Source organism: Saccostrea cucullata, unplaced genomic scaffold (assembly GCF_032062105.1).
Source record: "Saccostrea cucullata isolate Sc308-1 unplaced genomic scaffold, CSIRO_AGI_Scuc_v1 ctg31, whole genome shotgun sequence".
NCBI classification, from domain to species: Eukaryota; Metazoa; Mollusca; class Bivalvia; order Ostreida; family Ostreidae; genus Saccostrea; species Saccostrea cuccullata.
In genome coordinates this window covers 639,183-694,478 of record NW_026918875.1, presented here as the reverse complement: position 1 = coordinate 694,478, position 55,296 = coordinate 639,183, and the positions used below count along the sequence as shown (strand labels likewise).

The 55,296-nt window shown below is 32.8% G+C and overlaps 3 protein-coding genes across 7 annotated transcripts; 1 reads left to right on the top strand and 2 right to left on the bottom strand.

The window, feature by feature from the left end:
• Positions 1-10,912: 10,912 nt before the first annotated feature.
• LOC134273648 (substance-K receptor-like) lies at positions 10,913-24,830 on the bottom strand. 5 transcript variants are annotated; one of them, XM_062755857.1, is made up of 4 exons: positions 24,600-24,814; positions 23,557-23,780; positions 14,136-14,345; positions 10,913-11,301 (listed from the first exon to the last, which is right to left on the bottom strand). In XM_062755857.1, the coding sequence occupies exons 1-4, from the start codon at positions 24,691-24,693 to the stop codon at positions 10,966-10,968; spliced, it is 864 nt and encodes a 287-aa protein (XP_062611841.1). In that variant the 5' UTR covers positions 24,694-24,814; the 3' UTR covers positions 10,913-10,965. The 5 variants fall into 5 exon arrangements, with proteins under 5 accessions (XP_062611841.1, XP_062611818.1, XP_062611848.1 ...); XM_062755834.1 differs by having other exon boundaries at positions 23,557-24,817; XM_062755864.1 differs by lacking the exon at positions 23,557-23,780 and having other exon boundaries at positions 24,600-24,704.
• A 1,803-nt stretch (positions 24,831-26,633) lies between these two features.
• LOC134273185 (RYamide receptor-like) lies at positions 26,634-54,004 on the bottom strand. The gene is made up of 3 exons (XM_062755368.1): positions 53,216-54,004; positions 43,799-44,008; positions 26,634-27,038 (listed from the first exon to the last, which is right to left on the bottom strand). The coding sequence occupies exons 1-3, from the start codon at positions 53,954-53,956 to the stop codon at positions 26,724-26,726; spliced, it is 1,266 nt and encodes a 421-aa protein (XP_062611352.1). The 5' UTR covers positions 53,957-54,004; the 3' UTR covers positions 26,634-26,723.
• LOC134273067 (uncharacterized) lies at positions 34,710-35,403 on the top strand. The gene has a single exon (XM_062755239.1). It carries the CDS (start codon positions 34,834-34,836, stop codon positions 35,401-35,403), a length of 570 nt encoding a protein of 189 aa, XP_062611223.1. The 5' UTR covers positions 34,710-34,833.
• Positions 54,005-55,296: the final 1,292 nt, after the last annotated feature.

The window sequence follows — 55,296 nt, the reverse complement described above, 5'->3', positions numbered from 1 at the left end:
TTTTCTCAAGAATTCTATATGACGCTGCATTTCATTTCCGGAAATCTGAAAAGAATTTCTGACAATTTTTTAATTTCATTTCCGACATTTTATTTTTTTCATTTCCGACATAATTTCTTTTTCATTTCCGGAATTTACCTGTACGGTGTAACGACGAAAAGTGACCCCCGTAGAATATTGACCGAGGGTCATTTTTCTACGTAGAAATTTGATCCCCAGGTCAATATTCTACGTAGAAAAATGACCCACTTTTCTGTAGAAATTATGGCTTTGGGATCGTTGTGCATTGTAGAAAAATGACCCCGTGGAATATTGACCCCTTTCATTTTTTGATGCGTTTTGGTAGGAATATTCTTGTTAGGCGAATATATACGGGTAATATCAAGCTGCCTTATGCTTTGAAGTGTTACTTCTGAAAGCTTTTAAGCTTAGATAATGAAATCAAAGCTAGTATACAATACCTTACATTTATAATACAAACTGTTTTATTTATATTTATTAAAGGAAAACAATATTAACATGTTCTAACTAAAGCCTATTAGAGCAACGATATGCGCATTCATATAGAAACCTTTATTACATTTTATACAGTAAGTTTCCACAGTTGTCATTTTAATCTTTAAAAAAAGGTTATTTTCTAACTGGTGTCAGAAAAAAAGTTTCCATAATTAATTATTATAAATCTCTTTGATTTTAGTATGGTTAAATAATTTGCAAAAATCAAAATAAAGTTTCATTTTTTAAAAAAGTTTAACGTTTTTGATCCCTACTTTTAAAACTGGCGCGAAAAAGGACGCTACATTGTAGCTTAGAAGATTAGATCTTTTAAAGAAAATATTTGATTTTCTATGAATGAAGTTTCAAACTTCTCATAAAAAATAGGAAAGATTTAATATGTAAAAATAAGTACGAAATTAAATTAAAAGCTGTAAAATGTCTTGTCGCTTGCTAGCTAGTGTCAACAAAACGTTAACAAAATGGGGGTTGTAGCATAAAACGTGATTTACTAAATAAAGAAGTGTTCTTCTTTTCAAAAATTTGCACATGCAGTTTCGTTTTCCCTGTTCTACATATACTAGCATATAATGATTTTAAGGGTTTTTTACCAGTTGAAAAAAAACAAATGTTGGATGATGAAGAAGTTGTTACTTTACATGATATACTTATGCCCCCGTAAATGAAGTTTCGGGGGTATATAGTTTTTTTTTACCTGTCTGTCTGTCTGTTTGTATATCTCTCTCCAAAAACTTGAACCTTGCCCATAACTTTAGACTGGGTGAGACTATGGCTTTCATATTTCACAGGTGTATTTTTGTGACAAGCCCTTTTTTGTGTACAACCAATTTTGACCTTTTGACATTGACCTTGGAGTTTGACACACTTTTACCCGAAAATTCCACAATTTTACTTTGGCATTAACGTTTGGACGGTATGTGCTAGGACTTAATATCGAAGATGGCATAATAGACTAAGATTTCATTAATTTGCAAAGGTAGTGTCTATAAAATCTCAGAAGAAAGGGGATGTAACAGCAACCATTGGTCAGGTGTCTGTGGGCTAAAACTCGTTGAAAAGGGAAGGGTTTTCTGAATTTACAGATATTTCTGAAAGTTGAAATATTATTCACTCAGATGTAAATTTTTGTCAGTTTTGGAAGAATTTTTGATATCGTTATAAGAACATTCTCGATGTGTATGGTATTTCCTGTATATATATATAAAAAATAGTACTTTATATAAGATAGTTAAAAAGTATGTATTTTAAAGCAGAATGCATAACTCCGATCCTTCAACTGGCGTCGGAATTTCATAAAAATTATGGATTCTGTTGAAAATTCCGCCAGACGATGGACCAGATATGAAAAAGAAGACGTTGACACTTTGTCAGAATGGATTAAATATATCAGATCCATGTTCAAGTCGCGTATTAAAAGACTGAGGGGCAATATAAAAATATCTATCCTGTATTGAATTATCCAGAAGTGAAAAAAGAATTAGAAAGATTACATGATCAGTACGTACTGGTCCCTACCGACAAAGCAGGTAACAACATTGTCTTCCTTTGTAAGGCTCATTATATAAATTGTATTTTAAAAGAACTTGGATTTAATTCTACAAATGATAATCATACTTATACTCATACTTCCCTTTCTAAGGAATACATTCTTTAAAATCATATGTCAGCTTTGAATATTTTTAATATTCCACAGAGCCAAAATGAATTTGAATTACCCAATGTATATATTAGAATCCGAAATTTCATAAGAATCCTTACAAACAAAGATACATTGCGGGTTCCAGTAAATGTTCAATTATGCCTTTTTCGTTACACCTCACTAAAATACTGACAGAATCGAAGGAAAAACTTCAAGAGTACTGTGCAACAATGTATTAAAGACGTGGTGTGAATCAGATGGATACTCAAAAATCCCAAAGAACTTTTGGACAATTTGAAATCACGTTATTTTACCAGCTTAAAAACCTTAAAAACGACTTTTCAACCTTATGCACAACCATTCCCCACGATAAATTAAAGTACAGACTTTTTTATCATTGATGGCTGCTTTTTCAATAAAAATGGATCTCGTAAATTTACTTATCTGGAAATTGGTCAAATTGCCAAATTAATTTATTAAAACACACTCTGATTGCATACACAAGTACTCTGAAGTTGACATCAAAAAGATGCTTTAGTTTCTGATTGACAATATCAATGCGGTTTTTGGAGACCAGGTCTTCCAACAATCTATTGGAACTTCCATGGGTACCAATTGCACTCCATTATTAGCAGACCTATTTTTGTATTCACATGAAGCAAAACTGGTGCAAAATCGTATGCGTGAAAAGAAGAAAACACTTGCTGTGGCCTTCAACCCGATATTTAGATATATCGACGACGTATTGTCAATTAACAATGGTAATTTAAATTCCTACGTCGATACGATATATCCTGAAGAGCTTGGGATAAAAGATACCACAGAGTCTACCACATCTGTTTCATACTTGGATATTTTACTTGAAAAAGACGTTAATGGTAATTTAACAACCAAGCTATATGATAAACGTGATGACTTTAACTTTTCTTTCGTCAGCTTCCCTTACTTATGCAGCAATATACCTTCATCACCAGCATACGGAGTGTATATATCTCAGTTGATTCGATACGAAAGAGCATGATCTACATATGAACATTTTCTTAGACGAGGTAAATCTTTGACAAGCAAGTTGATGAAACATTAGAGTCATCATTTCGTAAGTTCTACGGTCGATACAATGACTTTGTCAGCAAATTTGTCAGCAAATACAATTGATCATTAAGTCAAATGCTGACTGACGTTTTTCGTGCTGATTGTTAGTCCATTATTTTCATTGAATTGACGACGGAAGTTTCCGTTATTTCCTGATCATGACAAGGAGCACACGGCGGGTGTGACCGGTCAGCAGGGGATGCTCACTCCTCCTGTTCCCTATCTCTATATCCTTCTTCCATAAAGATGTATACTAGTACATGTTAGTTAGTTTAAAGGTAAGAGCTAAGCGAATTGAATTTATATAGTTAAATAACGTTGCTCTTCTTGCTTTTGTGATATGTTTTGGATTTGTAAAAATTAATATAGTTTATAGTTATCAGAAACATATAATGTCATTTTCGGAACAATTGAAACCTTTAAACCTTTATAAAAAAATAAAGATACCCAAAATATAATCATAAATTTATACATGTTCTTCAATTAATAAATATTCATCGGGATTCTGCAAGCTAAACATAATCCATGTACCAGATACATTGATTGTGATGCTACTTTTAAGATATGCAATCAAATATATGTTGGAAAGGATTAAAGTACGTAAAAAAAACCCTACTTGCATTTTGAAAGTATGAAAAAATATCAGGAGACACATTTATAAGCTTTTATTGTATGAAAAAAGTAGGGGGTCAAATTTCTATGGGGGTCATTTTTCAACATATGTGGAGTCGTAGAGTTACTGGACTGGAATGTTTTTCTACAGTTGAAAAATGACCCCTCTTGTCGTAGAATATTGACCCAGGGTCATTTTTCTACGTAGAAATATGACCCCCTGGTCAATATTCTACGGGGGTCACTTTTCGTCGTTACAACGGCAATTTAATGTTTTCCAAGTAAGTGAAAATGGAAAGAAATTATTGCAGAATATTGATAAAAAAATTTAGAAAATCCATTTGATTATACATAATATGCATACATATAGCACCAAGTCTAGGTACTGGTTACACTCCTTTAGTTATCACCAAACCATTTTTATCCGTTGTAAGTTCACAACACTTACATATGTGCCCCAGAGAAAAATTTATTATTCACAGCTTCATTGATAGATTTACAAAACTCATAAATTGGATTGAAAGATTTATTTATGATTTATTCCTTTAAATTTTTCATAGGTAAAGTCTGACAAATCTGTTACTAAAGGTACTATCTGAAAAATGTCGGAAATGAAAACAAAAAAATGTCAGAAATGAAAAGATGATAATTATAAAAAGTTCCGGAAATAAATTGCAGCCATATATGGATGACACATTTGTGAAATAATATCCTAATATATTCAGAAAAATTGCTTAAACTAACATTTTACAAAAATTTCTACCCCACTCTATATTTAACAGTGACATAGTATCGTTTTTGAAAGGGGGGGGGGCAGTCAGAGAATTTTTTTTTTTACTTACCTGAAAAAGTTGACAAGCAAAAAAAGAAGATAATTGTCCAAACTCGAAAATCCTATTTCCGGGGGGGGGGGGGGTAGAGGCGAAAGTTTTTCACTACCAACTTCTTTCATTACCAATTTTTTTGCTAAAAACACTACAATACACTTATTTCAGTATACAGTAGCAAAAAGATATGTCTGGAAAAAAATGGGGGGTCACCCCCCACCCCACCCTTTTCTGCTACGTGCCTGTACAAAAGTTGATTTTTATATATAGAATGTAGGGTAGATTGTATGAAACGTTTGTTTTATGTAATTTTTCGATTTGTTGGTATAGATCTTTTCAAGTTATGTCAATGAAAGATAATTTATGAGAGAAAAAGACGAAAAAGCCCAGGGGTCTATAGCTATATCAAAGGGGGGGCCTTCCTCAAGCACCTGTGTACTGTACAACTAAATTTTGATTTATCGATACAACTACATTTTGGCTATATATGCCTGCATTTATGGTCTTTCATCTTCATAAAGTGTCAAAACTTTGCTTTGTGTGGTCCTTGGAGGAGTGTCAGCCAAAATTCTTTTTAAAGCTATATATGGCGTATCTTGATGTAGCAATAAAAATATTACTGAGAAGTTAGAATAAAGCTAGAAAATAACACATATGTTGGTACCCAAAGTAAGACCTTCTCACGAGAAATACAATTGTGAAATATGAAAGCCCTAGCACCACCTGTTCAAAAGTTATGGCCAAGGTTAAAGTTTTTTAAAAGTAGGTCAATCTACCAAGGTTAATGTCAAGTTGTTGAAATCCAATGAAAGTTCTTGTCACACAGAATACACACAGAATATGAGAAGTATGAAAGTCCTAGAACCAACAGTTTAAAAATTATGGCCAAAGTAAAAGTGTGGTATTTTTTGTAAAAGTAGGTTTAACTCAAAGGTCGAGGTCAAAAGGTCCCCACACACTTTCCCTCTCCACCACTCTCTTTTACAATTCTCATATAAATATTTATGGAACTAATTAATCTCTCTCTCTCTCTCCTCCACACTCTTTTACATCGCTCACAATCATACTTTTTCCCCACTACCTCCCTCTCTCTCTTAATTACCTCATGAAATGAACTATATATATATGTTCAATATATTGATGTTTTAAAGTGTACTTACCTTAAAACTTAATGGGAAATATACGTATTCTACTACAAAAGGATATTCTTATCATTAGCTTAAAAAAAATTATAAAATGTTTATTCTTGATTTTTATCCTTACAAATGAATAAAGCAGAATTGTTTATTTATGCAAAAAATGCATTTAATTTAAATTTTTAAGGGCGATAACTTCAGACAACAGAAACTTCATGTACTGCTGCACAGTTCACGATCAGATCTTTGTGTTATTTGTCGTATTTAATGAAGAATCAACTTGCGTCATGACTTCCTCATTGCCCTGTATATCATATTTTATGAATGTTCGTTTGGTTTATTAATCAAACGGTTTTTGTTTATACATGTGTAAACATTCATATAACCTTTAGTTGTTTCATATACATGTTATCTACTAACCACAGATTTTCGGTCCACTGAACAGTTTTGAATGGACAGTGCTAAATGATTAATCGTTTGGCCATCATTGTAATTTGAGTAAATGTTCACCGCTTAATGAAGGCATTAGCCATGCTTATGGGAAAATTACACAATTATTCAATTAAGCAAAAGAGCCCTTCGATCAAAAAGATAGCCATGCGAAATGTGATATTGAAAATTATAACAAGGTTGCCTCCGTTGAAATCCTCTTACAGAGATATCAATATATAAATATTGCATGTAGTTGAGTGTAACATTGAAAATTTTCACCCAAAGATTCAAGAAAACCATTGTCAACAGAAGCGCAGCCGAGGTTGACAATAGTTTTCGAGGGGTGAAAATTTTCAATGTTACACTCAACTACATGCAATGTTTATTATATTATACTGAATGTTTTATATATACATATACATATACAAATACATATAACAGTGAACTGTGTGCGCATAAATTCTGCGCAGTCGCTATTTTTTGGAATAGAACCCGTCGTCAAGCACTATTGACTGTTGCTACGCTGGAGGGCGTGGCTTCATTATTCAGCGGGTAATAGTGTTTTTTAACAAATGTTTCTCGACCAATCACATTCAACTAATTTAGATGAAAGTATAATATTAAAGTTTATAAATCGTAAAACAATTGACATGAGCATTCAATTCTAAATCTGAAGGAAAAATATTCTATGGAAAGGACAGGGGGTGAGAGGGAAAGGGCAGGGGAGCGAAATTTAAAATTCCTTGAGAAGCCAAAAAAAAAAACGATATACCTAAAGGAATGTTTTCACAAACAATTAAAGAACAAGTTTTAGGCTCAGTTGTATACTTCTAGATTTATAGCTTCAAACTCATGCTTGCTTTCAACCCCCACCCCGCCTTTTATCAGTGTCTGGATACACCGTTCGTCTCAAGCCACGGTTCGGAGTCCGCTTATAGCTTTAAAATTTAAACTTTAAACTTACTTTCTTCTTCCTCCATTAACAATTTCCAAATTGTCTTTAAGTCAGTGAATTCAATTTAGATTTATGATACATTAATCTAAAATGTTGGGTTAATTGGGTTAATTTTAATTGCCATCATTATAATTGAACATTACTACATGCTTTTATTTAATAACAATACCATCTACATTCTGATGATACATGCAGTTTTCGTTGAGAAAACCCCATTTATTTTATATACATGTACATTTGCATACAGCAACCGCAATGTATCTCTCACAATCCTGCAACTTAATAATGATATCTTACATAATTTAATTCTACATTAAACCACAGGGTTTATATCGCTTACAAAAAAATGAGGTGTCAAAAAATATCTTTTTTATATGTCTAATTTAAGTGATCAAAAGGTTAGTTCTGCGAAAACCTCGTATGACCGCTTAAGACCAAGGTTAAAAATTTTCAAATCTCGAAAGCTATAATAACCAATAGAAAGGTGTTGCCACAAGGAATACACATAAATATGTAAAGTAGGACTTGATTAATATTGTTTGGTCCCTAAAAAATAGCTCCGGGTTGCATAAAATATTGAAGAGCTATTAACAAAGGTTTCAAGGTTAAATCATAATATTGCCAAGACTTGGAATGAGAATTCAATGGTCATGAACGAACAAGGCTGTGAAATGGCGAGTTTATTCCTGCGTGCATCATATAGAAAAAATTAGACAGAGATCATGCCAAGTCAATATTAATTAAGAACAACGGAATTGTTTTTATTGATTCTTAGTCGCTGGAACTTAATAAAAATAGATAACCCCATCTTTTAATTAACTAGGAGCTTAACTTACTCAATCCGTTTCCAAACTACAATTAAGAAAATATTTCGCATATGGTTTATCTTGGTTGTGTCGTTATATTCAATGGAAGTCATATTTTAACTTTACTTTAAAAAATGAGGAACGAAAAATCGATTAAGTAAATTGCTGAGGTTAATACTATCAAAAAATAACATCATGGTACAAGGGTTTAGTGGTCATTTAGGTAGTTTTGAAATTTGATTTAAAATTCAGGTTATCTTAGAAAATTATCAATTGGAAACGTGCATTGTAAAGTACATATATTATGTTACGATAGGAAATCAACTTGACTTAAAAATTCTTTGAAAAGTTACCTAAAAACATTGTTATTTCATTTTTAGCAAATTGATAGATAGATGATCAAGGCTAACCACGTAATAATAAGACACAGTCCAAGGTAGTTGTAATATTTATTTTTAAACTGTCCCTCATCATTAAAGATATTCAAGATCGGTAAGTAGGTGTATGTCCAAAAATAGCCTTCAAGTTACTGCTTAAAAATCAGCGATCACGTTCCTGGAAATTGTTATGATTGTCCCATATCTGTTACCGATTGAATTTTCTACCTCCTCCTCATTTGCCGTCTGATATGGTTTAACTGTTGTACATGTATATTCTATTTTAGCCTTCCTAATTCTATTTAGTGATTTTAGAACCTACAAGAGGTGTCAATCCTACGGAAAATCTGTTATAATTGCACTCTGTGGCTCCACCAACAGACAAATTTGATTAAAATCTAGATTAAGTGTAAACTACTTAAGGACACATCAATTTCTGTATCAATTTTCAATTTTGATCATTGCGTGTAGTGTTGCATTTAATAAACATATAGAATAAGGTGTTAAATTATTTCCAGACATGTCACTAGTACTTCTACACATTGTTTAGATGTAAAATTGTCAAGATGAGACTAAAAACATATCATTCCATCAAGATTTTAAAAATAGAAAATATAGGAACTCGAAAAATATACATATATGTTAAGTTAGATGTTAACATAAAGATAGTTTTCACAGTCTTGAAATTTTAATCAGATTAGAAAAAAATATATTTCTACTTGTACCATTAACCTTTAGAAATTGTATGTACTCAATTAAAGTGTTATTTGACTTTGTGGGAAGAAGTAGTGTATGATTACTCCATAGACAAAGAAGCACGTTGAATCAATTATTCTCTGCAAGTTACTGTGACTTCCAAAATCTTTAACACTAATAACGCGATGCACTTTACCAGAACGGACAAAACATACCAAGTAATTATAGGAATAACTCTAATAATTACTTGTATTCCATTAATTACGTGCAGAGCTTAACTTACTTCTGACAATTAATTAAGATAAGTCATATTCTGTAGACCCACCTGCCTGCAATTGCTTTACTTATATAAAGCATGTTCTTGTGCAAAAATCTCTGAATTGCAAGGAACTCACACAAATCGGTTCATTTTGACGACGACTTCATTTGCCAAGCCTCATGACAACATGTAATAAAACTGTTACCAGAATTTTCTGCATGCTACTTAACATTGACAAGATACGCACTTTATCTATTGCTGCAAATAAGATCTCTTCACAAATTGGCAGAGGAGTCTTAACCCTAATGAAAAAGGTTGATCTGTGTCTGTTGAGATATTTGCGCGCGGTTTTTGGAGGAACTTCAGAATTGGAAGAGAGCTCATGATAAACTCTTTTCAAATTGTTGATTTGTTTGGTTTTTTTTTTAAAAAGACTGTAGAAATATTGCATTTGGAAAGAAAAGAAGAGTTTACTTCAATAAAGAGTCAAAGGCCAGTGAAGTTTTTGCTGATATTTTGCGATTTTGCTGACTTGAAACACATTTTTATGAAATAAAGAATTATAACATGCATTTAGATACATAGCTTGCCCTTAAAAATGATACTCAAGTTTTCATTTTAGATCTAGAGCCTTCAAACTACTTAGTATTCCATGTAATGAAACACTGAGGATGGACCAACCAGGTCTGTCACTTCCGGGTTTTTTCTTACCTTCATCTTGCTAAAACACATCGAATTCGAAAAGGATTTGACAAAATGTTTTTTTAGGTTTTGTTTTAAAATGTTTTTACAAGGCTTTCCTAATTTTTTTGTTTTCGTAAACAACGCCAACGCTTTCTTAATCACATAAACATTGAAGAAAATGCCACTACAAATCATGGTATATTTGAAGAAAAACCATAGTGGGGATAGTAAAGGCCAAAGCTGACCGAATTTTTTCCGTTTTTCTTTCTTCATGTTAATCGTTAAATTTCTACAAGACTCAATCAAAATTGCGCTTTCGCATTCTTTACCCAAAGAAAGGTAACAAAGAACTAATACTTGCATATATTTTTATTAAATTATAAATTGGAAGATAACATTATCAAAGAAACCTTGATGTCATATCTGGGAATTTTAATATTGCATAAAGAGGATGTTATGTGCCAAACAGATTCTGAAAATCACGACTTGACATAATGAACGCTGCATTCATTTCTGGTTGAACTGTATTCCATGCTTAAACATTTGTATCACGAACCCTCATATGGTTCCTGGTTTTTTAACATTCAATGACGAAAGAGCACAGATCCAATTTTTAGGGATGCGTGAAAATTATTGGTATTAATAGACTTTTTATTGATTTGGGACAGTCAAAAAAGTGCTGAGTTAGAAGACATTAATTTAAATTAAGGTCCATAATACAAGGGACGTTTCATTCGAAGAGTTACATGTAATAGTTTACAGCGTGCATTTGAAAATTCGGTCACTTTAATTCAAATCGGTTAATGTGAAAATCTCATTGCCATTAAAATAACTCGTTCAACATAATCAACATGAAGTAGACAGAATTAAAAACACACGAAAACTTGTAAAGGATTTATATTTCATTCACAAAAAAAGTTCTACCAATAAAATGTCAGGATCCGGAGCGGTCATCGTCAGGTTTGTCGGGATTCTTGTGAATGTATTGTATTGAACTAAACTTTCTGACAGGAATATGGGACTTATTCATTCGCACTTCTGTTCCGACTCTGTGAAGTTTTCTCATTGGACGCGAACTTCCGTTTGCAGCTGCTACTTTAAGTGATTTTGTGGAGGACAAATTATTATTTAAAGATGTCTGTCTTTGAAGCATCGTGGTTCGCCGGTAGATGACGCTGTCATATGTTGAAAGACTGTATGTTCGGGTCATAAGGTCACGTAGACAGTGACTCCATGGAAACCAGTTGTGTAACAGGACTACTAGATCTGCCTGCAAAAAAGTGAAAAAGTGCATCAACAGTTAATATTCAAATGTCAGAGACGACGCCTATGATAATACTATTTTATTTACAGACACCCACACCCCATTCAAGAATTCAGAACTCTTTAAATGGTACATGTAGTAAATTTGTAGTAACATGTAGTATATAATGTCTAAAGTTACCATCATTACCATTTGGACAAATTAGGAAATGTATACATTTGGCTACAATATAAATCAACTTTGAAATGAAAAAAATGAATAATAAGATAAACACCAAAAGAAAGCTTTAAATACTCGTATTAGCTCACTCTGTCACTCCTCCGTAGCACCGGATCCCACCTCTGATTTGGTGGTCCGTGATTGCTCTGCTCAGAATTTATATAATTGTTTACAGAACTTTTCAGTTTGTATACTGTTCGTTATCTCTACGTATATATTTCCTGTAGAACAAATGAAAAATTTAAAAAGCTTATTCCCTTTCATTTGTAATTTCGTTTTTCAAATTTAATTTTGCGACTTTTTTTTTTGTAAGGTAAGGTCTGTCTATCATTATAGATTTCAAGTTCAAACTAACGTGTATTTCCAAAAAAAAAGTTAAGACACATGTACATATTTTAAGCCCATTTGATTTCTCATCGATATTTACCATGTTAGTTTTGTCATTTTATAAAAATTTATAGAGCTAGCAATGCTTATGATGCAATAAAAAGCCGTTTGGTTTGAACCTTTTTATTACCCAATCTGATAAGAGTGCAAAACTGTTAGCAAATACATCTTGCGTTTTATAACCAAAGCATATTGATAAAGCAGATACATTTACAATTGATGCAAGATCTGATGAACTCGATACCATTGCACCGACATTGTCTTGAATGTTGCTAGATATGCAGGCTTTGGCTTTCATATGCGATCACTGATTGATAAGCAGAGTATGAAGGCAATAAAGATGATTTTTCCGATCTCTGAAGCGACATTTTTCTGAGCTTGTATGTCAGATAAGCTTTGATTATTATACCTACATGGAAATATGCTATTAATATCAACAACACCCAGATCTTCTTTCACAAAATTTTATATAAGAGTTCATTGAACTTAATCTGATAAATCTGAACATAGTTGACATCTGCCCTGGCATGTACTACAAGTCTACAATACATTGTACTGGTATACCATGTTGACTTATTTTTGCCAGCTTGGATTCTGAAATTATTGCGCATTGCTTCATATAAACATACTGATATTATAGTACACAAAAACCCTTGACCATAGAGTGGTATTTACCAATCATGTTGAACTAGAGCAACACGTATTTATTATGTGATGTAGTGTTTATATAAATGATGTTTACCATTATTGCTATTATTGTATTTAGGATATTTGACATACCAGATGAATTGACTTGGTGTTCCTTTTTGTTCTATACACAAACCTGTTTGTTCTTTACATCAACTTCTTTAATTTTTCTTAGAACTTGTATATATATTTTATGTACAGTTGGGTGTATCGCTAAAACCTTTTTAACTAAACATATGCTTTCATAAACAAATAAAATGCACATTTTTGTATAAAAAAAATTGCAACTTAACAGAGATATAATTGAATTTTCCAATTTTATTACAATTTTCACATTTACATTAATGATTGATTTTTGTTCTTGCATTTATTTGCTTCCCATTTTACTCAAATGACAGTCTTAATGTTATTAGTTTTCGTATAATTTTTTCGGAGGTCGTTTTGGGATTTGAATACCACCCTCTGTAAAATGTCTCCCAAGAGACTGTTTTTAGCCGTTGGAATGTTTTGACAAAGAGTTATTCCACTGTAAGTTTCACCTTAAATGTTAATGATCGAGTTTCAGTCCGGATTGTTTCCTGGCAGCATTAGTGTAGAGAATGCATTTCCTTTGAGAATTCTCGTTTGCTGACAACAGGAGCTACTGAAAGATGCCTAGTACATGTACCATATGTACTAGAGAACTATATTCCAGGAAACCATTTGTTGGTATTATTTCGCAGCATGCCGTAACTCAAAAAGTACAATGCTAAGACTTTCTCAAAGGAAATGTGGTTTCTACTAATTCCTTTGCCCCGGAATAGTCCTAATTCAAACCAAAAACATTGGATAAAAAAAAGAAGAGACTTTAATAAAACTTTTAGATAATAGTCACCTTCCCTTACTACTGTAGCACTATACCATTATCATCTGAATGGGAATCATGTCTCCCAGATAATTAGGAATGCAAAAGGGTTCTCCAAGTACGAACAATTATTTCTTAAATCTACACAAGCTAGCTGTTAACTAACAAGTTGATGGAACAAAAATATCAACAGTCTCGTTTAAAGTCATCATTTTGAAGGTTCTATGGTCATTATAATTTAAGGACCTTGTTAGCAAATACAATTTGTCAATGAGTCGAATGCTGACGGATGTTTTTCATACTAATTGTTTGGCCGTTATTCACACGCTGAATTGCCTACAGATTTTTTTGTTTTCTCCTTCATGACATTGGAGCACACGGGGGTGTATACGGTCGACAGGGGATGCTTACTTTTTCTTGACACCTAATCCTACCTCTGATATTCTACGGGTCTGTTTTTCTCTGTTACTGGTTTTTATTGTTTCACTAAACTTTTAAGCATGATAACTGTAAGTTTATTTCTTCATTATTTCATTCATACAACAGGACAGACAGAATACAGGAATCAACAAAGCAACCCAGAATGTTTGCAAATTGGCGTAATAATATTATATGTTATGGTATAATCTGACAATAAAATATATTTATTTAGTACGTAGATTAATCTTTGCTTGTTTCTCTTTGTAAGAATCTGATGTCATACCCTGAATGTTTCGTTGGTGAATCCATAAATTACTGGATTGGCAAAACTGTTACTCATGGCCAACCAATGTGCACCGAGAAAAATGCCCAGTTTATGTTGGTGATGCACTTCGTGTAGAACCGAGGTGAAGTCCCCCAGTAGACTAAACAGATGGATGGGCAACCAGCAGATCCCAAACATCACAACCACTATGACTAACATTTTCACAACCTGAGGAAGATATTATGCATACATGTTGCAATCATTACAATACTTGTGACAATATTTTTTATTTGTAATAAAATGCACAAGAGTATTATACTTTGTAATTAATGCATGCAGTTTTATCCTACAAAATCTTTATGATAATTTAAAACACATTACCTAATTGCAGTTTAAGTATTGATGCAATGATATTCGTGATTAATACATTATGCCACTGATATTCATTAGGGGATATAATCCATGCTGAATTAAAAGTGGGGTTTGCCTCCCATTTGATGAAGAGAGAATGTAAAAACTTCCATATCTTTAAAAATAGAAATGATAACATGGCAATCTAAAGAATGCCATACATTGTATTTAACCATTGAAATTTGATAGTTTTCCTGTTTAAAAAAAGTTGGGATAATTGACCTATTGACCTACCGCACCTTTAGAAATCTGTTCAAATTAAATGTGCGCAAAAAAGATATATTATTATGTAAACAAAGTAGAACCATCTGCATTATTGGCTGTTTCAAGTGAAACAGATAAAATGTTTGCCAAAATAAGTTTTTTTTTTATCTCTCATTCAGATAAATTCAAATGATTTGATATATGATCTTAATTACATTAAACTCTTTAATCTGCCCATCAAAGAATAAATTGCAACGCATTGCGGGATACGAAGATATTTGTCAGTCCCTGAAGTTATTTCGTACCGATTCATCAATTGCATGACACTTAAAGAAATTAGGTATAAAGGTTAAGATTGAATTAAAGATAGATTCGTATCAAGAGCAATCATCATACTCTTCAGAAAACATTTCTTCTTTTAATTATTAAATAGAAAAAAGAAATAGAAACAACAAAAACGACAACAACAACACCGACAGTTAAAATTTTGTAGACATAAAAACTAGTAGATATTTTACAACGTTATTTTAGCTAATTTATCATTTTTAAAGTGTTTAGCTGATTAAAAATTTATGGATTTATGGAAATGTTTCAGCAATTTTGAAAAAAAAAATCTTGAAAAATGTGTACACATTTAATAAATTCTGGTGTGGATAAATAGAGAAAAATGATTGAGCAATACCAAATCAATATTCATTTGAAAGCACTTGAACGAAATTGGACGATTAGAATATGAAAGAAATGAGGTAAAAAGGAATAAACAATTTTTTATAGCATTTACAGTACATACATGTTGAAACATGTTACGTCTTGAAATCTGTCTTTTTTTCTGCAGATGTAGTACTACATGTAGTATTATACGATATTATTAAATTATTTAATAACAAACACCATACTGAGCATATGAGTGACATGTTTTATTTCGTTTCAGATATGAAAAACAGGACAGAAAGAAAAAAAAAGTACTTACTTAAGTACTTGCATAGGCTTTCAGGGTTTAACGTTTATAGTTATTTTGCTAATTTGTTCATTGTTTGTTCATCATCCTGGTGGTGAGTTACAGACTGAGTTACAGACCCAGTTGCTGCATGAACAACTTTATACAGACTTAAAATAACCTGCTTCTAACATATATGTAAAAGTTACCATAGGTATCGCTTCTGTTTAAACGAGGAAAAACGATCAAAGCGATTGTTTTGAGCTAAATTCTCCAAACACCTCACTGGAAGATATGGCAACAAGACTTCCAGGGTCGTGTCTTTTCCCAAATATTTAATATTTCAGTAACTCTATCTTTTAGTCATAATTATTATTTGTGAAAATGAAATTGTTTGGCACTTCAATGAAACAGAAAATTGATCCGTATTCATCGTCAATCGTCAAAGAGTAATGAATTTACTACAAAATAATTGCTCCGCCGGTGTAAATCAGTTTTGGATACATTTAAAAGTTCAAAGGAACTTTTGGAAAATTTGAAATCACAAAATTTTACCAAAATGAACAACATAAAAACTTATGAATTTTCAACTTCATATCAATCATCACCGACGATAAATTAAAGTCCAGACCTTTTGATATCATTGACATTTTTTTTTTTTAATAAAAATGGAAACAGTAAATTTACCTACCTTGTCAATGGTCATTTGCAAAATTATTTTGTTAAAAAACATTCTGATTGTACGCACAAGTATTCTGCATAAAGTTGATATTAAAAAGATGCTTGAGTTTCTTATTGACAATATCTATGAGGTTTTTGGAGACTAGGTCTTCCAACAATCAATTGGAATTCCCATGGGTACCAATTGCGCCTTGTTATTAGCAGACCTATTTCTGTATTCATATAAACATAATATGTCAAAAATCTTGTATGTGAAAAGGCCTTCAACTCGACATTTTGATATATCGATGACGTATTGCCAATTAACAATAGTTATAATTTCCATTCTTATATCGATACAATATATCCTGGTGAGCTTGAAATAAAAGATACTACAGTATCTGACACATGAAATATATGGAGTAAACGAACAGTATTCAGGCTCAAAAGTCCATAAAACAATACAAAATAGAGCAGAGCAATCACGGACCTCCAAAACATCAGAGGTGGGATCAGGTGCCATGGAGGAGTGAGCATCCACTGCCATCCGGTCACATCCGCCGTGTAAATCTGTTTCATATTTGGATATTTTGTTAGAAAAAGACATAAACGGTAATCTAACAATCAAGTTTTATGATAAACGAGATGACTTTAATTTTGCAATCGTCTTCTTCCCTTATTTATGCAGCAGTATCCTGTCATGTTGTAAATTTTGAATTTACCGAGTTGTCATAGTTGTAAATTTTGTATTTACTGCCACCCGGTAAATTCAAAATTTACAATATGACAATCTTTATCATCTGCATACGGGGTTTATATCTCTCAGTTGATTCGATACGCAAGAGCATGCTCTACGTATGAAAAATTTCTAAAAATGAGGTAAGTGAAAAACAAAGTGATGGAACAAGATTATTAGTAGTCTTGTTTAAAGCCATCAGTTCTATGGAAGATACAATTACCATGTCAGCAAACACAATTTATCATATCAAATGCTGACTGACGTTTTTCATACTAATTGTTAGGCCATCGTTTATACACTGAATTGTCGACGGCTTTTTCCGTTATTACAAGGAGCACATGGCGGGTATGGCCGATCGGCAGGGAATGCTCAATCTCCATGGTACCTGAACATACCTCTGATGTTTTGAAGATTCATAATTGTTCTGCTCCAAATTTGGCTTGTTTAAGGAACTTTTGAGCTTGCATACTGTTCGTTGTCTCCATATATTCCATCTTAAAGTACATTATTGCTTCTCGGCTATTCAGCTGGGCTTTTGAACATTGAATCTAAAGAAGCATTGTAAATTTCAAACTGGTTTTTTTTCTAGGATATTTCATTATAATTAAAACATATTATCAGGGAAATGCCTAAGAACACACTGTACTTGTTATTAAGTACAATCTTGCGAAAGTTTGATCATTTAAAAGTTGATCAATGTAGAGACGTTATATTGACGTTTTGCTGATGTCAACTGGGAATTATGGGAATACCTAAAAAACTGTCTTTTTCAGATATCTCTGTAAACAGAAGTCCTTCAATAAAGCACCCTCTTTGATAAAAAAAATAATCTTTTTTTATGAATATATGAATGCTGTAGGATAAACAAAAAATAGGAAATGAATAATAAATTGATTTAGTAGGGGAAAAGGACAAGGATTTTTTTTATGATACTTTCTTATGATATCAAATATAAATGCTAGTATATTGGATACTAACTTTTAAATGTTCGTTTTACGTTTTCTAAAAGAATTAAATCATGTTTAGCATATATTTTTGATGATGATTATAAATTGTTGAACAACTTTAAATTCAACGAAGAATTCTGTTTAGAAAAGCTTTTCAAAAAAATTAATGTGTTAACTTAGGAGTAAGCTTTTTTTTCCCTAAATTTAATTTTTTTTTCCTGCTAGTTAGGCTCATCAGAAAGCTGACTTCCTCCAAGCTAGGGATGAGAAACTATCACAGTTTTATTTTTCCGTTACAAATTAACTTTTATTCTTGTATCTTTCCTGAATCATCAAAAGGTGTACGAATAACGACCTACTCCTGATACTGCATTACTTACGTTGCTGAAATTTACACAGAATTTACACTTTGAATTAACCTCAAATTGGCCCTACACTGTGTCTGATATCGGCGAAACGAAATAGCTTCATTTTTTAACACTTAATTCCAACTAGCAAACATAATTTTCCTTTGGTGAGCTCGTGCCTGGATACCGTTTTAATTCATTTCTAAATCGGAAACAAATAAAGATTTTTAGGTCATACATGTAGCATAAAACAAATCATTGATCATCATTGAAGACTTTTGTAGAAACCTACACGGCAAACATTCAAATATCTTTAACAGCTCAGAATGGTCGATCTTGTCAAAATTGTTAACCTCTGTTAACTTAAACCAGCGGTCATTGTTTCAGTATTTAACTTAAACTGATCGTCCATTTGATGGTAACGTCATATGGATTTGTTTAACGTCGTAATTTTGGATTTTATGTAGTAACTACTGTTTAACGAGAAGTGATTTTTCAAACACACTGTCAATTAAGAAGAAGCCTTACAATAAATCAGGGAGAACTCTTTCGGTTAAAGAGAATAAAGTTCATTGATTTCGACTAAAGAATCAATATCTTTTTCTTCAATTCCTCTGATGCATCAAGAAGAGCCCTACAATCCTCCATTTCTATCATAACTTGATGAAAGGTTCTGTATTGATCATAATGTATGTTGTCTTAAATGAAAAAAAAAATGCAAAATCTTGATTGACTTTTTTATAATGGCTCACGTTCTGTTACTTTAAGTTTTAGTCATTTTGCTTTAGCTTACGTGTATCATGTGTATGGTGTTCGAGCAGTTTCGTCTTGTCGATCGAGACAGTTTGACATTCTAGACACCTCTCAAAAGTAAACCATCTGTTAAAACTGCCAATTATCGCGTTTTGTGATATTTTAGTAAACGAGAAATCTAGTCAATTAACACTGAAATGTAGGAAGGGAATTTGTAAGTTAACCTTTGCAGCATACACCTACTTAAGCTGAGAGGTAAATGCAAAACTTCTTTTTCCTTCTCTATGTTAAGGAATAAGAGACTTAATTAGTACCATTTTAAATAAATAAACATTTATGCTGAAGCTTAGTTTATTTGAAATGGTCTTTTATCATAGGTACATATGTTCTAAGCTGCTTTTTTTTACTTTATCAAAAGCTAATTGATTTAAACGAAGCAAGGGCTTCAAGATACTGTTATAAAGAAAGCTTGACTTTCTTGATACATAAAAGTACATGTATTCGTTGTGAATGGATTTTTTTTACCTTTGTTTTCTCTGTCTTACAAATTTTGTACATGACCTCCTGTGTTCGGACTGTGGAAGAAAATCGGTAGGGACCTGGATAAGATTTGCATACTGATAAAATTAATCTGTTTTTTTAATTTGAGAGAGAGAGAAATAGAGAGTATCCATTGCTTACTTCGCTTCTTGTAGGGCGATGTTTTTTGGTATCTATTGTTAAGATATATCACTCTCCAAACTGATGATATCACCATAAAAAATTAATCGAGGTGATACCACCCTTTGAATAAGTGATATAATTGCAATTTATTTAGTTACATAGTATATTCAAAATGAACGTGTTATTGTATGTATAAATAGGTAATACTTGTATCATTTATATATCATTAATTAATGGCACCTGATCCGACCTCTGATGTTTTAGAGGTCCGTGTTTGCTCTGCTTTTACTTTTTGTTGTTAAATGGACTTTTGATCTTGAATAATTTATAATTATTATAATTATAAAGAATGAATTCAGTATTTCGAATAGATATCACATTTTCGAATGATCTCATAGCCTAGTATAATATTTTCTATTGCTATCCACATGATAACTTACACTCATGTGCATTTCTTTTTTAATTCATGCATAGACCCTGGTAATATTTATAATGTGATTTTCTCAAAGAAATTTAATGGCTTTGGTAATATTTTTTAATGTCCGAAATGTATTGCTAATCGTTTTGTGATGTCGTACAATGCGTCTGGTCCCTGTGATATGTACATCATGATTCATTTGCTGTCACTGCAAATTTTAGAAAGCAAGAGCCTTGACATCATTGTTGTCGCTGTTCCTCTTGGTCAGACAACAGTACAACAAAACAGAAGTGACAACTATAGCGTATCGCGAACACATCAACAGGACGGCCAAATAACAGTACAACTCAAAACAGCAGTGACAAGCGTATCGCGAGTACATCAACAAGACGACAGAGGCTTTACATGTTTGGGAGGGTTCCAGTTTTGTGATGGAAATCTTGGAACACTAGTACACTAATGTGATGAACATCAAGAAACAAAAGCAGTATTATTTGCAATCATAATACAAATACTCCGCGCACTACCTCTGCCCCGCTAAAGTGCTTAGTATATGAATGACATATCGAAAGTTGAATTGCATTCTCTAGTAGGTGTCAAATATTTCTTGCATGGTGTACTTTTCAATAATTTATATCTTGCTGTTTTACAAACTTAAATTTCCTAGAATTTAAAATAATATCTATATTTTTAAGTAGTAGCAAGAGTGACAACATGTGAATGAAGTTACATATGTACAAATACATCGATTTGTGAAAGGTTTGGGATTTTAGCACGGATTAGATAAGCATATGATTGCCAAAATCAAAACGTCGCGAGGTTTTGAAAACAAAATTATTTTTAGGAAATTTTTTAATCAATTCGAAAGATAAAGTTGAATGGCATTAATATATTGTTAATATAGTCTTTGACACCTTCTATGAGTGAAAAATTTGATTTTCACTATTCAAAAACAAGTACATGTACATACAAAATCCATTATTTTTATGATATCTAACGCTGTAAAACTGTCAAGATTTTGAAAACAAATGTAGATTTACTTCTGCTTTACTTTTGGCATGATTTATCTGACGGAATTTTCGAAAATTTATTTTGCAGAATCAAAGGTGAATGTCCCTCTGACTGTGATTTGATGCAGTTGGTCTATTGAAATGACCATTGTATGTAGTATTTTTTTCAGCAATCCGTAGAATTAAATGAAGCAAAATTTTAACTCGTAGCAATTCAATCACATCGTTAATTTTCTTATAAAAATCTGTCCAAAACAAAACGATTTTATTGCAAAATTGTGGGAAGAATTTAATGATGTGCAGTTTTGTATTTGATTTCTTTACGCTTATATTCGATTTCTTCTCAAAAAGTTTGACCATTTCTCTTAATGACACTTGTTAAAGTTACATGCATTTACTTGAAGAATATCAATTTTTCATGCTTCAGCAATTCAATTAGACGATAGATATAAATGGAAAGAATAGGCAATTCCAGATATTAAAAATGCATCGATAAGTCGCATATATAAATCATTCACACGCTTTAAGAACCCACTAATTAAGCTTTTAATGTGCTCTTTACCCATTGAATTCATCCTAAAGTATTTTCTAAAAATATACTGAACATCAGCAAAAATTATTCCTCGCAAAGAGAATGAAACTTGACGTACTTAGCATAAAAAGAATACCAATGGGTTACTTTCTGCCAGCCTCTTGAAAAAAATATATATAGATATGGATTGTTATGAATTTGTACCCTAACGTGTCAAGCCTATAACTCCATTACCAACAGGCAACGCCTGCATTCACAGGCGTAGAAATGCTTTATGGGGTTTCATTGGAACCAAGTTTTAGGTGAACTTATTCGCTAAGTAACAAATTTTTAAGTAATTATGATGAAAACGTTGTGTTTTCTGAGATATATGCACTTCATGTCAAATGTGTTTTAAGTTGTTCTTGCATAATTAAAATATAACTATCTCATAATATTTTAGTGAAAAGGCAATATACAAATTAGAACGAAGTTATTTTTAATGCGCGATATATAATACGTACTTTTGTGAAGAAAACTCAATAGCACCTCTTTTTTTAAAGAACGGCATTTCAAAATGGCGACAATTGAAAAAAATGATATTAGTTTAATGTCCTGAATTATCTTTTTATATAATTTATGAGTATGGATTTATTCTTTACAGACATGCTGTAGACGAATCTATAGAAATAAAACCGTTATTCTTCATGTACGTAGGGAGTGTTGAGCTGTATTCTTTACAATATTATATCTTTGAAATTCGGCTTAATGTGAGATTTTATCAATTTAATCGATTGTAAATAGTTTTAGCTTTAACGTTGTTTTTATTTTCAGCAGTCTTAGATCAAAATTTTCAATCACAATTCATCCCGCAGTGAAAATATTCCTTCGTCTTATAAAAGCTAAAAAATACGTACCCAGTGGAATTTTATTCCAAGTGAAATTTAACCAAAGAAATAAATATCTATCTTTTAAAAATGCAAATGACATAATTCTGTTTATTTTTTTTCTGTGGCTTAAGTACATTGAATACAGTCATGATTAAAACCGTTCCTCTGGTATAAGATGGTCTTGGTGATTAACACTTGAATATGAAAGGCTTTACATGGATTCCTGCCGCTGGCCATACCCAACTTCAAACAAAATTGAACGATGCATGTCATAATAAATTTTCCTGCGAAATGCAAACACAAGGGTTTTACGACTACCATGAACCAAGATCTTACTCTTTTTCAAAACCCAGAGAAATGATCTATAGTTTGCAAAGGGAATTGCTTAATACAAGGCACCATCCGATCCGATGGACTTAAATTTTACAAATGTAAAAAAAAAATTTAAAATATATGTTCACACGTATTCAAAATGTTATGTACATGTAATTATGTACATCTATATTGTTTTAATGGTCAGATTCTCAAAAAAAATTATTTTAGCATTAAATTTATATGTATCACACATTTTCCAATAAAATTTGCCAAAAGGAATTTTTGTAAATTTAATCAAATATTTCAAATCAAATTAAATAGTGCAATTCAATACCAGTTTTGAAGTGACGATTTTGCAGCACTGTATGTAGCAGTCTTAGGATAATTTAAAAATATGACTTGGAGTCCATCAAAAGTTTGCTTTTTTAATCTTGTAGAGTGAAAGAAGTATACTGATGACAATATGAAGAAAAAATGCAGATTCCATACCTATAATTTGTACAATACGAATAGGTTTACTTAGCAGGAAAGACTATATGTATTTGTGGATTTATACTGGGCCCAACCAACATCCCAAAAGTTAGTATTATGTTATTCTTTTGATAAACACGAAATCTAATGGATTTACTATTACCTTTATTTTTGATCGAAGTTGGTGTCTATCTCTTTCATAATGTTTATTTCCAGGGGCTGTCCTCTTCCAAAGCATTATTCCAACTATAGAGTAAGTCAACAGAAGAATAATGAGGGGTAACATATATGTCAGAATCATAATAAACAAAGTGTACAGTGGCCGGGATTCGGGGTTGGGCCAATCCTCATTACATATCACTCGCCCATTGTAGACCGTTGACCGACCTACAAAAAGTTGCACGACCGAAAGTGAAAACGCGCATACCCAAACTAATGCAATTACATATTTTCCACGTCTGTATGTAATTCTGGAATGCAATGGAAACGAAACGGCCATAAACCTATCAATTCCTATAGCTACGTTCGTAAAAACACTTCCACAAACGGAAAAAATTTGAAAAAATAACACAATTGGACACAGGGGTGCTGTAAATACCCAATACCCCATAATGCTGTCTGCAAAGGTGAACGGCATACAGAAAGCAGCCATAATCAAATCAGAAACTGCCAGGTTGATTAGAAAAAGCCTCAGATCCGTCCGTGATCTACGTCCTTTTACGAAAACTAGCACCACCAAAATATTTCCAGCCAATGAGAGAAAAGTTGTGATAGAATATAAGAATATTAATCCTATTAAAGCACTTGTTGATAATTCGTCTCCTTTGGAAGAGAAAGTCGCGTTCCGAGAATCGTTACAGATTTTTGTCAAATTCATAATTCCTTCATGACAAGACAGAGAAATAACTGTAGAAGAAACTTCTGATAAATTAGCACTCGGAGTTGATTCCATATCTGAAGTATTAAATATTTCCATTAAGTTAAAATCCCACTAGATATTACACCTTTCTGTTTTCGCGATTCCTCATAACTAAAGCCTTTGACTGTATGGAACGATTCTCCGGAGAGTATAAACTTAATCTCGTGAATACTGGGAAATAGATATTCCTCTAATTCCTGATTAACAATTACTAGAGATATATAAGCCAGTAGGAGCGACTGAAAAATTTAGTGCTGTCATTTAAACCCAAAGCTATAATCACTGACCAGTGCAACCATCGATCACGTGACGTGATTCAGCTATCTGTGGTAGTCGAGACCACCGGATCTGCAGGAGAGGGGAGGCGAACGCTTTCCTCATCTGCAGGAATTCCTCCCCGTAGTTAAATGTGTGATTTATCCATCAGAGGGTAAACGATACTAATTATGCTCATTGTTCGTGCTGTAAGGTACTACCAGCTTCGGAGCAGAGGTGTTCTGTCAATAGTTTTGGTTCTGCCGTGACGCGCGCTCCTCCTGTAAGGATATTTGGCTACTGAACACAAGAGAAATAAAAAACATGCGAGCTTGACTTGCAATGGAAATTATATATCGATGCATGCTTTTCCATGGCATTTTTAAAGTTTGTTTTGTTAGTTTATTTCTTTATTGGATTTGTTATGACTTCTCTTTTGTTTTAGCGTTTTGTTTGATTGTTTTTGAAAAAAAATTTCGTTTTGTCTTTTGAAGTGATAGAGTAGCAAACAGTTTAACATTTTCTTGAGTAAAAGAAGGATATTAAATTTCTTGGGTTTTTTTTCTATCTTCTTAAAAGCATGTAAAAATACCAAAACAATTAAAAGCTATCGCTTTTGTAATATACAAACTTGAACAAAATTGTTCATTGAATCAAAAGTTTATGATAAATTCAGAACATCTAATCTCTTATTCATCTGATTTGTGCATTTCCTTCATATTCATATTTTTCTCCTTTTTTCATTATAATTGAGCAGATAAAGGTCATGTTATTTACTTTCATCAGTTGCATTTCATATCAACTAAGCGGAGTATACGACCTGTTTATTTGATTTTTAGACCAACGAGATTGGATTCGACCGGTGTGAAAGTGGGGAGGCGTCTAGACCCTTTGCCCTAGATATTAATGAAATATTTTTTTTTAAATGGTGGTTTACAAGCAAGTTCAAAGAATTTTTTTTGAAGAGTCATGTCAGTGGGTAATGTACATGTGAAATATGAGAGCACTATCTTTTCTCATTCAAAAGTTATGACCAAGGTTAAAGTTGTGACAGACAGCTACATGTAGACAGACGAATGAAATCCAATGTTTCTTTGCTTTTGCGAAAGCGGGAGGCAAAATAATTGTGCCATCAAGGAAAAGTGGACGTTTCCTACTAACTTTCCCTTTTTAATGTCATCATTTAACTGATTTTAAAATAAACGACCTGTCTTTCAATCCTCCTTTTTGAAATAAATATAATAAAAAGGTGAAAACAAGAACAGTTGTATTTGTATTTTTTATAGGACGTGCTGTTTATGCATAATGAAACAAAACTTAAACAAAATTGTTCATAGAATCAAAAGTTTATGATAAATTCAGATCAACTAATTTTCTTTTTTACTTAATATCTGATTTGTGCATTTCCTCCATATTTTTCATCGTATTTTCTCCTTTTCTACTTGTAATTAAACAGATAAAGGTCATGTATATCACTTTCACCAGTTGCATTTCATATCAACTAAGCGGAGTATACGACCGTTTTATTTGAATTTTAGTCCAACAAGATTGGATTCAACCGGGGTGAAAGTGGAGGATGCGTCTAGACCTTTTGCCTTAGATTTTAATACCGTAGCAAAAATTTGGTTTACAAGCAAATTCAAAGAACTGTGCCTCCCTCCGATCGCTTTCAGTATCGTATTGGTTGGGATGCAATTATTTAATTCCTGTTGTAACAGTTAAATCTTCGGAGTCAAGGCTAAGGGGCAAAACATATTATTTTTTGAAAAGTCATTTCATAGGCAATGTACATGTGAAAACATGAGATCCCTATCTTTTCTCATTCAAAAGTAATGACCAATTAAGGTTTAAGTTGTTGTGACAGATATACGGACAGCTAGACAGACGAATGAAATTTAATATCTCTTTGCTTTCGCAAAAGCAGGAGACAAAATTGACTGTACCATACAAGGAATAATGAACCTCTCCTACTTACTTTTCTTTTAAATGCCATCTCAATTTACAACTCTACTCTCACTTTTATTTATATCCTCATTTAACTGATTACAAAATATACGCCCGTCTTTCAATTCTTTTAAACACATGTTAAACAATGTCTTATAATTTATTTTTATATACATGGACCTTTTTTTAATAACAGAATATATGAAGAGCAATTACATAAAATTATTATTGCGTTTTGAAAGAGTCCTACTGCTTCTAAGACTTGGGGTAGATTTGCTGGAATTAATACTGAGACGTGTCTGTCTGAGTGAACTGCTTAACCGAGTCCTCCGTGAACTCAGACTGCTATTTTGATATGATCTAAACGACACTGCCCAGGAACGATTGGAATTATATGGAGATGACTTGGAAACACAGGCATAGCGTGTTGTCACGTGGCCGAACCTTGGGTTCCGGTAGGGGAGATAACTCCGTAGACAGCAGCAACAACAGGGGAAGCAGGAATACAGGAGAGCAACGAGATCGTTCTGCAATGAATTAAAAAAGGCGGGCATTACTCACATTTTCATTGAAAAAAATCGAGACATTCAAAAACTTAATTAGCAATATAATTTACGGCAATTTTCAGAACTCTTTTTTATGCGTTTTATCTCAGTTCAAAGCCTGCAATATACTGCTTCTATTAATGATCTGAGGAATATTTGGTTATTAGTTATCTGGTGCATTCTGGTGCATTTGAATTATTTTCCTAAGCTCAATAACTATAATGGAATTCCTCCTGAAAGCTGTGCATATTTTAAGCATTTTAATATGTTGTTTTATCAAATGTAAAGAACCCGTCGTCCCCTGGGTTCGCGACATATGTCAGGGTGTTTGAAAATTCTATGAGATGCCTCATCAAAATTCATCTAACGCACAAAGCGATAAATCTCCACAGTAGATGGAAGATGGTGCTTTAACTGAAGGGGAATCGGAAATTTCCACGATAGAGCCAATTTGTTACAATCATAGAAGGTCATTGTTCTGTATACATTTAGAAATCAAAACAATCTTTCAGCAAACCATCCATTGATCTAAGTATAATGATTTACAGAATACAGATCAGCTGTAGAATTGATATAGTTTCAAAATCCCTGTCTTTGATAATTCGTCCTTGGAGGAAAAATGCAGATTATTGGCGTAGGCAATGACTTGTGTTATCTAGTATTCGTGTACCTAACATGATGTAATCACCAACACTCGTCCATTCTAAATTAAGTAGATACATGTACCAAAAGAAATACAACTTCAAATGTGTATGATTTTTTTTCTTTGTAGTTAATTTTGTTGAGATCCTGGACAAAAATAAGATTTGATTTTTAGCTTACTGGTTATATTCCTCTTTTATAAACGAAGTGTCTTTTTATATAAAAACAGTCTCTAATATCATTGATTCTTTGATTTTATTTTTTTTTTTTTTATATCAACAAAAGCTTAAAATACGGAAAAAACTAGACTTAGTGTTCCTTGTCTACACTATATATCGCGTTTAATTTATTAGCACATACAATATTTACATGTATATGATTTATGGAGACCAGGGACCCATTTTGCAAAGGAACTTACGATTAAGAAAAAATTAAGTCTGCTTATTTATAGCTATTTTACTTTAATTTGAAAATGGTTTTGATCTCTTTAAAAAGAATTTTACAAAATGTTTTTACCAGCATTTTCATTCAGGATCAACAATTTTAAAATTTCTTTTTTTACAAAAAATTTAAGTTTTTTTTTTTATCTAAGTCGTAAGTTCTTTTGTAAAGTGGGCTCCTGGTCTTCCAACAATCTATTGGCATTCCAATGGGTACATATACCAATTTCGCCCTGTTATTAGCAGACCTATTTTTGTATTCATATGAAGCAGAATTTTTAAAAATCTTATACACTTTACATAAAGAGAAGGAAACACTTGCTGTGGCCTTCAACTCGACATTTAGATTTATCGACGAGATATTGTCAATTAACAATGTTTATTTTCATTCTTATGTCGATACGATATATCCCAGCTTATTTGGATATTTTACGAGAAAAAGACTTTAATGGTAACAACCAAGTTTTATGATAAACACGATGACTAGCTTTTCAATCGTAAACTTCCCTATACTTAGAGTAATATACCTTCATCACCTGCATACTGGGTTTATGTTGATTCGATACACAAGAGCGTGCTCAACGTATGAACAATTTCAAAAACGAGGTAAATAACTGTCAAACACGTTGATGAAAAAGAATATCAACAGCTCTGGTTAAAGTCATCATTTCATAATGTCTATGGTCGATACAATGATCTTGTCAGCAAATTTAATCTATCATTAAATTATTTGCTGACGTAAGATTTTCAAACTAATTGTTAGGCGATTATTTCAATCTGAATTGCCGACGGATTTTTCTGATCATGACAAGGAGCTCACGACGGGTGTTACCGATCTGCAGGGGATGATCATTCCTTCATGGTACATGATCCCACCTCTGATGTTGTAGAGGTCCGTGTTTGCTCTGCTCCAAAATTTATATTGTTTAATGGACTTTTGAGTTTGGATATTGTTTGTTTCTCCATATAAATTTGACAGATTATTTGTTTGCCATCAAAGTCAAAATGTCTGCATTCCGGATAAAAGATGTACCCATAATCCTTCTGCCTACAACATTCCTATAATGAGGCAAGATTCTGATCTTGTGCCTACTCTTATAAGGATATACGGTGTAAGGGGTACAGTTCTATATGCATTTGTAAATAGAACTCCTGATACTCTTTCATGTGGTTTCTTCATAATGTCAAATATAAATTCAAACGGTATATAGATTATTTCAGTGTAATGCGAAGAGACGACAAAATAACACGGCTTTGGGGAAATCAGATACATAGATTATATGATATGGTTTCCCAATTGTCCTTAAGTAAAAAAAATTAAAAACGCCCCCTTTATCATAAATTGCTTTACATGAACTGTTTGTGGAAATCCCTTAACTCATTTTTCATCAAAGTCAAAATATATCTTCCCTTAACTTAGATGAATCTTTTATCGTTTTATTTTTTTCTTATTAAAAAGGGCTTTTTTTCCAAAAAAAAAAAAAAGATTGGAGAGCAATGATCTCAATGCTTTTTAGATTTAGAATGGACTGATCACATTACAACTTGACTTTTCGTTTTAAAAGAAAGAAATATAACTTCTATCATTTTCTTTATAAAAAAAAAAATTTAAAAAGAGAATTTTTCAATATAATTAACACAAGGTCATTTTCCAAATGTAATCACGAATTATTCAGAAAACAACTTTGCTCTACGCACTTTGCATAAAGTTTCTAATCTTAAATGATTGCAAAATGAATGGGAGGTGGAGAATTTGTAATGTTCAAAAATGTTCAAAAGAGATAACAAAGAATAAAGATTGAAATATTTAAATATCTTAATTTGATGATAAGGTATATCTTTCAAAGTATCTAGTCCCTTCCCAAAAAATGAAGACAGTGAGTTTTTAATCGATAGAAGTTTTATAGGTAAATAACAAGTTATCGGAGATTCTACATGCTAATCAAAACTTTTCTATATTTCCTTTAATTTTTCGCATACCATTTTTGAGAAAAAAAAGGTTTTTTTATCGATTGTTAATACTGTTTATCGCTGTAAATTCACACATTGTGGTTTGTAACTCCTGATTTAATCATATTTACCTCTTTTACTGAATACAAAGGTGGATATTTAGATTATGTTACAACTCTATAGAAAACAGTCGTGCAAAACAATAGACAAGGAAGCAAAGATTTTTGCCATCACTTATAGCACCGAGGGGAAATTATTACTAAGGATCAATTACTGTGGAAGGAACTTTTATTACATCAACGTTGACATGTAATGTACATACATTTTATGTACACAAGGAACAAAAATCTTCATAAAGTCGAATACTTATTTAATTTGACCATTATTTGAAATTTATCAAGTTACTCAATTTAAGAAAAGTTACCGTAATAAATTTTACTTTTTTGGAAGAATTTATTGTTGTCACTCTAAGCAAAACTAGAACTGTCCAATAGGGACAAATACCCCCGCTGTGTTTTTTCAGAGTAGGTGCCAATTCACAAATATTTTATGGATCTTTAAGAGGTGTTCACTATTGTCTTAAAACAAATCGGGTGAAAATATAATTGCATGCTCATTGATTTTTTTCAATTTATGAATCTAAGGTGCAACCAAATAAAACATCAATACTAATACACTGTAACAGTTTTTTTTTTAAATTTCATTAAAAAAAGAAATTGCAATTATTTGTCATGCTACTCTGAAAAATAATTGTTGAAAAAAGAAATATTATACAGAATCAAATTAATCTTTATAACTTTATATCAAATTCATTTTAAAAATAATAAAGTGCCCAACACAGCATGATACTCCAGCCAAATATTGTTCATCCAATTAATATAAAGAGTGTGAGGAAATCATGGCAACCTTTAAAAGGATTTCCATAATTTTTTTTTATTCCTTTTGATATTTGTTTAAACATTTCCTGTGGTGTAAGCATTAATCATAACAAATAATCATCAAATTGTTGCATTATAGCTTGACAAATGCTCCTCCCCCACAAACAAATACATATACATATATCTTTCATGTGGGACATGATGCTCTGAAATTTGTTACTTGATATTTTAATTTTTTTTTAATATATCAATTTAACTAACTAGTATTAAAAACTTCATCTATAACAAATTGATTTTAGAAATAGAAGGCTGGCCATCAATTGACATATGCTATTTAAACTGACCAGCAGTTCCTCTGTCTAATTCCCAAAGGACCTTAATCAGAGATAACAGCTAACAGAAATGATTAAGACAGCTAGCTTTCCTACACTGAACTCATTAATTAATCTTTGACTGGATGCATGTCCACTGATAAATGCCAAGGGATGCAATTTTCTGTTATCAAAATTCTCCTTGACCAGTGCTTGATAATTATACTCTTGGGAGAGGTAGATTATCTCTTATAAAATAACATTTGATATGGATTGCTGTAAAGTATATAATGTAAAAATATTATATTCTTAATTTAACATTTTTTAAACAGGGATACAGAAACACTCTTACATTTTTGGGATTGTGTAATTCAATAGTAAAAGACAGGTTTCTTTTTAAAATTTCACTTAAATTAAAGGTCACGGTGACCTTAAAATAGGTCGAGACACACCTTCTACCCAAGATGCATAAACTGTCCAAGTTTGATGATTGTCAGTCTAATAGTTTTCTAGCTATGAGCCAAACAAAACCATAAAATAAAAAAGAAAAAACACCTGTAAAATGCAGAAAATTACCCAATCATGATGAAAATACCAGGTGCACAACTTCATATGGTGAATAATAAGTGTACAAATTTTCAGACAAATCCATCCAATAGTTTCTGAGAAAAGGTCCGGACAAAATCTTGTCTACAGACGGACGGACAGCTGGACAGACAGACGGACATGCTGATTCCAATATACCCCTCTAAACTTCGTTTGCGGGGGTATAAAAAAGTTGTTTTTTTTTTCAACATTTAGGTGTAAAAAGAACTTCGCTTGGGCTTCCTTATTTAAGAACACATCAACGTAATGAAATAAGTGTATTTATGTATATAAAGGAATTTATGGGATCTAAATGCTCAAAGGTTTTTGTATTTTGATTTACTAATAATGTGTATGAATGTTTGGGTCTTGAGGGGTTTTTCCGGGTTATAGTTTCCAAGCGCCCTCTATTTACGGCTATTAGCCTAACCCATATTCATAATTCCGCTTGGCTCCAAAAAACGTGGTTTGAAAATTTTAGAAGTTTTACATTGTGTTGTGAGTATTCATAATTGTATAAATCATGCAGGATAGTGTCTTGATTCTCGGGCATTCATTCATTGTTCGTTTACAGCGGTTTATGAATCGTTCTGAGCAGTTACATGTTAATCTGGATCTACAACAGAAAGTTTTTTGCAGAGGATATTCGGGTTGTACAATCGATAGAATATCAGTTAGAGGCTTAAGAGAGGTTGATAGATTTAAACCAGCTGTAGTGTGTCTGCAGATAGGTTCGAACGATTTGTGTAACTTAGATGTTGAAGTTTACGATCTGGTTGAAAAAATAGTTTCGTTCACCGATAAGCTCCGGGGTCGTGGAGTGCAGAGGGTATGTGTTTATCAAATTCTTCATAGAAAACCACCAGGGAAACCTGGCAGATTTTCAGTAGACGTTGAGTGGTTCAATGCCAGGGTAGATGTGGTTAATAGGCTTTTGAATGATAGGTTAGGAAGAGACTTTGGCTCGGGTGTCAGATTCTGGAGGCACTCAGGATTTTGGTCACAGGAAAATAAAGAAATAGTATACTGTGAAGATGGTGTGCACCTAAATGAAACATACGGGTACCCAAAATATTACAATAGTGTTAGGGCCTCAGTTGTTTCAGCACTTAAAAGCCTACAAGTGGTTTTATAAAATTGAATACAAATTACACTGTTATGGTAAAATGGGGTTGCTTGTGCATTGTTTTATCAGGGAACTTGGGATGTCAGGAAGTGCGATTAAATGACATAGGTTTATCTACAACTCTTAGGTTTTATGTCATTGGTTGTTCACCTGGTAAATGTTACGTCAGTCGATTACCATGTTTTTCATTGTTTACCATAGGATTCGATTCATGAAAGTTTCATGGGTTATTTTAAACAGGTATTCCCAAAGTATATTATATGAAATGTTACCCGTCATGGTTGGGCTATCAGTGCTGTAGCTCTATATGGTTAAGCTATATGTTTCCATGTATGGTTGGGCACCATGGTGTTGTTATGCCCTATATGGTTGAGCTATATGCATCCCAGTATGGTTGGGCTCCATGGTGTGCTGTCCTATATGGTTATTGGCTGGACGCCTTGGTGTTGTTATGCCCTATATGGTTGAGCTATATGCATCCCATTATGGATGGGCTTTATGTCATATATGGTTATGTTTGGGCACCATGGTGTTGTTATGCCCTATATGGTTGGGCAATATATACTATAGCCCTATATGGTTGAGCTATATGCATCCCAGTATGGTTGGGCTCTATGGTGTTTCTGTCATATATGGTTATGTTTGGGCACCATGGTTTTGTTATGCCCTATATGGTTGGGCAATATATACTATAGCCCTATATGGTTGAGCTATATGCATCCCAGTATGGTTGGGCTCCATGTGTTTCTGTCATATATGGTTATTGGTTGGACGCCATGATGTTGTTATGCCCTATATGGTTGGGCAATATATACTATAGCCCTATATGGTTGAGCTATATGCATCCCAGTATGGTTGGGCGCTATGGCATTTATGTCATATATGGTTATGGTTGGGCACCTTTGTGTTGTTATAGCCCTATATGGTTGGACTATATGTATCCCAGTGTGGTTGGGCGCCGTGGTGCTCGTTTTTGTTGGGCTATATGTGTGGTTGGTTTGAGACATTTAAAATTGGTGGGATGCATGTAATGGTTGAACATAATGTCATATATCCGGTAGGACTGAAGACAGAACTTCACTTCATTAGTTCTATATAGTTGTTATGTGAGTTGTCCTATATGGTTGGATATTTTATTGATACATATGTACGGTCCATCATACTTAGCAAGAATTTCCCTGTACGGTCAGCACACATTATGCTCATGTTGATATGAATGTTTAGAAATTTTAGTTTATATATTTTATAAGGTTTTTATATAATTACTAATATTAAGATTTACCCCTTTTTTGGGAACTTATGATCAGGTTATATAGGGTTGGACATTTTTATTTTGCATACATGTATTCTGCATGATTGGGTAATGCACATAATTTAGCAAGGCTTGGATTGCACTCTTAGGTAGTATTGTCAGGTTGTTTTGTATGACATGTTAGTTGACATAGCCTGTATGGGTGGAGTTACTTGACAAGTTCTACTTTGTAGAATTAGGCATATTATGCTTTGTTGCTTACGGTGTCACAAGGAGACTTAGATGTCAGGTCCATAATTAAAAGTTTTGTCTTGTGATAGTTTCATACATTTATGACTCATTTAGGGGTGATTTTGAGAGAAGGATACAATACATAAAATGGAATGTAGGTGGACACATATATATATATATTATAATATTGATATAAGTACATTAACACAATAATCATTGTAATGAAATCATCTTATTCATAAGCTTCTATTTAAGTATGTTTTAAATCCTTTGCAAGCATTGCATTTTCAATGGTAAACTTCAGACTGACCATCTATTAATTTGTCATGTAGAGCTTTGCTTACAAAGTATTTTACAGGAAAATGCCTAGGGCTAAAGCTGGTGCCAAGAGAAAGAGTACAGAGGTTTCAAACAGTACTACAGGCACAAGAGCAAAGACGAGAAAAGCACAGGAGGTAGACAGTGAAGCTAAGGAGGATGTGTTGGTGAAGAAAATCACCGAGGCCGTGTTGGAAGCAATCGATGAAAGGAACAAAGCCACTGCTACCCAAGGGGGAGGTGCTTCTGATAGTGACGGTGAGTCCGACTCAGAGATTACCTTTAAGGATATTGAGGGGTCAGATGATGAATATGCCTCAAGTGAGGCAATTGATACTTCTACTTGGTCAACTCCTATTTCGGCAATGATTCCACAAAAGCTTAAGCAAAAGATATGGGAAGATCAGTATATTGATCTTGCAGCTCTTCTCCCTAACAATTTAATCCCTTGCACCGAAAATAATGACTACACATTTAAAATAGGGGAGAACACTAACCTCTCGGTAGTACCCAAAAGGGCAAAACAAACAATTAAGACCATATTCCAGTGGACAACAGCATGGCTGCAGAACAGAGCTGCAAATGTGCTTCAGGTACATGTACATACGAACTGAGTTGTTCATGATTGCCCGCATTTAAGAGCACATAAAAGTCCATTTCTGCACTACTGGCTCTGCTTTTCTGTCAAATAGGGCGACCCCAAAAGATGAACTCCAGACTAAAATCGTTTTGTTACGTATGTTCCAAATTTTACTGATGTGAAAGTTAAGTTTTTTTATTATCATTTATTAATTATTAATATCAAGCAAATATATGACACAAACGGGTTCGTGAAAAGCATGTATAATGTGTACATGTAATTACGTATGATGAAAATAGAAAACAGGCTTTGTGGAGGGGTTGCATTAAAAGCTATTGAAAAGATACAGTTTGAGGATATTTTTTTTCAAAAACAGAATCACAGTATTTTACATTTTTTTTTTACGTTTTCTATCTAAATGATAAAAATGTAAAAAAAAAAATTGTAAAATACTGTTTTTGAATATCTTCTTTTATCGATGAGAGTGATAAAAGATCATTATATATAGGATGATATTATCCACTATAATAAACGATTAGTTCAAATGCATAATCTTTGATTTTGAGAGTGATCAGATCAATTAACAAGTTTTAGCTGAAAAACAATGAAACCGATCTGTTGTATTGTTCTCATTATTAAATTTACAAAGTAAAGATGTTGAGAATCTTCACACACAAAAATTGATCATTTTCTTATTCATTTATATTGCTCTATCTTTGATTTTCTTTCATGATGCGAAAGTATTGCTCCAGGTATTAACTAGTACTACCTCACAGGTATGATACTCATTATTCGATATCTCATAGAGTTCATTGAGTTGCAGACACTTTGACTTTCTGATTGACAATATCTATAATGCAATTTTTGAAGATTTGATGTCCCATGGGAATTATGCTGAAGTTCCCAAGGGACCCATTGGGATCCGTTATTATTAATCTCTTTCTGTGTTTCTATGATGCAGAATTCACTCAAATACTAGTACAAGAAAAGAAGAAAACACTTTCTGTGGATTTCAAATCGACATCGAAGAACGTATTATCAACTAGTGCTAATTGTAACGGGTACCGTTACAGATGTTCCCCAAACGCTCCCCATGTCCCTTATCGTGCCTTATTCCTCTAAGACCTTTTATAAATATGCTAGGTATCCCAAGATTTCATTTAAGAATATAAAAGTTACAACAAGTTAAATAGATGCAAAGCATCAAATCGGCCGCAAACAAATTAGCAGTTAAAAAATTCTTTCACATGCAAGGAAAGCACGTCAAGATATTCAAAGGAGAAATAGTTGAATCTTTTTTTTCAGCCTATCTTCAAAGCAAAGTGATTTAAAAAAAAAAAATTAATAAATAGACATTTTACCGCATTTACTCATAAACTGATTCATCGAATTAAAAAAATAAGTCAATGATGAATGATGAGAATTTATTGAAAATGATGATGTAGCCCAAGTGCTGACACCCTGGATCATTGTCATGTGGTAATGCCCATGGCTTATGGAGAGAAGGCTCTGCTGCATGCAAGCCGCGGTGCAAAATGTAGGGAAAATATCTTTGCATTATTTGCAGCTTTAGAGCATATCCAAAACAATATTTTAACTGAGTTGATATTCACCATGCACTTTCATCATGTCAACATTTTCCGGAAAATCATGGCGTTTTCCTTTCGTATCTTACACACTCCCAGACCGGAGAGTATCTATTGTACACTCTTTTATATAACCATAAATTATCAATTTTCTTACGAGAAATGATAATGAAATTAAAATATTATAACAACAATTAATGCTCATATTTAAGCAATTTTTTTTTAAAAATTTTTACTCATGACTTTTACTTTTTATCAATCAAGAATTATTTTACTGAAGTAATGAAAAATAACGTCTCATTTCCCCATGTGCACTTTCTAACACAACCACAAATAGATCGGTCGCTACTGCGGCCGATAATGATATGAACTATCAACGATATATTGTTTAACGTTTTGCATGCACGCACACGTACATGTACATGCATATGCAAGATGATTATGGCATGTTGATTAAGCAATTAACATATCTTTCTATCCCGCGAATCAAAGAAAAAAATACATATATAAATTTACCATTTTTCAAGCATAAGTCATATTTTTAATATATCAATTCACATTTTATTTCTCTACTTATTTTAACCTCGGGCTCAAAGTTGGTTTATTCCGACGACAAGGCAGGGTTAAAGTCGACTAAGGGTATCACAACAATACCTAACCAATCAAAATGAACTTATTCAATAGTAGTTCCATACATGGAAAAGGGATTTTCCTTTCTGTTCAGAATTTTTTTAATATTTCCTCTCAGGCCATTTTGACAACTCTGATACCTGTGCCTGGTAAATTTTATATACTTTGTAAATAAATATATAAAGGTTTTTTGACCGGAACTATTCATTTTTTCCAATGCATAGGGGGCTACTCTCTGGGTTTTACAAGAGATGTTTAAAAAACATTCGTGTCAGCTAATGTGACCTATATTGTTTAACACCTTCTTATTAATATTTTTTTCATGAATGCAAATATCTGATTATTTTACGAAGGAGCGTACATGTATATTGATTTTTAATATACCGAAAATCGCTATTTTTGGGGATTGCGTAATTCTAAAAAAAATTCAAATAAATTTCAAAGGTAAATTAAACAAAGGATGCTTGGTATTAAAATATTATTTCAAATCAGTAGAATCGAATGCTATTAACGACATCTGAATAAATAGGCTATAAAAGGCTTATATGCCAAGTTTGGTCATCTGCACTTTAATTTTAAACACGACAGGATTTGTAATTTTTTCTGTATAAATTAAAAATTTCTATATACTTTGGAAACTCAAATGAAATATTTTGATACACTTTCCTCGAGCTCTTTTCTGCAGTTTTCCTGAAATTTTATGTGGGTCCGAGGTGTTATTTGAGTTTAACAGTGACTCTCTACGTTGCCATTAATTTGATTTGTTTGTGTGTGTGTGTGTGTGGGGGGGGTATTTTTATTCTTAACCTATTTAACGTCGGAGTAGAATCTTGTATCTTATTCCAAGAACTTAAGATTCATTGGGATATTTGGATGAAAGGTCAAGGTCATTAAAAACCACCACCTCTTTAACTTCTAACCTTTTTACCGAAATAAACTCTGAAAGGTGTTTCTAGATACATGTACATGTACTTCATGTTTCTTTTTACCCTTGGGTCAAGGACAAAGGTTAAGGTCGATTTCAAGTTCATAGGTCAAGGTGATTTTGGTAAATAGCTAATATCAACATTTTATTCAGGTTACCAGTGACCTTGACCTACGTTTCAAGGTCAAGGGTAAAAAGATCTGCATGCTTCAGTATGTTACATGTTTTGACATTTAGAAGTTCTTGATTCTGCATGAACATCAAACACTCAAGTATACTGTCTGTGTGCGGCCGCATGTGCATGCACGTCCATGTATTTACTTTTGATAGTAATATAATGTAGGCAATCATTATATCTATTCATATTTGAAATTTCACCCTGTATTATTGAGAACCAAGAAAGTTGTAGACATTTAAAGTTTTAGCCAATCAGATTGCAGCACACGTGCATGTGCGTGCGTTCATGATTATTCTTATATATCATGCTGTAGATCTTCATAATGTAAGACTATGTTCAAAATTTCAAAGGATTTAGTCAGAAAACAAAATAGATATTTAGACTTTAAGTTTCAGCCAATCGCAGCGAAGGGCACCTGCATGCGCGTGAGATCTTGCTATTTTGACCATGTCAACATGTCTATACTACTATTATATCCTTATATTATGAGTTTCAAAGCATTTCATCCAATATTTAAAAAGTTACGGCTAAATCTATTATATCGGTCATTTCACGTGTTACACGTGCGCGCACCTGCACGCACGTGCACGCAAAATGACCTTCGTTCCGCACATCTACATAACATACCTAGTGACCCTAAAAAGGTTTCACCTAGATCGGATGAGTAGTTTACGAGAACACTCGCGGACAAAAAAAGTACCGGAGAACAAAGAAAAAATTCAGAAAAAGTAAAAACAATATGTTCCCAAACTTCGTTTGGGGAACATAATTAACGATAGTATACTTTTATTCATATTACAATGTCGACTCGATATATCCCAGTAGATATAAAAGATACTACAGGGTCTGATTCATCTGTTTCATGTTTGGATGTTCTTCTAGAAAAAAAGATGTCAAGAATAATTTATCAACAAATCTTTATGATAATTTGACGACATCCATTTTTTTCCTAAAGTCAGCTTCCTTTACATGTACTTGTGTAGCATAATACCTTTATCACCTTCGTATTAGGTTTATGTCTCCCAGTTACTGTGAAAGCATTTATTTCCATGGGGTTTAATTTTTGTGGTTTTCAAGGTATGAAGAGACCATCGAATTTATGTCCACCACGAAATGCAATTTTTCAAATATATTACTACTGAACAATTCTTCAACCAGGAAATCAAATCCCGACGAACCAAAATATATTCCTCAATCCACGAAAATTTGACCCCTCGAAAATATGTGATGTTACAATAATTCGATACACAAGAGCATGCTCCACATAAAAACAATGTCTAAAGGGATGTCTAAAGGAAAAAAAAATCCCAAACAAGTAGATGAAACATTAGGATATTGACAGTCTCATTTAGCGTTATCATTTTTCAAGTTTTATGATCGAGATAAAGGCCAGCAAGTAAATATTATATCATAATTCGAACGTAACTAACGTTTTTCATACTGATTGTTAGATCATTATTTACTCAATGAATAGCGATCGGATTTTTTGTAAGCCCGATCGTGACAATGAGCACACGGCGGTGTGTCCGGTCGATAGGGGATGTTTACTCTTCCATGACACCTGATCCCACCTCTGATGTCTTAAACATACATAATTGCTCTGTTCCCGAATTCTGTTGTTTCAGACTTTTGAGATGAAAGTTGTTCGTTATCCTTATTTCATGTACCCAGTTCCATAAACTCTTTTATGTGTCCTATTTAAAGTTTTTCATAAAGGTTACTTCTTTTATAAACCTGTATATACACGTGGACACTGTACATATTGATAGTGATAGTAAAACGCAAATGAGATGGGTTTTTTTAATTTTAAAAGTCAAAGGTATAAATTTGACTGCTAACAGGATTTTAATTATAAGATTTCATTATGCAGACGTTAGTTTTAAAACTAAAAGAAATTGTTTTTAATTACAAAGAACATTATACACTTTAACTGAGATGAAACTGGTAAATTTTGCATCTAAGTATTTCGGCACATCCTCCGTGCTTTCATTGAATTATGAAATATTGAGCTTACGAAGCCAGTTTGAAAGTACCTGAAGGTTGATGCCACTGCAGCAAAAAACAAAAGCCCAATTAATCAAATGATCGAGGAAGTCACTTGCTTAGCCTTGATTGCGTCGGACCAATCCGCTTCAAAATCGGGAAAAACACGAAAGACATTCCTCTCTAGGTCACTTTCATACGTGACTTCATTTTATCTATCATAAGGATCAAAGAAAACAATGGTAAAAAAGAAATTTATATTTATTTTCCATTTTCTCTAGCCAGACATTACCCGTTTTATGTGTAATCTGGATAAATAGCATTCGTGCATCAATACATTAGAACTGCCCTATTCTTGTGGTATCCCGATACAATTGAACTTTTACACTTCGTAAACGGACACCACGAATTACGCACGGTTGTGGACCAATGCAGCTAATTATTGAACATTATCAACTGTAGCTCGCAGAGATCTCTATATTGAATTGTATTTATTGATAAATGTCCTGGGATTAAGGTGATGTACGATCTTAAGTGTCACAGGAATGGTAGTCCAATTCTCGTAAAATCCCACAAAAGATTAATGCACCAATCCTACTTTATTGGCGGGAAACCCAAGACATGTTCATGATGTTGTTGAGGAACGGAACAAGTGTTAATGAGCAGTGAAATTGTGCGTCGTTGTTTTTTGTTATTGACTCATTGTTAGTAAAACCATTATTAATTTTTTCGTCATTTTTCACAATTATATGTGATTGAAAAACGCATCCGTATACTAAATAACTGAACCAGAAGTCTCTCACTAGACTATAGCTTTACTAGTTTGATTGTATATTCAAGAAATAGAGAAGCAACACGTGGACTTGAAATTTAGTACAACTGTACTTATGGCAACACCAATGAGAAGAACAGCGATTCTTCCATAGTTACTCAATGTGTCAAGTATAAAAGATTTGAATTTAGACCAAACATAAGAAGGATGTTTTGAAGGAATTTAAAACTGTCATATTTTTAGTTACCAAAACGTATAAGAATGCAAAGAATAAAATAAAGATCTTAGTATGTTTTTTCTGTGTGGCAAATTCTACTCAAGTCAGACTAAAAGTATTGACTAATGTTCTCATGTTCATTGAAAATGAAAAAAAAATGGGAGAAAGTCATTAAAAATAAAACTTTTCCAATAAGATTTATCACAACAGACATGCTAAACCAGATAACCATTTTTTCTGCTTCCTATTGTTTGACTCTCTAAGGGCTTGCACTTTTGTCAATTTTGGTTAAAGCTAGCATCCTAGGAGCATGAACAAAGACCACAAAAATGTTCACATAGTATGAAGTAGCAGTGTTTATGAGCTATCAGTTAACAGGGTTTTTTTCTTCTCAATAGCTTGCTCTGAAAACTCGGTTATAGCAAAGTTTTTTATTTGTCAATAAAACATTGTCTAAAGAATGCAATTTGATCTGATGCAGGCGTATCAATGTTTATTATACATGTATTAACTCTTTACAACTTACAGAATTGCTATGCAATCCTCGCGTCATAGAAATATTACTTTACCATTTCCCCGCAAGCACTTTATGGCGTGGTACACATTTCTCTAAAGTTAAGCGTAAATAATATTCTGAAATAATATTTTAATTAGAAAATAACTTTTCTTATTTTATGAGGATCAAGCAAGTATAAAATGGTTGGAATTTGGCTATAAATTGAAGATTAAATGAACTTTTTAAAGTGCGTGAAAATGCGTGATTGCGGGGAAACGGTAAATGCGTGATTTTGCGTTAGAAATAGGAAATGGTATATGCGTTAAAATGCGTGACTGCGGGGAAGGGTGTTAAGAAGTAAATGTGCTAGAGAAGCTTAAGTCTGGTGAGTTACTTGCAGTATCCATAACAAAACAGGATGCACCCAATAAGAGGCATTAATTTCATTTGATTCTCTTAATATCAGATCATACGCAGGTTCTAGCCTGCCAAGCTTACTCTACAAATAACTCAAAGGGAATGTTTGCTTACCAGCTTCTAATAAAGTTTAATTTATTTTATCACTTGTGTATAAAAGGTAGAGGAGGCAAATTGATTTATTTCTCGATTCAATATCCTTATGGTGATTGCGTTATTTTTTTAACTATACAGTAGCAATTAAATAAAAATCAATCTCATCGTTTCCTTAATTACCCAGAACCAAATGATTCGCTTTTAACTTTAAGGACAAATAAGTAAACATCAATTAAAACAAAGAATCAATTGCCTGTCAAGGTCTCTGATTGAATTCTATTTTCTATGGATAACATTAACAAGGCATCGGCATAGTTCTCAGAGTTCAGATGCAATGAAAGAAGAAGCATAACTCGGATCGTAAATTCACGTCCGTCAACTACAGAATTTAAACAGACACTACGTACTCTTGGGGCGTCTTTTAATCTTCGCTCTATTGACCAAGTGTCAGGAAAAAAGTATGCCAGACATGGATATAATTCAAACATGTCTCCACTAAAAGGATTTGTATGAATTATACGAGAGGAAAAAGGAAGAAACCTATTGCAATCGATATGCATGGCACCGATTTCAAATATATTTTTTGTCATTTTTCTCTTTCCATTGAGAGAGATTTATGGCACAGATAACATTTTAATTTATGGCACACAAGTACTGAAATAGTACTTTTAGGTTACATTTCGTTTTGTTTAGTTCTACTTCCAAAGAGATTTTGGGTTCAAAAAATTACAAAACGTTTATTGGTAAAACGAATAGATTGGTGTATGCACCAGCCTAGTTTCTGTCTCCTATTTCCTTATTTTTCACTTCAAGGATGTATGATTTTTTTTTCTCCTAAGACATTTTTCTCCTAAATTTCAATCTTCTAATTCAGCTCCCTATCTTTCCATTTAGAGGATGCAGCTTTGAATTTCTATTTTTTAAAAAACCTTTAGTTTGATTAATTTCAATATTTCCCTGGCCACCCATATTGTTTATGGCTAAATATATTTTTAAAAACGTTTTAAAATATTTGTTCATTTTTATTGAACAATTTCATATCTATTTATTTATTACATAAGGTAAAATACATGTTGCTGTATACTCTATTTTGATAATTAAACTTATAATAATTATGATAGGTCATTACCCGAAATATGGAGTTTGTAAAGCTGTATATGATGGGGTTGGCAAAACTGTTGGCCATGGCTAACCAGTGAGCTGAAATGTAAATGGCGGCCATCGTGTCGCCCTCTCTGCTGGATGATTTAGTCCGGAAGTTTAAGATGACATTTAAGATATGGAGTGGCATCCAGCAGATTCCAAACATGGCAACGACCACGATCAGCATCTTGACAACCTGCCAAGAAAAAGGACCATAGCATTAGACATCAGTTATAGGGTATTCCGAATGCATTTAATCACCGCTGATCCAGGAACCCAGATTTGTTTAGCTAACTAGGTCAGAAAATAAATTACGTCTTGACATTTCTTATAAACGTCACTTCATCTGTAATTTAAATTTTCCCAGAAGAAGCGGACCAAAAATTGTAATTAGTTGAGTGTGTACCTCATATCGTATATAATACGGCTGGTGGCTTCGAAGGAACTCATCATTAAAATCTGATCTTGTTTCACGTGTATCAAGGCGATATCAATATTTAGGCACAGCTATCGATAGTTTTACATTTCCTCAATTTACAGTAAATCTATCCAAATTCCCTTTCGAGAGACACAATCAAGTACTCTTCCTAGCAAACATTAGGTTTCTTGTTCCCAAGTGATGCTTCTGTGTCGCAACCTTGAATTGATAATAATCACATTTCTATATTAACTGATTTTTTGCATTTGTTATTTAATTTAAAGTTTAGACTTACAAATTCAGCATGTCGAGGCCAAAGAAATTTCTTAAATGTATGCACTAGAAGAGTATTCGAATAGTTCAATAATTGTGAAAAAGAAGCTAGGGTCCTTTAAAAAATGAATATTAAAAAACAAAAAATGTGAAATAAGGGATATGGAAAATAAAACGATAAATAATATCGACATAATAACAATAGGACAAAAATAATTTCTTGTTAGTAAATCGCTTAAGTCTTTCAAAAGAATCAAGTGACTTCTTATAGATGAAAATAGGTCAATTCCAAATGACTATTCATCGCTCATAAATGTACAATGCTTGAGATTAGCATCAACAATGACTAGAAATTGGAGCCCAATGCGGAAAAATTTCATCAGTCAGATTCGGAGAGCTAAGTTCACTTTATCCATAAAATGACCTTGACCATATATTAATTAACTGACCAAGACCAAATATTCCATTTCATACGCCAATATTAAGCATTGTGGGACGTGGAGACCGGTCCTTCGGATGAGACCATATAAACCGAGGTCCCGTGTCCACCGTCACAGTAGGTGTGGCACGAAACGATCCCTCACTGCTCAATGGCCCTGAGTGCAGAGTATAGGACAAAATTTGTAGCTCTCCATATGAGTGAAAAATTCTCGAGAGGGACGTTAACAACATACAATCAATCAATCCAACTATTTTTTAAAATGTTACCTCTGAGAGTGTTTGTATTAACAGATTTAGTGAAATTGCAATGTTAATTAAAATTAATTTCGACAACATTAAAAAGAAGAGCCCACTATTCGTTCTTAAAGATATAATATTAATCGTAATCATCAGACACAATATTTAACTGAATAGGTATTACAACTTATTCGAATAGGCGATATCACCTATTGGAAAACGTGGTTTCACCTTTTAGAAAATGTAATTATATGATATCATTTAATTAATTTGAAATGATGACATCACCGATTTCGATAATTTATAAAATAACAAATGCTCCCAAGATTTGCATGCATTTACTATACACACATCTGGAAGAAATAAGTTCAGAGTGCAAAACTGATTTTAAATAAAAATTTATATAACTTCACATTGATTGCGTATGTTTGTGGTGTGGACTATAACTCAATACAAAAGGCAGCCCAAATATGTCTATGGTCAAAGGAAATCTAGTTTATATATAGTTTTTATATAAAGAACCAAAAGGATATTGGATTCCAAAACTTTATAAGAATCCTTACAAAGATACATAGCGGGTTCCAATAAATGTTCAACCAAGCCTCTTTCTTTACTTCTCATTAAGATATTAACAGTAGTGAAGGAGAAACTTCAAGAGTATTGTGCAACAATATATTCAAGAAGTGGTGTAAATCAGATGTGGAAAATTAAAAATTCAAAGGAACTTTTGGACAATTTGAAATCAAAAGGTTTCACTAAAATCAACAGCTTAAAAACTCACGACTTTTCAACGTTACACATAAACAATACCCATGATAGATTAAAGTCCGCCTTTTTAAATCATTGACAGCTGCTTTTTCAATAAAAATGGAACTCGTAAATCTTTACTTACCTTGTCATCGATCATTTGCAAAATTATTTTGTTTAAAAAAATCTGATTGTACACATAAGTACTCTGAAGGTGACATCAAAATGATGCTTGAGTTTCTGATTGACAATATCGATGTCGTTTTTGGAGACCAGGTCTTCCAACAATCTATTGGAATTCCAATGGGTACCAATTCCGCCCCGTTATTAGCATACCTATTTTTGTATTTGTATGAAACAGAGTTTGTGCAAAATCTTATGCGTGAAAAGAAGAAAACACTTGCTGTGACCTTCAATTCGACACTTAGATATACCGACGACGTATTGTCAATTAACTAATATGATAATTTCCATTCTCATGTCAACACAATATATCCTAATGAGATTGAGATAAAAGATACCACAGAGTCTGACACTTCTGTTTCATATTTTACTTGAAAAAGATAATGGTAATCTAACAACCAAGCTCAATGATAAACGTGATGACTTTAACTTTTCTATCGTCAACTACCCTTACTTATGCAACACTTATGCAACAATATACCTTCATCACCTACATACGAACTTTATATATCTCAGTTGATTCGATACACACGAGCATGCTCTACGTATGAACAATTTCTAAAACGAGGTAAATTATTGACAAACAAGTTGATGGAACAAGAATTTCAGCTGTCTCGTTTAAAGTAATCATTTCGCAAGTTCTATGGTCGATACAATAACCTTGTCAGCAAATACAATTTATCATTGAGTCAAATGCTGACTGGCGTTTTTCATACTAATTGTAAGTCCATCATTTATACACTGAATTGACGACGATTTTTTCCGTTATTTCCTGATTATGACAAGGAGCACACGGCGGTCGGCATGGGATGCTTACTCCTGATCCCACCTCTGATGTTTTGGAGGTCCGTGTTTGCTCTGCTTCTTTTTTGTATTGTTTTATGGACTTTTGATCTTGAATACTCGTTATCTCCATATGTTTCATGTCAACAACAATTTAAAGTTTTTGATGTTATTAATTTCTAAACCAATGAGAATTTTAGAGAGGCTAGTTATGTAGCTTCGAGAATGCCACGCCTTAATGAAAGTCCAAGGATGATAGAGAATTGTACTAAATCAGGTAATGATCAATTCAATCATTTACAAAATAAAACACAAAGGGATCTGAAAACTGCAGTGAATTGTGGGCATTGGAGTAAAAATTTTATGTAAGCATACTTAGGCTACAAAAACATTAAATTTAAAGAATAAAGTGATTTATCTGTGAATTCTTAGAACACCTTTGCATGTTTGACGTTGTTTGCACCTATTACGGATAGATATACATAGAAAATATATATTATACGTTAAGTATGCTGTGACAAATTTTCGCTAAAATTTTATGACCGCGTTCATAGCGTAAATTAATCCCATGCGGAAATTAAAAAAAGCACGTCTATAGTAGTTGATATTGCTTATTAATTCGGATTGATGATATCAACAATTGAAGCGAAAAGGCGATATCTCTCCTATTCAAATTGATGATGAAATTATCATTCATTCGGATAAGTGATACCAGCTTCTAGTATTTGAGAGGGTGATAGTACCTATTCAGTAGGAATGAGTGATATCTCTTATTTTTAAAATAATAAATACCAAAAACGGTCAGTAATGCAGAACAAATCTCTTTAGAAAAGACTTTGGATCCAATTTTTGAAAGTCGTTCTAATAACACTATGAACTATTCAACTCTGAAAAACATATATAGACATTCGTGAGTGCAGAAATTGTAAACTACGTTGATTTATTTGGTGCAAAAGTATGAAAGGAAATCATAAAATAAAATTCTGTAACTGAATAAAACTGTTATTTTCCATCAATTTTCGTGTTTTCATGGAAAAAACCAATTATTTTAACGCCTTGTGGGATTTCGTTTTTGATAGATTTTCAAAGACATTCACAGCAAACATTTCCTTCTAGGTTAAGCCTGAATGCTAGTCCATGACCTGTACGAAATAAAGTCAACGAGAAATAATACTGAATGTCACAAACATGTGTCCTCTATCTCAACACACCCGGTCTGAAAAAAGGATATCGAAACAGAACATGTGACTCTATATAAAATAATTATAACTGTATGTAATTTGTTTTCTTGATTGCAATATTCAGATGGTATAACCGTTTTATTCTTAGTAAATGTCATTGTACAATATTGTCTTGCACAAAAATTCAGAATTTTTCAATTTAAATATGTAGTTTTAGTCTGTAATTTTTCTATCATGTTTATCTTTATGAATATAATCTCAGAGTCTATAATCTAAAATTTCAAAAATAAAATTTCCTCTATTGAAGCACGTGATATACTGTCATTAATTTTGGTGTCTCTACCAATACATACAAAGAAAAGTTTCTGTCACCAAATGAAATGGATGCTTGTTACCTATACTTGATGTACTTGCAATTTCTTTATCAGAATGAGAAACATACTATCAAATTTCAACCTTTTTAGCAACCTCGTATTTCTTTGCAAATTTGAGAAGAAAAAAAACTAATTGAGTACAAATAGTGAAGAGTAGCCCTGTCAGTGTGTAAGTTTCACATTAACCTTTATGAGCACTGTTTTTGTCGCTTTTTTGCTTTGTTTTATTTTCTAGATTGATTTCATTTCAAGATGACGCCAGTGCGGTGATACAGAGGAATTATATTTTCTTTATTAACTGCAATTTGACACTTATAAAACACGGAAGATATTTTCTTCTTATTTTTCAAATTGATTTTTTCTGGTTTCATTTCCGAAATCAGATCAAATAGGTTTCATGTACAACTATTGTTACACCGAACTGTAAAAATTGTAATTAAAACTTTTTTCGGTATTTTCTTTTTTGTTGTTGTTGTTATTTGCTTTAAATGGCTTGCAACGAACAGTATTTTTTAACATATTTAAAATATTATTGTCTAGTTTGTTTTTCATAAAAGATTGAGACAACAAACAGTAATTTCGCCAAGAAGCCCTTTTAAAAAATCGGGAGCAGGGCAAACACAGATCTCTAAAAACATCAGAGATGGGATCAGATGCCAAGGAGGAGTCATTAAACATCCTCTATGGACCAGTCACTCCTCCGTAATGCTCCTTGTTATGACCGGGCAAACGGGAAAATTCTTTAACAACTCATATTGTAAATAAAAGCCTAACTAAAAATTAGCATGAAAAACGTCAGTGAGAATTCGACTTCATGATAGATTGTAATTGCTGATATGGTCATTGTGTCTGGCAAAGAACTTGTACATGTGAAATGATAACTTTAAACAAAAATTTTGATATTCCTATTTTATAAATTTTTTGCTAATACAAGTAGCTTTCATTGTTTCAGACATTGTTCATGGTTTAATTTTGAAACATTTACCGGTCACGTCTCTGTATGAGAGAAATTTTCTTCAACGTCATGTTAAACAATATAAAATCAATCAATCAGTTTAAAGGGAGACTGTTTAATAAGGACGAAGAGGGTATAAAAAATTAATACAGTCGAACAATTAATCAAACAAAAAATATACTGAACTACAATACAAACAGCTTAAAGTAAAATTAATAGACTCCATTACAAAATCAACAGACTGCGGTGCAAAACAAACAATCATTTACTGAATTGACGCTAGATGAGGCACAAAAAGAGTTAATTGAAAGCTAAACAGATTATCAATACAATTCGTTGTACTTTGTAGACTTGATATTCGTTAGCTCGAGAAATGTAAAATTTAATCTCGTACGTACGTACACATATCACTTTCACTTCTTTACTTGAAAAAGACGTTAATGGTAATCTAACAACCAAGTTCTATGATAAACGTGATAACTTTAAGGAATATACCGTCATCACCAGCATACGGTGTTTATATATCTCAGTTGATCCGATACGCAAGAGCATGCTCTACGTATGAACAATTTCTAAAACGAGGTAAATTATTGATAAACAAGTTGATGAAACAAGAATATTAGCAGTCTCTGTTAAAGTCATCATTTCGCAAGTTCTTTGGTCGATACAATGACCTTTTCAGCAAATACAATTTATCATTAAGTCACATGCTGACTGATGTTTTTCATACTAATTGTAAGTCCATTATTTATAAACTGAATTGACGACGAATTTTTCCGTTATTTCCCGATCATGACAATGAGCATACGGCGGGTGTGACCGGTCGGCAGGGGATGTTCACTCCTCCATGGCACCTGATCCCACCTCTGATGTTTTAGAGGTCCGTGTTTTCTCTGCTCCTACTTTGTATTGTTTTATGGACTTTGATATTAAATACTATTCGTTATCTCTATATCCTTCAATATGCCTCCGTTGTTAATCCATCGTTTTATTTTTATTTATTTATTTATTTTTTTTTTTGACATTGAACGCATATTGAACGCATTTGTTAATGTGCTAAAAGAAATGATAAAGCAGAAATTTAAAAAAGAGTATCATTTATGCTAATTTGTGCATGGAGTCAGTTATTTGTCTAGCAGCACCTGCATTCGCTTTTTCCTCCACTGTATGAAAAAAAAAACTAAAAATTTGATTTCTGCGAAAATAGCATTGATCCTTTCCGGTTGTGTAAGCATATGCTCATCAACAGTGATTGTATCAATTTATTGTGAACTACATTAATAATTTTTTTAGCCTGCCTATGGTAGAGATGCAAACAAGAATGTGTAATTTCCGGAAGGTCAGAACTTTTACACTGGAATGGTGGTAATGTTAATTTCCTGAGATAAAAAAAATCGGATCAAACTGTTCATTTCCTTTAGCTATATTAACGTACACAATGACATTGCAAAATTAAAGTCATTCATTTTTGTGTCTTGTCCATTTGTATTCTTCATACATCAAATATCTACAGAACAATTTCAATTTTTTTAATTATTAAATATTATTTGCTTACGTCAGTCTTTGGGCGCTAATAAGATTTCTTTTAATCTTCTCCATGTTTAAGGTGTGCTATTTTTACCATGGATTGGATTCTATCAACATTTGAGATATTGGTTCAGCTCGGTAAAATTCTACTTGACATTCATCTTAATCAAAGGTGTGCTGCAAAACGAACAAATCCTGAAGTAACCTCTTTGCATGTCACCGAACGTTTTCAATATCCTGTTTCTGCTCTGTCAAGAAATTAAGAATTAATCAATCAGATGTTTTAACTGCTACCTACGTACATCTCTTTGAAACAACTGCACCTTTATGATGCACAATTATTAAAATTTTATATTATGATAATTTAGATATAAACGTGTAAACCGAGGGATATATATTTTTCACCCAAGCATACACTAAAAATGTTGATTTGTTTTACTATAGTTGGAACAATAGAATTTCTGTTCCATTTTTAACGTTAAAAAAATGTTCAGAGAATCATGTCCATGGATTAGAAGCAAATCGAGAAGGGAACCTTTCGTTAAAACCCAGTATTATGAAGACAGGAAACACCTTAGAAAGTGTTCTGGCATAAAAGTGCAATATTTAATTTGAAATTGAGATAAATGTTAGGGACTGAAGATTTTATTGCAATAATTGTAACTTCAGAAAATGTTCTTTTTAAATTGAATCTTACAGCTGAAGGTACTGGTATTGATTGGCAAAGAACAATGATGAGAGTTATAAAGTCTTTCGGAAATCCATGTAAAATCCCTAAATTTTCGGGGATTAACCCCTTCTCGCCTCGTAATCTCTATCCATGCATCAATCAATACTGACTATATTAAAAAGTATTTCTGGGATTATTCTTAGTAGATTTTTTACTGTGGTGGTTGAATGAATGAGAATACAAAACCAAAAAGGAAGACAAATCAAAAACACCAAATCAAAACATCAAAACATTCAAAGAGGTCTTTTAATTTGAAGAAGATTAACAATGACTTTTTTTTAAAATTAATAAGTTCTCTATTTTATAAAGACGCGTGTGTTTTAAGCACATTATCACACGAAGATATTATTGAGTCGAGTGGGATGCATTGCGATATGCTCGTGGAAAAATGTTTCAAGGCATTGGACTAATTGCATTGTTAGATAGATAAACATTGAGTTGATTTATTTCATTTGCAACGTGAGGTATGTCATTAAATTCAATGTTTAAAGACAAATACGAGTACGTATAGATAAAAAGAAAAGAAGATTTAAATGGAAAAGTACCGTGTTTGCTCTGCTCTTGATTTGCATTGCTTTAATGGACTTTTGAACATGCTTACTGTTCGTAATCTTCATAATGAAATGTTCGAGGGATTCAAGATGGCCTACTACAATGAATTTATTTCTATGCAAGATTACTCTAACCAGATAAAAAAAATCATGAAATGAAAACTATCGGAGTGGGTAGTAACAAGGATGGTCTTTAAGTCTGTGTTTTGAAATTTTGGAGGATTGCTTTAAAACTTGAAAACCAAATCCATTATTTAGGATTTCGATTGACAACATTGAGAGCGTCTGATATGAAATACAGCAGTTCTAAACATATATTTTTGAAAAGAGGCAAACAAAAACTATGTTCCAATTTGAAAAAGAATGGAAGGTGGGGGTTAAGGCAATGCTCGAACAAGTGTATATATATGTAGATCAAGGTCCTTTTACAATAACATTTTACAATAACATCATAACAAATAATATGTACATGTGGTCTGGTGATAAATATCGTTTATTGGAAGTTCTACAGACAAATTTAATTATCAGCATCATGGGCAATTCTGATGTAAAGAACATTTACCTTTCATATGTTGTAAAAAAAATGCTATGTTAGGAAAGTTTCACAAGACAAAAACCACGTTCACTTCGTGCAGAGTCAGGTTTCCTTTCTCTACACAGACAAGGGTTTTATATTACACATACATATTTGATGAAAATAATAATTATCTGGACAAATAGTGCTTACGTCTAGCATATAATATCAATACTCATACTCAAAAACTCTGAAAGCATATTGCTGAACGTTTGTATTTACCAATAAAAGCAAAGCAATTCTAAATTGAAACTTATTTTTATTTGATGCGCTAACTTAACATATAAGAGCCTTTCAAAACTTGATAAGATTAGCATCATTGAATAAATAAATCTTAAGATTACCTATATTATTTGCAATTTCTATTTTCATTTGCATGTGGAAAAAAGTGCAGAATAAGACATTCATTTGTCACAATAGGTGCCTTACCTTGACCTTTGCCCTCAGCTGCATCAAGTCCCTTACATGATGACTATTTCCAGGGGACGTTCGTTTCCAGAGTATAATGCCCACTATTGAGTATGAAATCGTAAGTATCAACAGAGGTAAAGCATAGGTCAAAATAAATATCACAATAGTAAAGATTTGGTTGTGCCTTTGACTTGGCCAGACTTCTTGGCATTGATATCTTCCTTCGTCATTATCCACTTTTCCAACAGGTGCTACCATACAAGCCAAAATAAGAGACATGAGCCAAATAAAGATGAGAACCAGTTTAGTGCGGGATTTGGATCGTTTGCATTTTAATGGATACAAGACAACTAATAATCGGTCAATTCCAATTGCAACATTAATAAAAACACTTGCGGAAACGGATAAAGTTTGCATAAAAATGACAATGGGGCACATGGGATCAGAAAATATCCATGACCTAAAGACAACATCACCAAATGTAAACGGCATACAAAAGACTGCCATGATTAAATCTGCGACGGCCAAATTCACAAGGTATGGTCGCAAATCTGTTTTTGATTGTCTACCCTTAAAGAAAACTAAAATGACCATTACATTTCCAAACACAGAAAATACTGTAGTGGTAGCATATAAACATGACAATGTCACCACCCATTTCAAAGAAAATTGGAGTTCTTGCATTTCCTCCATGGTGTCATTAAAGAATGGCGGTGGATCGGAGATGTTCATCGTTCCATTGATGAAAGACTTTAGCATTATGACTCCGGAATTACTTTGAGATCCTGATTTATTCTCAGATAAGCTAAGCAGTTGCGATGGTTTCATTCACGACAGATGACGTTTTGCATATAAGGACACCCACGTGTGCTAGACGACAATCAATGCTCAGGCTCTGAAACACACAGATACAAATGAGGTTTGTATGATCTGGCGGGTAAAAGTGCTAAAAATGTCAACTTGTACATCATGGTTTTCAGAACCAAATTATTTTGAGAGATGCAAAAGCAAATTTTGCGTTTCATCTTATAGTGAGTAAAAAGCTGTACGTTTCGCCGCCGGTAACCCAGACTTTATATTTAACTAATTAACACGGACTGTTTTTAATTTAGGCTTTCTTATCGATAATCAATCACAGGTAAAAATTAAGCATTTGTCGAAAGTTTGTTTAATATTAAGCCATGCAAACGTTTTCCACAAATGAAGTTGCTTAAAGGATAAAATCAATGTTTACAGGCACATTGTTACATAATACATTTCCGTTGGGGATGTGGATTTTGCAGGCTAAAGAAGACTGTATCAATTGCAACAAAAATTAAAAACTTTTACGGCCTCTTCAAAAACGTTTATGTCTGGAAGTTTGTAAAAGTACAATTCCCAAGTTCATTTTCAATCAAATAAATGTAAAAAAGAAAATCGGTTAACAGCCATAATTTTAAGACTAAAATGGTTCTTTTTTCAATTTGGAAAATAAGAGTAGTTTTAACAACTTTAGTAAATGTGTTTTAACCTCTATACAATTGTAACGCTTTGTAATGGAGACCGAGAGTCGCGTGAAAAATTAGTCCCACAGAAGTTACTTCAGAGACTTAGTTACATCACGTTCAATAATTTGTTACATGATTGTTTGATTGTATGTTGTTTTACATTCTATTCGAGAGTATTTCACTCATAAAGACACGTTGAATTAAGGCCTATTTACACGGCCTCTCTTGTAAGATGTGATTTCAGTTGTGATTTCACATATGGCTCCAGTGTTTGATTTAGATTGTATGATTTGTTAGATATGTAGTACATGAAATATGTGGAGATAACCAACAATCTTTGAGCTCAAAAGTTCATTAAAACATAAAAAAAAATTGGAGCACGGCAAACACGAACCTCCAAAATACCAAATATGGGAGCGGATGCCGTGGAAAAGTGAGTTTCTTCTGCCGAACGGTCACACCCGCCGCCTGTGTTCTTGATGATCGGGATATAACGGAAAAAATCCGTGGACAACTCAGTATGTAAAGAATGGCCTAATAATCAGAATGAAAAAAGTCAGTTAGCATTTGACTATGATAAATTGTATTTGCTGACCAAGGACATTAAAGGTC

Excerpts from the sequence above, each read along its gene's own strand:
- LOC134273185 (XM_062755368.1), bottom strand. The coding sequence starts at position 53,956 with ATGCTAAAGTCTTTCATCAATGGAACGATGAACATCTCCGATCCACCG. Across the intron at positions 44,009-53,215 it reads AGCTGAGGGCAAAGGTCAAG|GTTGTCAAGATGCTGATCGT; the intron begins GTAAGGCACCTA and ends TTTTCTTGGCAG. Across the intron at positions 27,039-43,798 it reads TTACAAACTCCATATTTCGG|AACGATCTCGTTGCTCTCCT; the intron begins GTAATGACCTAT and ends AATTCATTGCAG.
- LOC134273648 (XM_062755834.1), bottom strand. The coding sequence starts at position 24,369 with ATGGAAATATTTAATACTTCAGATATGGAATCAACTCCGAGTGCTAAT. Across the intron at positions 14,346-23,556 it reads AACTTCGATCAAAAATAAAG|GTTGTGAAAATGTTAGTCAT; the intron begins GTAATAGTAAAT and ends TATCTTCCTCAG. Across the intron at positions 11,302-14,135 it reads TCACCAACGAAACATTCAGG|GCAGATCTAGTAGTCCTGTT; the intron begins GTATGACATCAG and ends ACTTTTTTGCAG.
- LOC134273067 (XM_062755239.1), top strand. The coding sequence starts at position 34,834 with ATGCCTAGGGCTAAAGCTGGTGCCAAGAGAAAGAGTACAGAGGTTTCA.